The sequence below is a fragment of the Bos taurus genome, chromosome 22 (assembly GCF_002263795.3).
Source record: "Bos taurus isolate L1 Dominette 01449 registration number 42190680 breed Hereford chromosome 22, ARS-UCD2.0, whole genome shotgun sequence".
In the NCBI taxonomy this organism is placed as follows: domain Eukaryota; kingdom Metazoa; phylum Chordata; class Mammalia; order Artiodactyla; family Bovidae; genus Bos; species Bos taurus.
Window position 1 is genome coordinate 10,254,400 of NC_037349.1, and position 72,089 is coordinate 10,326,488.

The window sequence follows — 72,089 nt, forward strand, 5'->3', positions numbered from 1 at the left end:
GTGTTAGAAGCCTTGGAATGAGTATGAACAATAGCTGTGTTCACCCGAGCAATCAACGTCTTCCGTGAATCCCCTCTCCACATTTTACTATGAGAAAAATTGGGTCATGTGCATTTTCTTAACTGAACTTTTTTGTTAAATAAACTTTTGTAATAGTCAAAAAAAAGTAAAATGTATGGAGTAAGATCAGCATATCCAGCTGACTGTTGATGTGAGTGAAATGCACACTCATTTGCTTATCAGTGTTTTCTTTTCAGGCTAAACACAAAATGATTTTTATTGTACTTCTGATTTGAAACTTGGATAATTACAGCAAATAGATGACATTTGAAAAGTCACCTTTCCAGCATACCACAGACAAGAAACAATGAGGGATTCTTGGTGATGGTTTACTCTTGGAGAAATAGGCTGCTGCTGCTGCTGCTGGTAAGTTGCTTCAGTCGTGTCTGACTCTGTGCGATCCCATAGACGGCAGCCCACCAGGCTCCGCCGTCCCTGGGATTCTCCAGGCAAGAACACTGGAGTGGGTTGCCATTTCCTTCTCCAATGCATGAAAGTGAAAAGTGAAAGTGAAGTCGCTCAGTCATGTCCAACTCTTCGCAACCCCATGGACTGCAGCCCACCAGGCTCCTCCATCCACGGGATTTTCCAGGCAAGAGTACTGGAGTGGGGTGCCATTGCCTTCTCCAGGAGAAATAGGCATTACACCCCTAAACCAAACAGGAGGAATGGAATGACCTGAAGTACTGTGATTTTACTGCACAAGTAAGCTTTCTTACATCATGCTTCGGGTTTCTCTTTAATGTTTGTATCCTTCAGATCCCTGGAGCTTCCTTCCCAGAGCTAGATGCAATTGGCCTCCCCTTTGCAAGAATTCATCTGTTACTAGTCTTTATCTCAAGGAGTAGAATCTGTTTCACAAATGAACAGGAATAGTAAGATTATTTGCTTTTTTATAAGCCTAGGTATAAAAATAATTTAATTATATATTATACTAATATTATAATTAATACTATTAGTATACTAATAAGAACTAATAATAATCGTGTACTCTAAAATATAATTGCTATAGTCCATAAAAGGTTGTTTTATCTTTACATAGATTACCACTTTGTTGCAAAAATAACATAAATAGTAAGTGCTAAATAATACAGCTGTTGACCTAGAAAGCAACTATTGGTGTTTCATAATATAGTGAGAAGAGCATGGATTTTTTTTTTAATACAGCCTAGGTTGGAACTCTGGTTTAGTTCCTGCCTAGCTTGTCTGGGAGTTGGTGATGGACAGGGAGGCCTGGCGTGCTGCAAGTCATGGGGTCACAAAGAGTCATACACAACTGAGCAACTGAACTGAACTGAACTGAGCTTGTGTTGTCATCGTCTTTGTTTAATAGCTAAGTCATGGTCAACTCTTTCACAGTCCCATGGACTATATAGCCTGTCAGGCTCCTCTGTCCATGGGATTTCCCAGGCAAGAATACTGGAGTGGGGTGCCTTTTCCTTCCCCAGGGAATCTTCCCAACCCACGGACTGAACCTATGTCTGCTGCATTGCAGGTGGGTTCTTTGCCACTAAGCCACCAGGGAAGCCCCTAGCTTGTGGTCATGCACAAATTACTTGACATTTCTGAGCTTCAAAGATAATATTGATAATACTCACCTGGAAGAATTATTGAGCAAATTAAAGGAGATGTTTATATGAAAGTGTATAGTGTAGTGACTGGCACACAGAAGGCTCAACAATGTTAACAGTTTTGTCCCCCAAGAGTGGTATTACCCTATTAAGAAGCTGTAGTCCAATTGTAACCTGTTGACCAAAATGATTCTATCCTCTTCTATGGTAAATATTTTTGGAATATGTTTGTTCAGTATGTGAACAGTTAAAAGTTAATAAGTCAACCTAGTATGTACTGATCTCCTCTCATTCTCCACTTGTCTGGACACAGCTATAAACAGAACATGCCAAGGACTGGCCCATGCCCCTGTTGACTGACCACAGCCTCCTTCAAGAGCTATGGGTAAAATTCTTCATGCTTATATGGTCCCTATGACTAAAACACTCAAAGCATTTTTTTCTGGAGATTAAATCAGAGGTTTCATCTAACCCTAGTTAATAAATGTCAAGTCTCCAGTGTGAAACCTCTGAATAGCCTTTTGAGGAAGGTGGCTGACAACCTTATCTTCCCTACAAATAAACTGAGGCATGGGGGCACAAATCAGAGGGCTTTGTACAGATTCTTCACTCTTATTTACTTTCAGTTTATATGTGAAGAACAACCAGTGCTTCATGGAAATGCTCGGAGTATCTGCAGGGATCCCCAGAGAGCATGTTTATAATTTCTTGGAGAAAGCTCACCATCTCCTAACATGATTAGGAGTCTTATGGGACAAGATGGGGACAGGCTGATGTTGCTGTGGCAGGGGCTGCACTGATTGAGTAGAGAGTCTGAATGGTGGTCCAGTGGTTTAAGACTTCACCTTCCAACACAGGAGGTGCAGAGAGCTAGAATCCCACATGCTTCACAGCCAAAAAACCAAAACATAAAACAGAAAGAATATTGTGAAAGATTCAATAAAGACTTTAAAAAATTGTCCACATCAAGAAAAAAAATCTTAAAAAAAAAAAAAAACCAGTCTGAGTTAATCACGTTGCACAGCCCATAAGCCAGAGCACCAAAGGCTGTGGCACCTGCCTGGAGAACACAAAATCCCGCTTTGAGCTGAGTTTCTATGGCTACAGCCAGCCTCTTTCTACAGTCTCTTCTGCAATCAGAAGAAAAAGAGCTCCAGAGGGGCTAAGAAGAGGGCCTTTATGCATCAGGAGGGGGAGACTACTCTGAGAAGGCGAAGTCCAACTTGCCAGCTTGGGACAGTGTCGGCAGCTATGACAGCGAGAAGCAGAAAGGTTTCCAGCTTCCAGAGTAACGCTCTCCAACTCAAATGTGAACTTCCAGTGGACCCTGGGGAACCACTACCCTTATTCCTGGTTTTCTCAGACTAGAAACCCTCTGCCTCTGTCTTCTCATAATGCAGCCGCACCAATACTTAACATTTATTATGATGCTACACATTCAGTCTCTTAACACTCCTGGAGCCTTCATAGGCTCTGCACTGTGACCACATAGCTAAGCTGGAACTACATCTCCCAGAATTCCCTTTCCTGAGGGGTTCAAGGTCAGTGCAGGTCACAAGAGAAATTCTGCATGCGACATGAAATATGGAAGTGAGGCAGTCACCGTATTTTTTATGCTCCAAAGGTCAGTACGAGGCACTAGACACTATGGCAGCTGTCACATGTGATCACTGTCACTTCCTCCAACTCTTGCTCTGTTTCTTCCTGCAGCTTCTCCCCAGGCATCTATGGCTCTTGGTGAAGGGAACCAGCTTCTCCTGCATGTCAGCCATGGCGCTGAGTTTGTGGGTGGGGAGAGACAGACATGCCTTCCAGTCTATTCTCATGGCTTCTGGTTTGTCTTTGTTCTCAACCACACCCAGTTCTCCCATCTTACTGCCGACCTGCTTAACTAAAGCTACTTTAGGCTCAACGTTAGAAGAAGAGACCACAGCCTGGCATAGATTCCTCTGTCGTTTTCTACAGTTGCACATTCCAGTCTTTATAATAACTTTGTCTTCTATGTAACTTAAAGTAGTTCTGCTTCTCTGACTGAACCTTGAGTGATACACATGGATTGTCTATCTCACTTAATACTAAAAGGCTAGGAGATAGGAACTATTGTTATTTCTGTTTCATGGGTGAAGAACTTGAGGAACAAAGAGAAGAGAAAGAGGCTCAGGTATAGTTAGTCTGGTCTTGTCCTGATCTACAGAGAATTACTTCTTTTTTTTTTTTTTTTTTTTTGAGAATTACTTCTTAAAGTAACGGAGCTTATGCTCCCATATCGGTCACTTCCCTAGCTCTTCAGGCCAGGTGTCTTCCCTCAGCCCAGGACAGCTTTCCAGGTGTGAAACATTAGCAGCCAATGTTCAGGGCAGCTGGGAAGATGGTCCAACCCCTCAGGGGATATTGGAGCAGCAGCACAGTCCCTTTGCAATCACTTGGCCTCATTTTTGTTCACCAAAATTCTGTAACCAGCAGTGTTGGCAAACCTTATTCCAGCATCTTCAGACATCTGAAAGGCCCTTTCGGAACAGTTCTACACAGAACTAGCCTCCAAAACCCCATTTCCGAAATGCATTCCAAAACAGAAACAACATCAGCAATGTAAAGTATAAATTATTGCTATCAGATCAGTCTTCAGTATGCTAGAGGATCACCCTAGGACTTGTCACTGAGAACTGGGAGTTAAGGAAAGGGAATCCAAGGGAAAATGGGGACAGGAGGCCAGACCCTGGGAATTCTAAAATGAGTCAGACCATTATCAGGAAAATCATGTCTTCTGGATTCAGACAAATCTGATTACATTCCAAGGCTTGGAAAGTTTCTGATGCTTTCAGACCCATAGTCTCCCCATTGGTTTAAATGCAAGAATAATATGTTTCTTGAATATCTGTCAGAGGATAAAATGTTTCAAAAGGCCCATAATGCAGTGCCCGTTGTGCACATAGCTCAATACATGGTATTTCATTGTAAAGACACATATTTATGCTCCCCACTCCCACTGGCTGAACTTTTGCATTCCCCAACTCTGAACAGCTGGATTGGATTTATCCTCTGAAGAACCCAAATGAAAACCACAATACTAACCCAAAAAGGTATGGTCTAGAGCACAGTTAAGAAAAGTAGAGTTGCATTTTTTTATTGAGCAGTTTTTTCTGTCTGAAACATAATATTACAAGACACCAGACACTGGAGAAAGGGAGAAGAAGACAACCCACATCCTTTGAGCTATTTTGTAAATACTGAAACCCCCACCAGATGGAAGAAGTTAACTACATGAGGATCAAACTGTAGGCATGAAGTAAGCTGCCACAATCCTGAGAATTGGCCCCAAACAAACGGGAACAAACCGACCCCAGAACTGAAGACTAACTGTTCTTAAAACAAGCAAGACGACACTGATCAGACCACCAATGGCCAGTACCAAGATGACTGTTGGAACAGACTGTGCTGTTTCTGCATGGAGCCCCCTCCCTTCACCTTCTCTACCCCCTAGCTGGTTGCTAGCCTCCAAAATAAAGCTTTCCTTTCCAACAAACTTGCCTCTATATTGGCTTTTAAGTGGCAAACACCTGAACCCACTTTAGGTAAGTTTTTGGTGCCAGTGTGAGGCTGTGCTCTCGCGATACCTGGCTCCTGGGGTTTTCCCCAAAGCAGAGCCGCCACCGTGATGACTTGCCGGGAAGCCTTCAAGGAGTCACTACTCCCAGACAGGTGGTTTGGGACAATGTTCCCAGCAGCTGCTGAGACCACTTTTGGGGGGAGAGTCTCCCTGTCTCTCCCCTGCGCAGCACTGGCGGCAGTGTATGCTTCTCCTTGGTGGAATGGAATCATGCCTCTGGACAAGCTGACAAGCCCCGTGACCCAGTAAGTTAGTCGGTGAGCAGACGGCTAACTTCTCTTTCGAGCACGAAGTGCTATTTGGGCGTCTTTGCCGATGGTTCTGACGTGAGTCTGATGTTGAGGACCATTTGTGATCACTGTTATTCTGGTTTTGCAGTTGGTTCTGACGAGCGTCCGTCATTATGATCCATTTGTGTTGGGAAGTGTTTGGGGATTCAGTATCAGTTGGGAGAATTTGTGGCAGCTCTGTCTTCTGGTGTGTTATATGTATTCCATTTCTGTGATTGGTACTCTTGTTGCCTTTTGTAAAATGGGAAATTCAGGCTCAATTCATTACGAAAAATTTTAGCCGGGAACCTATGACTCAGAAAAAGATGATTTTTTTTAAACACTGTGTGGCCAACAGTATTCTTCAGACTCTAGAGAAAATTGGTTATGATGTATCACTGCTGGCTTTAAGTTTCCTGCTTGAAGCACATGTACCATGTTTGGGTGAAAACGGGGCATAAGCAATAAAATGTATAGCCTATAAAATGTTTCCCGGTCAGCATAGTCTCTATGCTTGTTACATCTGATTAGTTTTTCCCCAATGTGAAAGACTACATAAAATACATAAGCAAAAATGTAGGCCCAGCCTTGAGGGACATGAAAGGACTCAGAGAAGGCAGGAATCAGCTCAGCTTTTACCAAAGTGTATATATATATTTATTTATTTTTGGTTGCATTGGGTCTTTGTTCCGCACACGGGCTTTCTCTGGTTGCAGCAAGTAGGGGCTACTCTTCGCTGTAGCTTCTCCTGTGGGCACGGGAAGTTGCCCCACAGTATGTGGGATCCTCCTGGACCAGGAGTTGAGCCTGTGTCCCCTGCATTGGCAGGCAGATTCTTAACTGCTGGGCTGCCAGGGAAGTCCCAGCTCAGCTTTATAACATGAGTTTTGAAGAGTTTTGAGTAAACCGAGACAGTGCTAAGCTGTTGTCCTTTCCATCGCCTTCTATAATTGCCAGTGGGCAACCTACTATTCCTTGTCATCTAGTGTGAGGTAATCGCAGGAGTTCTCCAGCTCCCATCCAAACAGTCCACACGGGCAACAACCATCTGGTAACTGGGACCCCTCGTAAGTCTCGTTCACCCCCATCCCCACATGGATCAGGGGGATGGATACTGGGCCCTATGAAGGCGTGAACAGACAATATGAGACACATTCCCCCACATCTTCTGTCTTGCCTACAGTTGGCCCTTTTGAATTTTCTATTTATCCAACAAGGCTCCAAGAAGCATCAGATGTCATTAAAGGCTACACAAGTCTACCACCCAGCAGGAACTTAGCCAAAGTGCCAGTTCTATTCTGCCTACAGAGTTGTTTGGGAGAAAAGCAATGGGATGTAATAATTTACATTTGTATTTTTCTTTTTATCGGTTTAGAATTTGGTGTTCCCTTCCATTTCTCCTCCCTCTCTTTTCCTCCCAGCTCCAATTAGAAAATTCCATTGTACAGAATTTCACTCCATGGGAACTTATATCAAATTTAGGAAGCCACTGGTTTATAAAGAACCCTCATTTCAAGAGAGTAGGACAGAGCGTGCCATGTAATCAAAGGCAATTAGAGACATTCGCGCAACCGTGACTATGCAGCCTTTGCATACACAATTATGAAGGACTGTTCAGACAGTGTGCCCACTGTGGCTCTGGATGGTTTCCAGAGGCACTTAAGGCGTAAGAAGGACTTATTTGGGGCTTGCAAACATGAGTTTTGTTTGTGTTCTTATGCATGTTTGGCAAATACAATGCAGGCTCTGCTTTCAGAACATTTGGCCCTAAATGAAAAGAAATGTGTCAGCAAATCCACCAAGAAGTACACCAAACCCAAAGCTTCTTCTTTTGGATCCAGAAAGAGGCTGAGGTAGACGCTGTTTGCTTTCCAGCTAAAGGCAACATCTGGATGCAATTGCCAAGCGTTCTGGCTGCTTTGGCCACATCCAGCAGAGATGCAGAAAGGTCTACCAAGAGCTCAGTGCGTTCACTGTGACGTTGCCCAGTGCTGTAGGCACACCCGGAGTCAGTGAGGAGGTAAAACGGCCATGGGAGCAGCATGAACTCACCCTAGGTCTCTCAGTGGTCTCAGACCCTCGCCGCCTACCCCAGGACATGCACAGTACCACCCACATGTGTACTGGATTTCTTGGATGGGAGGAAGAAGAACATGTTTCTACCATCTTTATTTAGTAAATAAAAAACAAGCCAAGACTTTACAGTCCGTCTACTAGGCTGAAGTACTACCCTGCTTGCTCTGTGACTAAGCAAGTTATATAACTCTGGCTTCGCTCTCTTTATTGGTAAAACAATAAAGCTTATTGTTGCCTCATGAAGCTTAAGATGGAGATTAATCTGCCTCATGGAGATTTAAGATGACAGATGCAAAATGGCCGTCCCAAGTAACCTCTGAAAGAATGTAGGCTGAAATAATTTTCTGGCTTATTCTCTCTGTCCTCTCTGACTTCTACGCAGAAAAGTCTCCTCCATTACAAAACTGAAAACTTGATCTGTGATTCACCCTCACAGTTCACCACGTCTCCATTCCTTTAAATAACAAGTTCTTTGGAAGAAAAATGTGTGGCCCTGCCCTCACTCCCATTCACATTCACCAGCTGCTCCCTCCCCCACAATAAGTGATCGCCAACTGTTTGCAACCCCATGGACTACAGCACATTAGCTTCGTAACATCCCCATAAGGGAGATTCTCTTAAGAGTCCTATGGAATCTGTGGGAGAGGGAGAGGGTGGGAAGATTTGGGAGAATGGCATTGAAACATGTAAAATATCATGTATGAAACGAGATGCCAGTCCAGGTTCAATGCACGATACTGGATGCTTGGGGCTAGTGCACTGGGACAACCCAGAGGGATGGTATGGGGAGGGAGGAGGGAGGAGGGTTCAGGATGGGGAGCACATGTATACCTGTGATGGATTCATTTTGATATTTGGCAAAACTAATACAATTATGTAAAGTTTAAAAATAAAATAAAATTTAAAAAAAAAGTCCCATTTTAGAGAGGAGAAAACTGAATCATAAGACAGTTAAATTAGCTTCTCTAAGATTAAGGAAGTTTTGTTAAGGAAGATTTAAAATAAGGGAGACTTGTTAAGGGAGTATGTAAAAGACTTAGACACTGGAAGGTTTTTATAGCACTTTTTTTTTTAAATATTTGTGCTTATTAGAAGCTTTTTTTTTTTTTTGGCTGTACTGGGTCTCAGTTGAGGCATGCGGAATCTTTAGTTGCGGCATATGAGGTATTGTTCCCTGACCAGGGATCAAACCAAGTCCCATTGCACTGGGAGCACAGAGTCTTAGCCACTGGACCACCAGGGAAGTCCCATTACAGCACTATTTTTAATAAGGGAATTGTTTGCATAATAACATTGTGATGGTGGTTTAGTCGCTAAGTCGTGTCCATCTCTTGCGACCCCATGGACTGTAGTCCGCCAGGCTCCTCTGTCCATGAGATTTTCCAGGCAAGAATACTGGGGTGGGTTGCCGTTTCCTTCTCCAGGGGATCTTCCCAACCCAGGAATCGAACCCAGGTCTCCTGCATTGCAGACAGGTTCTTTCCCAACTGAGCTACAAGGGAAGCCCCAATAACGTTGTAGACAAATCTAAATGTCCAAAAGTAAGGAATGACTTAAGTTACAAGATATCCATACAACATTAAAGATGATCTTGTGGGTATGTGGTTTGCAAATGAAAACCTGTTTGTTGTGTATTATTCAGTGAAAAATCAGGGCATAAAATAAATTAAGGCACAATCCCATATTTTAGTAACTATAAATATGCATTTCTGAATTATGAAAGAATATGCACACAGGTCTTAACAAAGATGTGCAGATGGTAAGGCTGTGGATGCTTTTAATCTCTCCTTCATTTATGTAAATCTTCTAATAAGATAGTTTTCGTAAGATAAAAGTTATATTAGTTTTAATAAAGAAAAATGGAGGATTATCTGAGCATCGAGGTCAGGTCTATGGAGGGTGCTTAATTCTGTGTACATCAACTGCAAGGCCCCCAAGGCTAGAGGAATTGGGGTGATTCAGCATTTCCCAAAAGTGTATGGCTTAAAAAAATTTTTTTAAAAAAGGAGATTCATGGTCAAATAAATCAGAAAATTCTGTCTACTCCTCTCAAAGATTCACAATGCATAAATTCTGTTAACAAAGAAAAGAATGAAAAACCTATTTTACTTAGTGTAACCCAGCCTTTTCCAGTCTTGAAAGAAAGTGAAAATTGCTCAGTTGTGTCCAACTCTGTGCAACCTCATGGACTGTAGCCCGCTAGGCTCCTCTGTCCATGGGATTTCCCAGGCAAGGATACTGGAGTGGGTTGCCATTTCCTTCTCCAGGGCATCTTCCCAACCCAGGGATCAAACGCAGGTCTCCCTCATTGCAAGCAGACTCTTAACCACCTGAGCTACCAGTCTCACTTTATCACAAAGCTTCTTTACACATGATTCTCATTTATGGATGAGGAAATGCTCATACACCTTGCAGGTGGTGCTGTTATTTCTCCCTCGGCCCAACTCTCCCTTTTTAAAAATGGGTTTTTTAAATGTATTTATTTATTTGGCTGTGCCAGGTCTTAGTTGCGGCATGTGGGATCTAGTTCCCTGACCAGGGATCAAACCAAGGCGCCCCGCTTTGGGAGCTGGGGTCTTAGCCTCTGGACCACCAAGAAGTCCCTACTCTCCCTCCTTTACAGGTGTTGTTACCAAGAGAATCCCCGCAGACAACCTCCTGCTTTCAAATCACCACCTCAGAGTCAGTCCCAGACAATGACATTTGAAAGGATTAAATAAAAAGAAGAAAAGACAGGTATGGCAAGTTAGGAGAATTAAGAATCATGCTTGTTTGCTATTCCTATGTGCTGTAAACATCAAAATTTTTAAATACTTTTTAGCAAGATAGCAAACTTAAAATGCTATGAGAAGAAATGAACATAGACTGATTATATAAGTAGATTAAGACTGTTATCCCAGTTTTCCTATGACCAAGGCTTCCAGTGACTTTACTGGGATTCAATGTTTTCTGTATTTGTCTTATTGGTGGCTTTCAGCACTTTTGAAGACCCTTCCTATATTTTATTTTTTCCACATTGTGAGACTCACCAATGCAAGGGAACTTGCTTTCCTGGCCTTCCTTGCAGTTAGGACACGGAAGTAAACGGCCCCACAGATTTCCCTTCAGAAAGCAAGACACCGAAGGATGGAGCAGAGTCCCTTTCACTGGAAAGAAGGGGGAGTTTGGGAGGGGAGTTTGGGAGGGAAATATCGGTCTTGCAGAATCTGTAACATCAGCCAGCGGATTTCACAGCAGTTTCTCAGGTCACTGTCCTTTTTTTTTTTTTAGGCTAATGTCAATTATTATTTTTTAATTTTATTGAAGTATAGGTGATTTACAATGTGTTAATTTCTGCCGTACAGCAGTGACTCAATTAAACATATATATATTCTTTTTCATATTCTCTTCCATTCTGGTTTATCACAAGATATTGAATATAGTTCCCAGTGCTATGCAATAGGATCTGCTTGTTTATCTCTCCTGTATACATACCACTCTGCAACTGGTGACTCTAAGCTCTCAGTCCTTCCCTCCCCCTCGGCAACCACAAGTCTTTGTTTCTGTTCCACAGATATGTTCATTTGTGTGATATTTTAGCTTCCATGTATAAGTGGCATTATATGGTGTCTTTCTCTTTCTAACATACTGCACTTAGTATGATAATCTGTAGTTGCATCCCTGTTGCTGCAAGTGGCATTATTTTGTTCTTTTTAATGGTTGAGTAGTTTTCCATTGTATATATCCGCCACATCTTCTTTATCCATTCCTCTGTTGATGGACATTTAGATTGTTTCCTTATCTTGGCTTTTGTAAACAGTGCTGCTATGAATATAGAGGTGCATGGGTCTTTTCAAATTATAGTTTTATGTGGATCTATGCCCAGGAGTGGGATTGCTGGATCATATGGCAATTCTAGTTTTAGTTTTTTGAGGAACCTTCTTACTCTTTTCCATAACGGCTGCATCAGTTTACCTTCCTACCAACAGCCAGGTCACTGTCCTTGATGAGAAGTGTGGGATGCATGTTTAGTCATGGGCCTGTACCTGTGAGGAGCCCTGGTGAATATAATTTTGTGTTTCCTCCTAACTTCAGAGCTTCCATGCCTGATTCTCTTTCATTAACTACCTTTTCTATTTAAACTACTAGAATGGTTGAACAATGCATGGTTCCAGAACCAGATGTTCAGATATAATTTAAGACTTTAAAACAAAAATCTCAACTGTTCTACATTTGACCTAAAACTATTATGCTACCCATGCTCATAGGTTGAATGAAGGATGCTAGAGAGTAGGCAGTTATTTTTTTTTCCTGGTATTCCAAATGTTAATTAGATGCTTGCTCACTTTGCTTCATCCAGCTCGTATTCAACTTTATGTTCAGCTGGGTGAAGTTCATTTTGACTAGCAAGTCTAGATTGTCTAAATGGCTAATTTCATGCTATACTGAAAGTAATGAGTGGCCTTAAGCACTTGCCTTTCTTGGATTCTGTAACATATTATCTCTTACTTTTCCTCCTACATAATTGGTTCCTTTTCTGCTTTTTTATGGGCTTCCCTGGTGGCTCAGTGGTAAAGGATCTGCCTGCAAATCCAGGAGACTCAGGTTCAATTCCAGGGTCAGAAAGATCCCCTGGAGAAGGAAAGGGAAACCCACTTCAGTATTCTTGCCTGGAAAATCCCATGGACAGAGGAGCCTGGTGGGCTACACTCCATGGGGTCACGAAAGATTTGGACATAACTAAGCGACTCAACAGCAGTAGCAGCTGCTTCGTTATGACTCTGCCCCTACCCCAAATTTATGTATTCCTCCCCAGGAACCCTGGTGTTCCTCAGGACTGGGTCTTTTCTTCTCTCTCTCTATCCTCATTTGATGAACTCTAGAGTCCTATAGTTTTAAATAAGACCCATACATAAGGGCTTCCCTGGTGGCTCAACAGTAAATAATCCACCTCTAATGCAGGAGATGTGGGTTTGATCCCTAGGTTGGGAAGATCCTCTGGAGGAGGGCATAGCAACCCACTCTAGTATTCTTGCCTGGAGAATCCATGGACAGAAGAGCCTGGTGGGCTACAGTCCAAAGGGTTCCATAGAGTTGGACACGACTTAAGCAACTTAGCACACATATAAAGGTGACAACTCTCTGTATATCTCCAGTGAGTTTTAAATTTAATATACCACCAGAGAATTATCTAGAAGATAGCTCAGACTTCACATATCCACAGTGGAATATCCAAATGAGATGTCATCCACATGGTTGTTCACACCCAACACCAGGCACCTTTCATTCTCCTTTCCCCCCTACTTCCTACATGATGCAGGGAAACAGCAAACACTGAATGACACTGCTGTAAGATACAAAAGAAATTTCCATAACAAATCTAACTTATGCTCTCATTGAAATACAAGAACATATCAACTCTATTTGTCAGATGTAAAATAAACTAGAAAAGTAACAGACTAAAGTATGGACTCAAGATAGCAACTCACTGGAAAAAATGAAGTCATTGGGAAATTGTGGCAAGGAATTAAAAACAGAAATCAGAATTGAGTCTTGGTTTGATGCAAACACACACACAAAAACAGAGTCAAAACTAAAGATATGTAGCAAAAGGATTCAGTAGTGACAATTGTCCAGATATATAATCCCAAATTAGAGCATCAGAGATCAAGTGAGGGGGGAAATATAATCAATCTCAATCCCAAGAATGACATAAAAAGGACCTTTTAGTCATTGACTTTATAAATTGGGAAAAGAGATGAATATTTCTAAAAAGTTGAACAAAAAGAGCTAAACTGAAGGCTTGACATTCACTTAACAAGTGACTGCGAAAATGAAAGAAAATAGGTAGAGGGGTAAACAGAAAAGAAGTTATCGAAAGGCTCAATGTTTCTATTAGAAAACAAATGACCCGAGGCAGACGACCTGTCGAAAGGGGAGAATTCTTACACGCGGTCAGAAAGTAAACCCAACTGTAGCCTGCATATACGGACTCCTAACCCAAAATGGTACAGAGAAGTTAAACTGTGGGCCAGAAACAAATATTTAATAAAGAAAAAAGCCATGATGATAATACAATTATCAAATTAAACAGAATTAAAGGCATGAAAAGACTTCTTTTATAAGGGTACAATCTGTAATGAAAATTTTTTAAATTGTGAAGCCTTATTTGTTTATAGCCTCAAGATTTACAAAACAAAGCTTCTATTGATGGTGGTATAGCAATCAGGGTGCTGAACCAGCAACCCACATAAGTGCCACCTTCCTCAGGACCTTTCTTCTTTATCTAATTGCATCCTGCAACCCCAAGAAAACAACCCTGGAGGAAGAGAGGAGTACCAATAATCTGTTAGCCCCCGAAAAGGAAATCCCTCCGACACTCTAATAGCAGTAGATAATGCATACTAGAAATTGTCACAAACTCCATTTATTTTTTTTACAAGTACGGGGAGGGCCTTCCCTGGTGATTCAGTGGCTAAGACTTTGCCTTCCAATTCAGGGGAGCGATCCCTGGTGGGTTCAATCCCTGGTCAGGGAGCTAAGAGCTCAGTGCCTCGGGCCCAAAAGACCAGAATGTAAAGAACAGAAGCAATATCGTAACAAATTCAATAATTCAATAAAGGCTTTAAAACTAAAAAGAAGAAGAAAGACAAAGACCATGGAGGGAATTCTCTGGTGGGTCAGTGGCTGCGACTCTCTATTTTCACAGGTTCAGTCTCTGATCAAGGAATTAAGATTCTGCAAGTTGTGCTGTGTGGCAAAAAAAAAAGACTGGAGATTAAAAAGTAAAAAAGATTCCATTTCCCCTGCCAAGGGACCCAGAATAAACTGAGCTAGGAATTATTCTCTTCTGCCTCCAAAGGGAATTCAGGCAGAAACGGCATGGATTTTGAGCAGGACCCAGGGCATCAAGTCCCACCCCTGATGGATGGTAAAGACCAAATTAGAGACCCCCTTATTCCAAAAGCAAAGTGAAAAAAGGTGGGCAGTTTTAAAAATTGGCATAAGTGAATGCTTACCAAAAACAAAATCCCATGATGTCCCCTGAAAAGGAAAAAGAAAGAAAAGCATGTGTATCCATGTATGCGTGTGTTTATTTATCCTGGAAAAAAAAAAAAAAAAAAGTTAGGTCCCAACCTCATTCTGCCAACTCTAAAGCATATCATCTTGGTAGTCTCTAGATTCTGTGGATGGAACTAAGTTAAAAAGGCAGCTCTGGGAACTGAAACTCAGCTGTTCCACTGATGAGCAAAAGGTAGCAAGTCAAATGATTTAAACACCATGATGCAATACCTCTGATTTTCCTCTGGAGTCGGTGCTTCTTGAGAGCAGGACCCAGGAATGGAAATGGGAGATGAAAGAGACAACAAATGAATTCATAAGAGAGAGACTATGAAGGGAATTAGGGTCATCATGTGCTATAAAATAAGTAGGTACGATCAGTCCAACTCTCCAAACTGAGGAGGGGAAAAAATGCTTCATGGAAAGGCAGGATAATGTCTCTGTTCATCCTTATGACACTTAGGTACACACACATTGTCCTTATTTTACAAGGGAGTAAGACACTACAGTACCGCACAAGTTAACTCCACGGACAAGAGTCATTGAAACCCACCCCCTGTTTAACTCCATTTCCTGTGTCTCAACCACAACACATTTTCTGTCTCTGACATTTATGCTAAAAATATGTTTTGTTGATACATCCTTACTTTAGGTGTGCAAGACCATGGTTATGCTATAGTAAAGGGATTTTCTCAAAAGCTATATACATTCCTGTATCTTAGTTCAATTCCCTTCATTCTAGAAGCAGACTGCGTATATGTATCTTTGGGAGCTAGAAGGAGCCTTCTTGGTTGAGACTTTTTGGTGGAGTCTATGTAAATGTACAGAAAGAAAACATAAGATTCATATCCCTCAAAAAGAATATCTAGATAATTTAAGTGACTGTATTAAAACTTTTCACACTCTACTTCCCTTGGTGCCTAGGAACAGCCGCAGAAATCCTCCGTAGAAAGTCTTCACCAAAAATCTTTACTATGTCCTCTTTCAACTCACCATGATTCTTCCAAGACATTTGAAAAGGTTTTGGGAGAGCCACAGTGAGCAAACCCCAGTCCGTCTCATAAATCACGCCGTTGTTTAGTGATGCACCATCAAGATGGGTCCCATTTATCTCCCCAAAGCAAACCTGGCAAGAATATGCTCAGAAAATACTGGACATGTTATCTTTCCTAAAGGTTAAGAAAAGGCTTTGCTTATCTATGATGATTTATGGAACTGACAGGCGGGTACACAGATGTTGCCAGGAAATGCAAAAGAAGGGACAGAACGGCTTAGAACAAAATTACCGTGTCAGGACACGCAACTGATAGCTCCATTCCATAATGGGACAAAAGAACTGGGATTCATAAATCATGTTTGTCAAGAATAAGTAAGAGGAGAAGCAGATGAGGCCAGTGCCCCTGGGTGTTCCTATCTCCATCATAATTGGCTGGCCCCCACTGCCCTGCCTCTGTCAGAGATAAGGGCTTCTATTGCTTCCTTGCTATCTCCAGATTAGGTCTGCACACCAATAAATAAGATCTACTGCTTCTGGTAGTGTGTCCTTTTCCTATCTGACTTGCCTGGTGACTGTTAAATGATTTTCTGTGATTTGATGATTTAAGCAGTGAATGAGAGTCTCGGGCAAGACCCCATGTCAACCCCATCCACTGAACAAACCTGAATTCCAGCTCCAACTGCCAGTACCTACCTGCGTGACTTTGGCCAAGTTTTCTGCTTTCACTTCATTCATTTGCAATATTATTATTTTTTTTAATGCATTACCCATCTGAGATAACAATCCAGTCAAACCAAAATAATGAAGTCATCCCGGGACCCTATATCCCACAGCTATTTCATTGCCAAGCATGCACGGGGCTTGGGAGCAGAAGGAAAAATGTTTATAAAACTGACTCGGAAGACATGTCTCAGTGTGTCTCAATGAAGAAACGCAACCGAAGTCCACAGGACTTGTAAGTCTTTTTAATTCTGAAATCACATTATTGAACTTATGAAAAAGAATAGTGAACCACCTGCTGTTTTGACACTTTGGCACCAACTGAACCGTTTTGGAATAAAAATACTTTTTAACTTCCTAGTTTTTGCAAAACATTCCCTCTTTGTATTTTATTGTGGCCCTAACTATAATTCAACGACGAACAAACTTCAGCACAATCGCCTTCCTGCCCCCAGCAGTTCCTTGTGCTATTTCAAGCTCTGACTGCACCATGGGTAGCAGTTGGCGTAAGCACCTGGCCAGACAAAACCTTCATTTTCATTCCCTAGAGAAGACAGCTAAGCCCCAGGTGTTCTACTCGGTGGATAATGGGCTTGCTGGCATTCGTACGCACTTGTTTTTGTCCATTTTGAAGCCTGAGCTTAGAACAAATATCATCCTAAGACTGTTTGTAGGATTAAAATATGGACAGTGTTAGTAGACCAGGTTCTTTTTCCCTGCTCCCTCTTTCCAACTCTTCCCCATTCATTACCCACATCGCAACAATGAGGAGCCACTTGGTGTCCCACGCTTCAACCCTGAACTTCACTTGGGTCCCTACTCCCAGCTCCACCCCTGCTCTGACCTGCCCTGGCTGCTGATTCTCTGGCTTCATCTCTCATATCCAGATTTGTGCTCACCTCCTAGGCATTTGCAATCCGAAATTGGATTGACAGTGCTAGTCACAGGCAGTAAGGTATATCTAAGTGGAGAAGGCAATGGCACCCCACTCCAGTACTCTTGCTTGGAAAATCCCATGGATGGAGGAGCCTGGTGGACTGCAGTCCATGGGGTTGCGAAGAGTCAGACATGACTGAGCGCATTCACTTTCACTTTTCACTTTCATGCATTGGAGAAGGAAATGGCAACCCACTCCAGTGTTCTTGCCTGGAGAATCCCAGAGTCAGGGGAGCCTGGTGGGCTGCCGTCTATGGGGTCGCACAGAGTCGGACACGACTGAAGTGACTTAGCAGCAGCAGCAAGTGACATGGAACAACAGACTGGTTCCAAACAGGAAAAGGAGTATGTCAAGGCTGTATATTGTCACCCTGCTTATTTAACTTCTATGCAGAGTACATCATGAGAAACGCTGGGCTGGAGGAAACACAACCTGGAATCAAGATTGCCAGGAGAAATATCAATAACCTCAGATATGCAGATGACACCACCCTTATGGCAGAAAGTGAAGGGGAACTAAAGAGCTTCTTGATGAAAGTGAAAGAGGAGAGTGAAAAAGTTGGCTTAAAGCTCAACATTCAGAAAACGAAGATTATGGCATCTGGTCCCATCACTTCATGGGAAATAGATGGGGAAACAGTGGAAACAGTGTCAGACTTTATTTTTTGGGCTCCAAAATCACTGCAGATGGTGATTGCAGCCATGAAATTAAAAGATGCTTACTCCTTGGAAGGAAAGTTATGACCAACCTAGATAGCATATTAAAAAGCAGAGACATTACTTTGCCAACAAAGGTCCATCTAGTCAAGGCTATGGTTTTTCCAGTGGTCAGGTATAGATGTGAGAGTTGGACTTGAAGAAGGCTGAGCACCAAAGAATTGATGCTTCTGAACTGTGGTGTCGGAGAAGACTCTTGAGAGTTCCTTGGACTGCAAGCAGATCCAACCAGTCTAAAGGAGATCAGTCCTGGGTGTTCATTGGAAGGACTGATGCTGAAGCTGAAACTCCAATACTTTGGCCACCTCATGCAAAGAGTTGACTCATTGGAAAAGACTCTGATGCTGGGAGGGATTGAGGATGAGATGGCTGGATGGCATCACTGACTCGATGAATATGAGTTTGGGTAAACTCCGGGAGTTGGTGATGGACAGGGAGGCCTGGTGTGCTGTGATTCACGGGGTCACAAAGAGTCGGACACGACTGAGCAACTGAACTGAACTGAAGTGATTTCTGTTTTGTCTTAATTAGAATTATAGACTCACAGTAGAAACCAATTCTATAGAAAAGTATGTTGACAGAAATGGAAGAAGAGAGTTTAAAGCAATTTCCACAAGCTCAGGATACTCATCTCCAACTTTTCGCATGGCCCAACCAGGTGTGACAAGTTTGCAGCTCACACCACATGCAACTCATCATGAAGGTCACCACCTGACTAGTCAACATTCCATTCAAAGACAAAGTCGCTGGTCAGCACTGGGACACATCAGCAATGCCAAACTGCTATCAAAATTCTAAATTTTTTTTTTTTTTTTAAAGAAAACTTGAAACAAACGAGAAAACTAAACCGTGTGCTAACCATTTTCACACTTAAGTCCTCATGGACCAGGCTCACATAGTTGTCCAACTGGCATGGCCTCAGACCACACTTGGAACAGCACTGGCCTGCAAAGACCTGAGAGCTTTGCCCACTGGTACTCCACCCTGCAAAACCTCAACTCGGCAGAGCCTTTTTTAGCAGCAGAGATTCACTCCCAGGCCTGGGAAACTTCAGCACATTGAGGGCAATGCATTTAACTGCCTACTGCCTCCAAAACCATGCAGATGGCAAAAGAGCTGACAGATGTCCGTGTCTTCAGTTTTTAAATTACGCTATTTCCATATAACATTAGTTCTACATTCGTTTATAAGGAGTATGTTTTGTTTGAAATTCTCATAAATAATAATCATCATTTTCCATTCATCATGATGGCAGAAAACAGTTTCAGTCAGACACATCCAATTAGCATGAATACATTGCTCTTGCACCAACAAAGGAAAGACAGAAAAACCACAGGGATAAGCTCCCATGGCCTAGAGGAGGAGCAGGGTGAATTCCAAAGACTTGTCTCAGTTCACATCCAAACTGCTGAAGCCAGACCAGAAGCTGGAAAGCTCCAGCATTGTGACGATGACCCAGCTGATCCGTGGGTGTGCGGAGTCAGTCCACACAGGGAGCACAACCTCTCACCCCGTAAGGCATCAGAGAAACAAAAAGTGGAGGCTTTCTCTTGGCCTGAGAATCATTTGCAACCACTGCCTCCTATGAAAAAGGAAATATTTCATCCTGAATGGTGCCCCACCGGTCTCCATCGAGTTCAACTCCTGCTTTGGGGCTCTGCACATCTCTCTTTCTCCCCCATCTGTCTGTGTGTCCATGTCTATGGCTCTTAACCCCAGCGTCCAAGAAAAACGGTGGTAGCACAAGTGGACGCCCGGCTGTTGACCACGCATGAGATCTCTTCCTGCAAGGGGGCACATTCCGAATGGTCAGCTGACACTCTGTCCTGCAAAGCAAGGTGGAGGGGAACACAGCTTGCTGGGACTCAGAGGTGGGGGCACAGCAGGAAGTCAAACAGGACTCCAGGGACGAAGGCTAGGATTGTGCCCCTCGCCCCCCGGTATTTGAGGAGTGCAGTCAGAGCGGTAATTGTTTTGCACAAACTGAAGCAACATTCTTAGGGCGAACCAGGCACCACTGGGGTGACGGGAGCTTCCGACGGCAGCGTGAGACATTGTTACGTGGTCATGGGACCGTACTGGAGAGGCTGCTCTTGCCAATGGCAGATTGATTTCTATGATCCCTCCTACCGTGCTCCCCAAATTCAAAGAAGGGGCTTCAAACACAAAAAGCCAAGACCCCTGTTCCCTACACCTGTCTTCCCACCTCCCAGAACAGTGTTTCTAAGGCTGGAGACCAGAGGGGAAGGGAGTTCATGGGGAGGGTTTTAGATGTAGATTCTCAGCTCTCACCCACATCCACGTTAGCATCTCTGAGAGCGACTACCCCGGCAAAATGGATATTCTGGCTGGAGTATGGAGGAGGTCTCAGACCCAGTGAGGCTGGCCACGCCCACTGGCCTGCACCCGAAGCCCAAAGCCCAGCTCTATAGAGCTCTCTGCTGAGGCCCCAGCAGTGAAGAGAATGAGCCCTTCCATCTGCAGGCTCAGCTACCTGGAACTCAGGTCACCTCTGTCCAAAGTAGCATGAGCCCTGCGCAAAGCCTCACCCTCCTCTTAGGGGTGACAGGGGCCACCTCACTGCTGCTACACAGCTCAGGAGATGACCATTCCTCTGGTCATTTCCAGACTGGTCTGAGCCTGATTTCCCGATCAGCCCTCCAGGGTTCATCTTGAATCAGAACTCTCCCATGCCCCACTAACAATCCCCTATTTATTGAGGACCTATAATGCACTAGAAGCCACACAGGGTGCTTTAAATACCTTATATGATGTCATCCTCATAGCATCACTCTAAAGTGGGAATTATCCCATTTTACAGCTGTGGACACAGAGACCCTTGAGAAGTTATCCTGCAGTCAGTGGAGAGTAAAACTGGTCATTCAACAGTGACTATGCCTGAGATCTTGGACTCTACCAGGTCTTATCATTCCTCTCCTCTTGCCTTTGATCCATTTCCTGAATCCCCCGTTATCCGAGGCCCTGACCCAAACAGACAGAATAACCAGAGCCTCTGTCTGTTGGGCCCTCTCACCTGGAAGGGCACCTAGGATGCCATGTGAGCCTGGATCAAGCTAGATTCTGTTTCCTTGTGGAGCCTGTTAGCAGAGAGGCCAGTTAGACAGCAATGCTAGACCCCCTACCCCAGACCCTGTCATTTTCCCCTCTTTATTGCCCCTGAAGTTTTAGGAAGCCTGGTTGCTGTTCAACTGCTAAATCATCTCTGACTCTTTGTGACTCCATGAACTGCAGCACGCTAAACTTCCCTGTCCTTCACTATCAGAGTTTGCTCAAACTCATGTCCATTGAGTCAGTGATGCCATTCAGCCGTCTCATTCTCTGTCGTCCCCTTCTCCTGCCCTCAATCTTTCCCAGCATCAGGGTCTTTTCCAGTGAGTCGGCTTTTCACATCAGGTGGCCAAAATACTAGCGCTTCAGCTTCAGCATCAGTCCTTCCAATGAATATTCGGGATTGATTTCCTTTAGGATTGACTGGTTTGATCTCCTTGTGGTCCAAGGAACTCTCAAGAGTTCTCTAGCACCACAATTTGAAAGCATCAATTCTTTGGCACTCAGCCTTCATTATGATCCAGTGCTCACTTCTGTACATGACTACCAGAAAAAAACATAGCTTTGATTATACGGACCTTTGTCAGCAAAGTGATGTCTCTGCTTTTTAATATGCTCGGTAGGTTTGGAGAAGGAAATGGCAACCCACTCCAGTACTCTTGCCTGCAAAATTCCATGGACTGAGGAGCCTGGTAGGCTATAGTCCATGGGGTCGCAAAGAGTCGGACATGACTGAGGGACTTCACTTTCACTTTCTAGGTTTGTCATTAGCTTTTCTTCCAAGGAGCAAGCGTCTTTTAATTTCATGGCTGCAGTCACTACTCAGTGATTTTGGAGCCCAAGATAATAAAATCTGTCACTGTTTCCATTGTTTCCCCATCTATTTGCCATGAAGTGATGGGGTTGGATGCCATGATCTTCATCTTTTGAATGTTGAGTTTTAAGCCAGCTTTTTCACTCTCCTCTTTGACCCTTCTCAAGAGGCTCTTTAGTTCCTCTTCGCTTTCTGCCATTAGAGTGGTATCATCTGCATATCTGAGGTTTTTGATATTTCTCCCAGCAATCTTGATTCCAGCTTGTTATTCATCCAGCCTGGCATTTTGCAGATGTACGCTGCATAGAAGTTAAATAAGTAAGATGACAATATACAGCCTTGACGTACTCCTTTCCCAATTTGGAACCAGTCTGTTGTTTCATGTCCAGTTCTGTTACTTCTTAACCTGCATAACGGATTCTCAGGAGGCAGGTAAGGTGGTCTGATATTCCCATCTCTTAAAGAATTTTCCACAGTTTATTGTGATCCACACAGTCAAAGGCTTTAGTGTAGTCAATGAAGCAGAAATAGATGTTTTTCTGGAATTCTCTTGCTTTTACTATGATCCAACAGATGTTGGCAATTTGATCTCTGGTTTGTCTGCCTTTTCTATATCCAGCTTGTACATCTGGAAGTTCTCGGTTTATGTACTGTTGAAACCTAGCTTGAAGAATTTTGAACATGACCTTGGTAGCATGTGAAATGAGCCTGATTGTGCAGTAGTTTGAACATTCTTTGGCATTGCCCTTCTTTGGGATTGTAATGAGAATTGACCTTTTCCAGTCCTGTGGCCACTGCTGAGTTTTCCAAATTTGCTGGCATATTGGGTGCAACACTTTAATAGCATCATCTTTTAGGATTTGAAAATAGCTCAGTTGGAATTCCATCACTTCCACTAGCTTTGTTTTCTACCAGGAAGCCTGGTAAAAAAAATAAATAATATATCTCTGGGATCTTGAAACCTCAACTTACTTTTCTGTATAATAACAGGGCAGTGATTCTCAAAGTGCAGCCCATGGGCCATCTGTATCAGAAGCACTTCAGATGCTGTAAAAAATGGAGATTCCCCAACTAGACTGGGAGATTTTCCTGTAGGTGCTCTGTATGTGCTTCCTGAATTCCATTAGCATCCTAATTATAAAAAGTGCCACCATTGTCTTCATCTCTGAAATGGGTATGTACTTGCTTTTCTGACATAATTCATAACAATATTCATATTGTCTTCAGTTATGTTAAATGAAGGGAGAAAGAAGGAAGTCAACCCCCCAAGCTTCTCTAAGGGATCCAGACCACAGTTCGTCCTCCCAGCAGTCCCATAATGGTGGTTTATTATCACCTGCAGTATCATTTACAGACCCACAGACTAAAAGGTTAAGTGACTTGTCCAAGGTCATGCCACCAGACCAAAGTCAGTGCAGATACAAAGCCAGTCTATCTGATCTCAGGCCCCAAACTAGTCCCTCTACACCAGTCTAGCATCCTCCTAGTTATCACCCACAGCGTGATCTGCACATCACTGGCTGGGTTCATTTTAACACTTAGTTACTTACTTGGTTGTTTTGCCATAATATTGAAGTTGCTGAGTGCATTCATAACGCTCCTACCAGCTTCCCCTCCCCTGCTCCATGGACCTCAGGCCAAGTTACAGGCAGGGGAGCTTTGCCTACATTAGAGGGAAAGCGTGCAAAGCACTGTCAAAAAACAAAACAAGAAGAGAAAAATTATTTTATACCTTTTACAACAAATAGTCAATCATTACTTGGCAAATAAATGAATGAATTGTGTAGCCTTTTAAACCTAAAATAAAATCACATATTTCAAACTCTCATGCAAGAAATCTGCAAAAAAAAGAAAACAACTAAACTCTGAAATTTGACCCTTTGTATCATGACAAATTAGGGAGTTAGCAAGCTGTGGAATGTGAGTCAAATCCGGCCCACAGCCTGTTTTTGTACAGCCAGCAAGCTAGGAATCATTTTGAGATTTTTAAAGAGTTGTTCAGAAGGGAAGACTATGTGACAGAGGCCAGAGACCATATATGGCCTACAGAGCCTCAAATATTTACTATCTAGCTCCTCATAGGAAAAAATTGCTGAGCCCCACTCCAAATCATATAAATCATTATGCTAAGATCATGCATTCCCAAAGAAGGTGACACCACAATAAAACTGATTTTTAGGGGAGTGAAAAAACATTTTACTCATTTACGTGTAGACAAAGATATACAAATAGTACATAAAGAGAGACATGGCATGAAATTTCATGGGACAGAGGCCATTAGGAAGACGTGTCTCAACAGGCTCCTTAAGGGATCATAATGAAGAGGAATTGGGGAAACATTGGCACCCCACTGCAGTACTCTTGCCTGGAAAATCCCAGGACGGAGGAGCCTGGTGGGCTGCAGTCCATGGGGTCACTAAGGGTCAGACATGACTGAGCGACTTCACTTTCACTTTTCACTTTCATGCATTGGAGAAGGAAATGGCAACCCACTCCAGTGCTCTTGCCTGGAGAATCCCAGGGACGGGGGAGCCTGGTAGGCTGCTGTCTATGGGGTCGCACAGAGTCGGACACAACTGAAGCGACTTAGCAGCCACAGAGCTAAACAATAGCTAAGAGTGAGGAGGATGTGGCCTCTCGTGTGACATGCATGGTGCTGTCAGCCTTCATGGCCCAGCGGAGAGGTGTTCCTCCAAGATCAGACGCCTCCATTAGCACACGTGCCTATTCAGAGGGACAAGATTAGTGCCCCAACCCTGCGGGGACAGCCTGTGTGTCTCACATACCAGCCATTTCCAAATATTATTAAGCATAAAGCAAAGACATTCGTTTTTTGAACTGAGAAGCTCACATGCATCCTCCTCTCCACCCCCTATTCCCCCATTTATAGAGTTGGAAGCATCTCACACCAAAGGCAAGCATTCACAGATGGCCCAGGAGATTCACAACAAGTCCCAGGAGATCTAATACCAAAGCAGAGAAGTAACTGGAAGCCAGGGAGGTCAAGCCTCTGTGTCCCTTTGTAGGAGACACTCACGAAAGTTATTTTTATTTTCTTTCACCTCACTCCAGTCTACAACCCTCCCAGAAAGCTGCTTTAGCAATGGCCTTGGGAAAGCTCTATGCTGACAAATTCAGTGCATTGTTTTCCTCTTCTTGAGTAATATTAATCACTCAATCTTTTGTAACCCTTTGAGATAGCCTCTCATTCTTCCTTAACTCCTCTCTTCTTTCAGCAGCTCCATATTTTGTTGATTTTCCTCTTACCTTCCTGGACAAGTCTTTCATATGTTCTTTCACAGTTTTCTCTTCTTCCATTTGAATTTTGAATGTCAAAATTCCCCAGGGCCAACCTGGACCCCTTCTCTTCTTTCTTGTGTTTTCTCCATGGATTACATAATCCATCTTCAGACTTGTGTCATCTATATGCTGGCGAGTGCCAAATTGTCATCTCTTCACCTCTCTCCTGAATTCTAGCTTCACATCCAGCTTCATTCTCAACATACCCACCTGTGTGTGTGGAAATTAGCTGTGTTACATTTCTATAGCACCAAGCCATAAACTTGGATTTGTTTTGGATTTGTTTGTTTTTTGCTGTAGTATTTCTAATTAATATAGCCAGCAAGTGGTAAAACAGGAAATGAATCTGTTTGTCTGATTCCATGACCCATGATGCCCTTTTATGTCCTGATGTTCCTGGACAGGTCTGAGTAGAACTGTTTGATATTATAATACGGCTTCTTCCATCAAGGAGTCACTCCTTGACATCTCCACTTTGATATCTAAAATATACCTCCTAAATAGAAAGGAAATCCAAAAAAGAGGGGATATATGTAAGCACGGGCTTCCCTGGTCAGTCAGATGGTAAAGAATCCACCTGCAATGCAGAAGATCTTCCCTGGTTTGGGAAGATCCCCTAGAGGAAGGCATGGCAACCCACACCAGTACTCTTGTCTGGAGAATTCTATAAACAGAGGAGCCTGGCAGGCTACAGTCCATGAGGTCACAAAGAGTCAGACAGGACTGAGCAACTAAGCACAGAATATGTAAGCATGTAGCTGATTCACTTTGCTGTACTAGAAACAAAGACAGCATTGTAAAGCAACTGCACTCCAATAAAAATTAATTTAAAAACAAAAGACCTCAAATTTCAGAAAGTTCTTTATTTTCCCCTCTCCTTCCATCCAGTGTTGTTCTAACCCAGGTATTTAATCAGGAAATCAGGGTCACTCTAGGTCTTTCCAGTGGAGAGGATTGAATACCAGGAGTTGACAACACAGATGATGAAGACTGGAGATGGTGAAGCAACCCATAGATGAGTTACCATCACCTGATGAAGGCTGGAAGGAAGAAGAGGTGGAAGTGTCATCAGAGTCTGGAAGTCAGTGCCGTCCAGGAAACGATGGGACTCTGAAGGCTCAGAGAATCTACAGCCACAAAAGAGACAAAGCCTCTACTGGAAGCACCTGGGGCAGGGGGAGATACCTGGCTTCCCCCTTCTTCTTGCTAATCAGTCTTCTGCCATGGCCCCCATTGGCCAAACCGAAATCCATCTGACAGTGAAGCCTGACAGTAAGGATTCTGACATGGAGCTTAGCACGGGTAGGAGGGGGAAGGATATGAGGACAGGCAGGAAGTGGCCAGTGTCTCCTTTCTCAGTGAATGGCACAATTTCCACTGAGTTTCTAAAGCCGCATTATAGAAGCAAATTCCCCAATAAAGAGTTCAAGGTAACGATCATAAAGATGCTCAATGTACTTGGAAAAAGAATGGATGAACACAGTGAGAATTTGAACAATGGATTTGAAAATAGAGCTGAAGAATACAATAGCTGAAATTAAAAAAAAAATACGCCAAAATGCATCAGCAAGAGATCAGCATACCAAGTTATCAATTTTTTTTTCTTCCCCACCCAGGAATCAAACCAGGGTCTCCACATTGCAGGCAGATTCTTTACCAACTGAGCTGTCAGGGAAGCCATTTTTTTTTTTTGCTTAAGTAGAATTTATTCCCTGTAATTGTCAGCTATCATCATCAAGGAACCATAATGGATTAAGCTGTTAGCCAATAGCACTTGTTTTACTTGGAAGATAGTCTTACAGCATAGTAAATCAGACCCTCGCAGTTGGTTATACAAAGAAAACAAAAATGAAGATGTTTTTGAATTAGCATGGTTTTGAAAACTAGGGAAAATAATTCTCCATATGTCCACATTTACCTGCATCTTTTGTAGAGCTCCTGATGTATCTAAGTATCTAATTTGTTTTCTTTTTCACTGAAGTATAATTGCTTTATAATGTTATGTTAGTTTCTGCTGTATAGCAAAATGAATCTGCTATATGTGTGTGTATATGTATATCCCCTCCCTCTTTTGCTTCCCTCCCACCCCCCATCCCACCCCTCCAGATCACCACAGAGCACTGAGCTGAGCTCCCTGTGCTGTACAGCAGCTTCCCACTAGCTGTCTGTTTTATACACGGCAGTGTATGTAAGTCAGTGCTAATCTCTCAATTTATCCCACTCTCTCCTTCCCCACCCCGCTGTGTCCGCATGTCCTTTCTCTGTGTCTGTGTCTCTATTCCTGCCCTGCATTAAATAGGTTCATCTGTACCATTTTTCTAGATCCCATATATGTGTGTTAATATTCGATATTTGTTTTTCTCTCTGACTTCCTTCTGCACGACAGACTCTAGGTTCATCCACATCTCTGCAAATGCCCCAATTTCATTCCGTTTTATGGTTGACTAATGGCCCTTTGTATATATGTACCACATCTTTATCCATTCATCTCTCAACGGACATTTAGGTCACTTCTGCGTCTTGGCTATTGTAAATAAGACTTCCTTACTTTCAGACAGTAAAGAATTCATCTGTAATGCAAGAAACCCAGATTTGATCCCTGGGTTGGAAAGATACTCTGAGTAAAACAATGGTTACCCACTCTAGTATGCTTGCCTGGAGAATTCTGTGGACAGAGGAGCCTGGCAAGGCTGCAGTCCACGGGGTCTCAAAGAGTGGGACACAGCTGAGCATCTAACACTTTCACTTTTTCCACTTTTTTGTGCCCTGGCTATTGTAAATAGTGCTGCAATGAATACTGGAGTACATATGTCTTTTTGAATGATTTTCTCAGGGTATATGCCCGGTAGTGAGATTGCTGGGTCATATGGTAATTCCATTTGTAGTGTTTTAAGGAACCTCCATACTATTCTCCACAGTGGCCGTATCAATTTACATTCCCACCAACAATGCAAAAGGGCTCCTTTTTCTCCACATTCGCTCTAGCACTTATTTTTTGTTGATTTTTTTTTGGGGGGGGGGGGTATTTAGTGTATTTGTTTTAATTGGAGGCTAATTACTTTACAGTGGGCTTCCCCTGTGGCTCAGCTGGTAAAGAATCTGCCTGCAACATGGAAGACCTGGGTCTGGTCCCTGGGTTGGGAAGATCCCCTAGAGACAGGAAAAGCTACCCACTCCAGTGTTCTGGCCTGGAGAATTCCATGGACTGTACAGTCCATGGGGTCGCAGAGTCAGACACGACTGAGTGACTTTCACTCTTTTACAATGTTGTGGTGATTTTTGCCATACACTGACATGAATCACCCATGGGCCTACGTGTGTCCCCGCATCCTGCGCCTCCCTCCCCACCTCATCCCTCTGGATTGTCCCAGAGCACCAGCTTTGCGTGCCCTGCTTCTTGTGTCAAATTTGCACTGATGGCCATTCTGACCCGTGTGAGGTGATGCTTCACTGAAATTTTGATTTACATTTCCCTAATAATCAGTGAGATGGAGCATCTTTTCATGTGTTTGTTGACCACTCGTATGTTTTCTTTGCAGAAATGTCTATTTAGGTCTTCCACCATTTTTTTTTTTTTATTGTTTCTCTGGTATTGAGCTGCAGGAACTGTTTGTATTGGGGAGAGTAATTGTCAGTTGCTTCATTTGCAAATATTTTCTCCCATTCTGAAGGTTGTCTTTTTGTCTTTTTTTGTGGTTTCCTTTGCTATGCAAAAGCTTTTAAGCTTAATTAGATCTCATTTGTTTATTTTTGTTTTTATTTTCATTACTCTAGGAGGTGGGTCAAAAAGGATCTAGCTGTGATTTATGTCAAAGGGTGTTCTGCTTATGTTTTCCTCAAAGAGTTTTATAATGTCTGGCCTTACATTTATGTCTTTAATCCATTTTGAGTTTATCTTTGTGTATGGTGTTAGGAAGTGTTCTAATCTCACTCTTTAACATGCAGCTGTCCAGTTTTCCCAGCACCACTTATTGAAGGGACTGTCTTTTCTCCACTGTATATTCTTGCCTCATTTGCCAAATATAAGGTGCCCATAGGTGCAGGGGTTTATATCTGAGCTTTCTATCCTGTCCCCTTGATCTATATTTCTGTTTTTGTGCCGGTACCATGCTGTCTTGATTACTGTAGCTTTGTAGTTTAGTTTGAAGTTAGGGAGACTGATTCCTCCAGCTCCACTTTTTTTTTTCTCAAGATTGCTTTGGCTATCCAGAATGTTTTGTGTTTCCATGCAAATTATAAAAATTTTGTTTTAGTTCTGTGAATAATGCAATTGGTAATTTGATAGCACAATGAATCTGTAGATTGCTTTGGGTGGTATAGTCATCTTCACAATATCCCCCCAACCCGAGAATATGGAATATCTCTCCATATGATTTTGTTGTCTTTGATTTCTTTCCTCAGTGTCTTATAGTTCTCTACATACAGATATTTGGCATCCTTAGGTAGATTATTCCCAGGTATTTTATTCTTTTGGTTGCAATTGTAAATGGAATTATTTCCTTAATTTTTCTTTCTGACCTTTCATTGTTAATATATATGAATGTAGGAGATTTCTGCATATTAATTCAAGTTATCAAATTAAACCACCCATTGTGGTCAAGATGTCAATTCTTCCCAAATTCATATAGAAACTAAATACAATCAAATTAAAATTGCAACAACATATTTTGAAAAAATTAACCAGCTAATCCCAAATTAGTCTGGAGAATATTTGAGGACTTTTTAAAAAGGAGAATAATGAGAAATGTTAAAATATCTATAAAACTGCAAGAGTAGACAAACGTAATCACAACTCACATTTAAATACGATTTGACAGTTTTCCAAAAGCATATACTTTGATTATCTCATTTGATCCATCTCATATACTTATAAACCAAATAGGAATTATATAGAAGAAGAAACTGAAGCTCAGAAATATTAACTTGTGCAAAGTTACCCTGCTGAAACTCACTCTGGTGTGGTGCTCTGGTCCATCTCATCTTTAGAGATGGCTATAATCATTAATCAACTATACTTTTGGAATCAGGTGACAATTTTATGTATAACCGAGCAGGTGGAAATGGAGGTGGAAATGTGAGAAATATCCTTGGTTTATTAAATTGCTTTCCTTTGATCATAGAAATAGCAAGATTGAGACATTACAAGCAAGAGTCTCTCACCGAGTTCTCCCTTGGATTTCTAAAATCTGGTATTAATGAACTGCTTAGCACAAGCTCTGAGAGTTGGTTTTCCTTCATAAAACACTATAAGGCTGTAATCTCTCCTGCTTGTCTTAGAATCCTGAGGCTTTGTGGTACATCTGTGGCTACCATAACTTTTGTCCGTTTGTTTATACTGTCAGCTTATGTTTAGAAAGCATATGAGCCAGCTCAAGGCTTGTACTGTGCGCAGTCATGTTCTTGGTGGACTTTCAGACTTGCCTTTTTCAAATATAATAACCAGTGGGTTTGATTGTTTCATACTGATTTATTTGACTGTGTCGGGTCTTAGTTGCGGCCTGCAGGGTCTCTGTTGCATCGTGTGGAATCTCTCATTGCAGCACACAGACTCTCTAGCTGTGGTGCACAAGCTCCGGAGCACACAGGCTTCCACGTGGCTGCAGTGTGCAGGCTTAGCTACTCCGAGGTATGTGGGGTCTTAGTTCCCCAACCAGGGCCCAAACTTGTGTCTCCTGCCTTGGACGTGTAGGGTCTTAACCACTGGACCACCAGGGAAGTCCCTTGCCTGACTTTCATCTTCCCTACATTGATGGCAACTGCTTAAAACTGACTCTCTGGCTGTCCAACATCTAACCCAGTACTACCTCCATATATAAACATGTGCATATGTTCTAAGTCAATTCAGTCATGTCCAACTCTTTTCGACCCTATAGACCATAGTCCGCCAGGCTTCTCTGTCCATGGGATTCTGTAGGCAAGAATACTGGAGTGGGTTGCCACGCCTTCCCCCAGGGGATCTTCCTCATGCTTGGTAGGCGGGCTCTTTACCACTAGCACCACCTGGGAAGCCCCATATGTAAATACATGAGTAAACAAATCTGTCAAGTCTTAAATTATGACAAGTGATGATGATGACTATGAAAACTCCATCCGCAACACAATAGCAAATTATTTTACCAGCTTCCTTCAAAACACAAACAGGAAACTCTACAATATGAACTTTCCTGGAAATTTCAAGAAGTATGCTTCCCATTTTCAAACTTAAGCCAGCCCTGAAAGAGCTGAAAAGAGATGTCTGTGTAGCCAGCAGACAGCTCCTGCAGAGGCTGGAGTGCGAGCTCTGCTTCAGGACCATCAGGTATTTCCACTCAGTAGGTCCCATGAAAGATTCCTGTGTTTATCCTGGAATTCATTGTTAGGTTTCCAATGACTGGAAAATGAGAATTAAGAAGAGAATTATTCATTTAGATATACTCAGTGAGCATCAAGAAACCTAGTTACATACAAATATTTTTCTCATGGCTTGTCTCAAAAATATCCCATTTTAAACTAAACGAATCCTTTAAAAGATTTCTGGGTGAAGAATATAGCCTTCATCTATAGTGTGATATGTAATTCCTAGACATGTATTTTATACCCCCCCCCCAGTTACTTATACAGTCAGTTTTATTAAGGAGAATTGGCTGATGCAGTATGAAGCCCAGAGGAGTCTCATAAAGTCATAAATTCCTCAGCGTATGCCCACCTATCCCATGTATCCAGTGTTAGTCACCTCACTGTTTCACTTTTAAAGTAAGGACAATGAGAGAAGGGAACCAGGCCTCCTGTACGAAAACAAGCTCATATTTCCCTTCTCATAAAACAAAAGGAGGAATTGTCTATCTCCTTGGGAGACAAAGCCATTTCAGTGAATTATGAACCTCCAAACAGTCCAGGACCCCCTTTCAACCTCAAGCTGATCATCTGTGCATGACTCATTCACAGTAAATCTATGCCTGAACATTTTTAGTCCGAACCAAATGTTGCTTCATTATCCCCAAGCTAAAACGATACTGAGAGCTCAGCCAGCCTCTTGCTTTCCTTTGACAACTCACTTGACGACTCGCAGCGCCAGGAATATAGTCAATCCTGAGTAATCCTTTTATTACTCCTTGGCTAGCAGTGACACTCAAACCCCTCTCTGCCTTTGAGATTGTGTTCTTTTAATATTTGTTCTCCTGGCCTCTTCTCCTGCTCTCTGCTGGCCCTCGGAGCCAAACAGTCCGTAGTCTCAGTCCTAGTGACACTCTTGATGCTTCCCCCTAAAACCAGACCGGTGCGGGGGCTGCCAGTGGAGGTGAGACAGCGCCTCTTCCAGCTCTTCAGTGAGTAGTAGGAAGCTTCTGTTTTTAGGTGAAGGCGGAATGGAATCCCCTCGCCCCACAAAGACCTGCCCCACTCTGCCTGCATTTTTAAATGTTATCTAAGTGTCAGAAACCGAGAGGGAAATTCCACTCTGTCCCCAAGCAGCTGACAGACTGAGAGGCCTGCTCTCCCACCTCCTTCAAGGCAGCCCGGTATCTAGACCGCATGCTGTTTCTCCTCTTTCCAGCTGTGACCACAGCCAGAACCATGAACCAATGCTCACGTTTCATCTGTGCTACACCTGTCTCATTGCCCTGAAACAGACCCTCCTCCTATGTACGTGCCTGCCTGCAAGGAGCATGGCCGTCATCCTGCTGAGAGAGAGCCACGTAGGTAGATCCTCTCCAGGACTGAGGTCACCTCCATGTCATCTCTGTGCCTCTCCTGAGGGCTCCCCACCACCTGCCCTCTTCACCTGCTCTTGGGGGACCCCTTTGCTCCTGACATGCTCCACAGCCAGTGTTACTACCTCACTAAGAGTTACTACAGCTGCTTCAGGGATCATCCGAGCAAGTATTTCTTTTTTTTTTTTTTTTTAGTTGAAGGATAATTGCTTTACAGAGTTCTGTTGGTTTCTGCCAAACATCAACATGAATCAGCCATTGGTATACATATGTCCTCTCCCTCTTGAACCTCCCCTCCCTGGAGCAGATATTTCTGTGTTAAAGAACATGTCTAATAAAGGAGACTTGCACCCAACTTCAGGTTTTCACCTGGGGTAACTGACCCTTGGCAGAAGGCCATGAGTTCCTCCAAGCCCAAGAGAGACATGCCACAGGCTCTTGGGGGCATCGATTTTACTTAATAGCAGTAACATCCAACTTCCTAAATATTGATATAAATTATGGATTATTGTGGCATAAAATACAGAACGTCTATTAATTTTTAAAGATGAAACCCAAAACTTCTAGGACATCTTGAAATTTAGGTGGAAATATCAGCATGGTTCCCAACCCTTCCCCTCACCCCACTGCCTCGCCCCCCCTCCCCCGGGTATTCACTCTTGTCCCTTGTTACTGAGAGCATTGGAAAGACAGGACTATGTGATTGCTTCCCATTGCTTAAAGTGGTTCCCATTGACAGAAGCAAATATTTTATTTTATGAATATGGCCCTTCCCCTCTGGCCCTGCCACTGACCACTTTTCCTGAGGCCTTTCTAGATATGTTACAAAGAGTTTGCAGAACTAAAGTGGTTTTAGAGGGTTTTATTCTCCACTGGCATTTGAAGTGGAATTATTTTTTGTGAAGGTCACAAACACTGATGTCTCAATAATTATGGATAAGCACAGTTTTCTTTTTTGATGTTGTTGCTGTCATAAAGAGAGCTGCAGTGAACATTCTTATCAACATCTTTGTGCACATAACATTAAATATTTCTCTGAATATGGGGAGAGGGAGTGGCTCTTTCTAAAAATATAAATTGGCCTTATATTTCTATATTTATAAACCCCAAGACTAAGTTGTGAATATGAGACAACTCTTGCATTAAAAAGAGGTGTCTCTGCAAATACTGGGGTCACACAAAGGTTGGTAAAGTGTTATCTTCAGGTAACCTGCCACATCTGACCACAACCTAAATCACTCAAACATCCCAGTTATATGAGAAAGAATGTGGGGAGGAGACGAAGTGGAAACCTAGAACTGGATTCCATGCCAAGCCAATCCCCTGTGGATTCTGGCTACTCACAGAAAGCATTTTTAGCACATTTATCTCCACTGTAACACTAAAATCCAGCAATGTGTCGTGTTAGTTGCTCAGTTGTGTCAGACTCTCTGCGACCCCATGGACTGTAGCACACCAGGCTCCTCCATCCATGGAATTCTCTATGCAAAAATGTTGGATTGGGTGGCCATTCCCTTCTCCAGCAGATCTTCCTGACTCAGGGATTGAACCCATGTCTCCTCCATTGCAGGCAGGTTCTTTACCATCCGAGCCACAAGGGAAGCCCCCAAATCCAGCAGAATTGTACAGATAAAATGTTACTGCAGAGAGCAGTGCACTCAAGCAAGGGCCATAAGAGTGGCTGAAATTTAATAGGCAAAATCGTACCTTTCTTCTTCAAAATATGGATTTTAGGGAATATGGAATAGCAGGGGGGAAATGTATATATAAACCATGCAACAGTGATATGCAGCCAATACTTAGGTTCTCTTGATGTTCACCTACAAGCCAGTACTCAGGGTTTAATTCACCCTGGGCAACACCCCACCCTCATTAAAGCCAAGAGAGCATGTAGTTATACCCCAGCACCCTTTCCCTGCCCTGGGAGAACGTGTTGAATATTTAGTACTGGTGGGAGCAAGACATCCAAACTGACATTTATTGAGCATCCATATGCTGGTGCTTCCCACCTGGGATCGTGTCATCCTCGTCACCTGCATAAACATTTACAGTGTTATTTACATTTACATTTACAGTGGAAGGTGACTTCCAGATTAAGACACCAAAGGTCATGGTAGGCCTGGATTTGCCCAATGTATATTAAACTTGACATGCTGTCCCAAACGCAACACAGATATGCAACTGTGGAGACAGACAAATGGGCCTTTCTGTGGTGGTCATAAAGGAATGAATCACTATGAACACAATTAATGACCCACTGAAATATTGATCAGTGAAGCCAGAGTTCAGAGAGGGGTTGCTCTGCACTATGGCGAATGATGAGAAACCCAAAGTCCACAGAAATCTCACAGATGCTCTGTCTGCAGCCTTATTTAGGGCCAAATTATGGCTCTCAATTTATCTGATGAATGGTCAACTGAAGTAATTTCTCAAGGTCAATACAAGCAGCACACTCAGTGTCACAGTTCTGTTGTCTCTGCATTGCAACAGAAAATAATTGCACCACGTCCATAGCGTCTTTGGAAAATAAAAAGCTTATGATCAGCAAAACTGAAAGAATGTTACCCCCTCTGCTCCCCAAACCCTTCAGAAAATGCTAAGAATCAGAGGAGCAAAGCTCTCCACAGAATAGTGAAATAACTCAGAAGCATGATTTTTATATTCAGGTTGATTAAAGACATCACCTTTCCTCCACAAGCTTCAAGAACTGCCTGGATGGATCCTTTTTTCTCACGACTCATAAGTTAGAGTTTGCTCAATCCATAATTCACAGAAACATAGGAACTGTCAGCCTTGTAAATGCCAACGCCAGGCCACCAGCCCCTTTCATTACATGCCATGATTATGGATTAAATGATTTCATAAACATATTGGTTGTTTCACATTTGGCAAGAGGCTATCTTTGAGCTCCTGCAATCTGTCATCGCTATTTAATGAGGTATCGACCTCCTTGTAACCCAAGCAAAAAAAAGTTCCCCTTTGAATGTCAGCCAAGAAGAAAACCCACTACAACTTCTGCAAACCCTGCAAACACCGTATCTGTGATGGCCTCAGGGCAAGGCCAGCAGCACGACCAGACAACAAGAGCCACATCTGTAACAGTGTGAAATGTAGGTATTAAGGATGCCTGGAGTCTCTTCTCTGCCTGTGGCAACAAGCCCCACCACCAAGAGGTGAAGCCCAAATAGCAGGTTTCTCAAACACCCACTGAGCCCTCCCCGATAGCAGCAAACGCTGGACTCAACAGCCAGTGGTCCTGGAAGCACAGCTTCTGGCTCCTACCACAATTTCAAACTTTCCTAGAAATCTTGTGTGATAGCTTTAAATTCGCATTGTGTACCTCGCATCCTATTCCACAGTATGTCCAGGCTTCAGTCAGTTCAGTTCACTTCAGTCGCTCAGTCGTGTCCAACTCTTCGCGACCCCATGAATCACAGCACGCCAGGCCTCCCTGTCCATCACCAACTTCCGGAGTTCACTCAGACTCATGTCCATCGAGTCGGTGATGCCATCCAGCCATCTCATCCTCTGTCGTCCCCTTCTCCTCCTGCCCCCAATCCCTCCCAGCATCAGAGTCTTTTCTAATGAGTCAACTCTTTGCATGAGGTGGCCACAGTACTGGAGTTTCAGCTTTAGCATCATTCCTTCCAAAGAAATTCCAGGGCTGATCTCCTTCAGAATGGACTGGTTGGATCTCCCTGCAGTCCAAGGGACTCTCAAGAGTCTTCTCCGACACCACAGTTCAGAAGCATCAATTCTTCAGCGCTCAGCTTTCTTCACAGTCCAACTCTCACATCCATACATGACCACAGGAAAAACCATAGCCTTGACTAGACGGACCTTTGATGGCAAAGTAATGTCTCTGCTTTTGAATATGCTATCTAGGTTGGTCATAACTTTTCTTCCAAGGAGTAAGCATCTTTTAATTTCATGGCTGCAGTCACTATATGCAGTGATAAGAGAAATTTGGAAAGCCATGTACATAATCACATATTTTTCTTCATAAATTCAAAGAATTGCAAGGGATATAGTGTCAAACATAAGTACTGATATATTTTTAAGCTTTTTGTTTTATATTATAGTCAGTCAAGAATGTTGATATAATTTCAGGTAGATAGCAAAGGAACTTAGCTATAGGTATTGACATTTTTGAAATCAGATCACTATAGATCATTATATCACTTATTTAAGTATTTCTAAAAGAAATTATCATGTGATTTTTATATCAACTATCATTTCATTTTTTAAAAAGCTGCATGAATGAAAAGCTCTTGTATTTTGATGCTTTCTTTTTCTTTTTTTAATAACTTTTTAAAATCAAAGTATAGAAGGCAATGGCACCCCACTCCAGTACTCTTGCCTGGAAAATCCCGTGGACGGAGGAGCCTGGTGGGCTGCAGTCCATGGGGTCGCTAAGAGTCAGACACGACTGAGCGACTTCACTTTCACTTTTCACTTTCCTGCACTGGAGAAGGAAATGGCAACCCACTCCATTGTTCTTGCCTGGAGAATCCCAGGGACAGGGGAGCCTGGTGGGCTGCCGTCTCTGGGGTCGCACAGAGTCGGCCATGACTGATGTGACTCAGCAGCAGCAGCAGCAGCGTAGTTATTTACAATGTTGTGTTAGTTTCAGGTGTATACCAAAATGATTCTGTTATACATATACACATATCTATTCTTTTTCACATTCTCCTCCCTTATAGCTTATTACAAAATATTGAGTATAATTTCCTGCACTATACAGTTGGTCCATGTTGGTTATCTATTTTGTATATATTAGAGTGTGTACATTAATCTCAACTTTGTTCGCCATAAGTTTGTTTTCTATGTCTATGAATCTATTTCTATTTTATTATTGTTGTTGTTCAGTTGCTCAGTCACATCCAACTCTTTGTGACCCCACAGACTGCAGCACACCAGGCTTCCTTGTCCTTCACTATCTCTCAGAGTTTGCTCAGACTCATGTCCATCAAGTTGGTGACACTATCTAACCACCTCATCCTCTGCCGCTCTCTTCTCCTCCTGCCCTCAATCTTTCCCAGCATCAGGGTCTTTTCCAGTGAGTCGGCTTTTCACATCAGGTGGCCAAAATACTAGTGCTTCAGCTTCAGCATCAGTCCTTCCAATGAATATTCAGGATTGATTTCCTTTAGGATTGACTGGTTTGATCTCCTTGTCATCCAAGGAACTCTCTAGAGTCTTCCCTAGCACCACAGATTGAAAGTATCAATTCTTCGGCACTGAGCCTTCTTTATGGTCCAACTCTACATCTGTACATGATTACTGGAAAAGCCATAGCTTTGATTATATGGACCTTTGTCAGCCAAGTAATATCTCGGCTTTTTAATATACTGCCTAAGTTTGTCAAAGCTTTTCTTCCAAGGAGCAAGCATCTTTTAATTTCATGGCTGCAGTCACCATTTGCAGTGATTTTGGAGCCCAAGATAATAAAGTCTCTCAGTGTTTCCCCATCTATTTGCCGTGAAGTGATGGGACCGAATGCCATGATCTTACTTTTCTGAATGCTGAGTTTTAGGCCAGTTTTTTCACTCTCCTCTTTCACCTTCATCAAGAAGCTCTTTAGTTCCTCTTTCTTTTCTGCCATAAGGGTGGCATAATCTGCTTATCTGAGGTTATTGATATCTTGATTCCAGTTTGTGTTTCATCTAGCCCAGCAAATTATGTAGCAAATCATGTACTCTGCATATAAGTTAAATAAGCAGGTTGACAATACACAGCCTTGACATACTCCTTTCCCAATTTTGAATCAGTCCATTGTTCCATGTCCAGTTCCATTTCTTCTTGACGTGCATACAGGTTTCTCAGGAAGCAAGTAAGGTGCTCTGGTATTCCCAAATCAAGAATTTTCCACAGTTTATTGTGATCTACACAGTCAAAGGCTTTAGTGTAGTCAGTGAAGCAGAAGTAGATGTTTTTCTGAAATTCTCTTGCTTTTTCTATAATCCAGCGAATGTTGGCAATTTGATCTCTGGTTCTTCTCCCTTTTCTAAATGCAGCTTGTACATCTGGATATTCTTGGCCACATACTGTTGAAGCCCAGCTTGAAGGATTTTGAGCACGACCTTGCCAGAATGTGAAATGAGCGTAATTGTGAGGTAGTTTGAACATTTTTTCACATTGCCCTTCTTTTGGGATTGGAATGAGAACTGACCTTTTTGCAGTCCTGTGGCTATGGCTGAGTTTTCCAAATTTGCTGGCATATTGAGTGCAACACTTTACCAGCATCATCTTTTAGGATTTGAAATAGCTCAGCTGGAATTCCGTCACCTCCACTTGCTTTGTTCATAGTAATGCTTCCTAAAGATCACTTGACTTTAACTTCATTTGCATCATTTTTTTTAGATTCCACATATAAAAAAATCATATGATATTTATCTTTGTCTGGCTTACTTTATGTAGTATGGTTATCTCTAGGTCTATCCATATTGCGGCAAATAGTATTATTTCATTCTTTTTATGGTTGAGTAATATTCCATTGTCTATATGTTCCACATCTTTTTTATCCATTTATCTGTCAACGTCCTTCCCTGTCCTGCCTGTTGTAAATAGTGCTGCCATGAATGTTGAGGAGCGTATATCATTTTGAATTAAAGTTTTGTCTGGATGTATGACCAGGAGTGGGATTGCTGGATCATATGGTAATTCTATTTTTAGTTTTCCAAGGAACCTCCGTGCTGTTCTTCATTGTGACCACTCCAATCTACATTCCTACCGACACTGTAGGAGGGCTCCCTGTTCTCCAGACCTTCTCCAGCATTTGCTATTTATAGACTTAATCATGGCCAGTCTTACTGGTGTGAGTTGTAGTTTTGATTTGCGTTTCCCTCGTAATTAATGATGTTGAGCATCTTTTCATGTGCCTTTTGGCTATCTGTATGTCTTCTTCAGAGAAATGTCTATTAAGGTCTTCTGTCCATTTTTCGACTGGGTTGTTTGGCTTTTACCAGTCCATTCTAAAGGAGATCAGCCTTGGGTGTTCTTAGGAAGGAATGATGCTAAAGCTGAAATTCCAGTACTTTGGCCACTTCATGCGAAGAGTTGACTCATTGGAAAAGACTCTGATGCTGGGAGAGATTGGGGGCAGGAGGAGAAGGGGACGACAGAGGATGAGATGGCTGGATGGCATCACTGACTCAATGGACATGAGTCTGAGTGAACTCCGGGAGTTGGTGATGGACAGGGAGGCCTGGCGTGCTGCGATTCATGGGGTCGCAAAGAGTCGGACACGACTGAGTGACTGAACTGAACTGATGAGTTGTGTAAGCTGTTTGTATGTTTTAGAAATTAGGGGGCAAGGGGACATGAGTCAGAAATGTCTAGACAAGTTTAGCTCTATACATGCAGTGTGCCATGCTGTATTTTTGCCCTTTATGATGTGTGCATGCTCAGTCGTGTCCGACTTTGTGACCCTATGGACTGTAGCCTGCCAGGCTTCCTCTGTCCATGAGATATTTCAGGCAAGAATACTGGAGTGAGTTACCATTTCTTTCTCCAGGGGATCTTCCTGACCCGAGAACTGAACCCGCGTCTCCTGCACTGGCAGGCAGATTCTTTGCCACTGGGAAGCCCCATGTGAACCAAATTCAAATATGAAACATTATGGCATAAAGACTCTGATCTCTGCTGGATAATTCTAACTGAGGAAAGTTAGGACTAATGAAGACTAGAATGAAGATTTTTGAAGATTCTTCAGTTTTGCCAATAAAATACCATCTTAGGCTGTCACACAGTAGTCATCTACCTTTCGGGCCAGCGTCCTGTATATAGTTTGGTCATTTCTGGACCTGGGAGGCTGGCACAGGGCTCCTTCTTCCTTGTTTTTAATTTATTTTATTGAAGTATAGTTGATTTACAATGTTGGGTTGATTTCTGCTGTATATAGCAAGTGGCTCAGTATATACATATATACATTCTTTTATATTCTTTTTGTTACGGTTTATCACAGGATATTGAATATAGTTCCTATCCTGAACAGTAGGACCTTGTTGTCTATCCATTCTATATGTGATAGCTTGCATCTACTAATCTTATTACAAGGAAATACAGCAGTAAATGTAAGACAGAGAAATCTAATTGGATTAGACATTTAACACAGATTTTAATAATGTGACATTGAGAACCTTATCTTCAAGAGAACAGAGACACTACTTATTTTTGTTCATTGTTAAATTTTTACAATCTTGTCTTGGTTTCTACCATACAACAAAGTGAATCAGAGCCTACTTCTTAACAGACACTCATTTAAACTGCCTTTTGAGAACTGCTTACTGGCACAGTTGTGGCATGAGATCTGCTTTTGTACAGTAGGAAAGGAAAAAAAAGACATCTCTTAAACTGCCTCATATTGTCTTGGACAAGTCCTTAAGAGAATAGTCATCCTTTGCATTCGAATGGTGGCAGGAAATGTGCATACACATCTGTTAATTTAGCTACTTCAGGACACCCCACACATCCGGAACAGTGGAGACCAGGAAGCTGGAATGGCACAAAGGCTGTCCCAGCTAGCTTAGCAGTAAAGAATCCATCTGCCAATGCAGGAGACACAGGCGACGTGGGTTCAATCCCTAGGTCAGGAAGACCCACGGAGGAGGAAATGGCAACCTCTTCCAGTATTCTTGCCTGGAAAATCCCATGGACAGAGGAGCCTGGCGGGCTATAGTCCATGGGGTCACAAAGAGTTGGATATGACTGCATATACACAGTGACTACAAACACATCACTGACCAGCCTGTGCTGGGCAGGAGGGGAGACCGGGCTGGACAGACCAGCCCAGCCACTTCTGCCAAAGTTCTGTCTATACAGAGGAAGGAAGAGCGGATGCAGGATGTACTTGGAAAGCCTGAGGTCCCCCCTCCTCTCATACTCACTCCAGACATGAAAGAGTCCCATGTCCACTGCCTTCAGCTACTAATGTTAGCTCCTAGAATCGATTGATGATATGCCTTTTCTCTCATCATTCCAAATCAATAAGAAACTTACCGATGACATCACTGCAAATTATGACTACTTTTAGGGAAATGTGTCCTGTTCAAATGAGTCACATTAATGCAGACACCATGTAAAAGGGGTCAACACATAACTCTTACTAACCAAGCTCAGTTGAATGTGAGGCCCATTTAAGTCTTAGCATTTCTTTTTTCTGTTCCCAGTCTCCTGAAGGATGTGATGATTAAAAGTAAAATGGAATCAAACTGCATGAATAATTGGAAAACTAAATCATCACTTTCTGGTAAAAATATTTTTATGACTATATTTTGTATCTATTTCCTGAAATTGAAGGAAATGGTTTCAGTTTGCACCGCTGAGAACGATGCTAGCTATGAGTTTGTTGTATTTGGCCTTCATTATGTTGAGGTAGCTTCCCTCAGAGCCCACTTTCTGGACAGCTTTTCCTCATAAAAGTGTTTTGAGTTTTGTCAATAGCTTTTCCCCCCATCTATTGAGATGATCATATGGTTTTTATCCTTTAGTTTGTTAATATGGTATATCACATTGATTTATATTGAAGAATCCTTGCATCCCTGGGATAAATCCCACTTGATCATGGTGTATGGTCCTTTTAATGTGTTGTTGGATTCTGTTTGCAAGTATTTTGTTGAGGATTTTTGCATCTATGTTCATCAGTGGTATTGGCCTGTAATTTCCTTTTTTTGCGGCATATCTTTGTCTGGTTTTGATATCAAGGTGATGGCCTTGTCGGGTGAGCTTGGAAGTGATTCTTCCTCAGCAGTGTTTTGGAAGAATTTGAGAAGGACACAATATCTAAATGTTTGATAGAATTTGCCTGTGAGGCCATCTGGTCCTGGACTTTCATTTGTTGGAAGATTTTTCATCACAGTTTCAATTTCAGCACTTGTGATTGGCCTGTTCTTATTTTCTATTTCTTCCTGGTTCAGTCTTAGAAGAATCTGTCCATTTCTTCCAGATTGTGCAGACATATATTTGGAAATGGGAAACATGCTCAACTGCTAAAATCTTGGACGTTGACACAGTGAGAAGTGTGGCAGCCCTATGACCTTGAAAATGAAACGAACCAGGCAACTGGTAGTCTTTCTCCCAAGGAACCATGCAAATGTAGAAGTATAACCATGCAAATATAAAAGCAAATATAAAAGTATAAAGTAAATGTGTCTTTCTGATATCAAGTATGGGGAGGAGAGGGGACAACCTCAGATCAGGAGACAGAGAAGAAAACGGAAAAAACTGGGCCAGGGTGAGCCCAGCCATCGCTGCCTCTAAGCCCGGGCACTCGGTGCCTGAGACTCCAAGGGGACGTTTACCGCCTGTGCTCCACCCAGATGCCCCTCCTTCTTCACTCCTGGGGGTTTACACCTGCTGATCTTTTCAGAGAACTTCTCTGCTACCAGAGCTAGCCTGCCACACGTGAGGACACAACCAGAGGCTCCAGGAGTTTGCATCCCTGTGGGGCCCGTGGCCATCGCTGACACATGTAGGGGAGTAAGAGCCCGGTTCCCTGCCTGGAAACTGGACAGACTTTGCCGGGTGGTTAACACTCGAGAGCCTCCCGCCTCAGAATTCGGCTTAGGCAGGGGCTTCCCCTGGACTCACCCCTTTGGCTTCCCACACTCCCTTCCCAACAGAGAGATTTCCTCATAAATCACTCACACACAGATCCTCCTCTTGAAACGTCTCTTTCTGGACATCCAAGACTCCATTCTAATGTTTTTTGGAGAAAGGAATCTAAATGTTAAAACCCTCGGTGGCGTTTCTGATGAAAAGGAGAACTGATGGATTTTGCTCGCAAAATCTGGGGTCTGAGAACCCGGACATAGCCAGCAAGCCAGTATAAATTGTTGAGGACAAATTTACACTATGTACTTTTAAAAACCACAATAAAAGTTGTTATTTCGGTGGCGATAGATGTGGAGGTGGTGCAAAGGCAGGGCTTTAAGGATGTGGGATTCATGAATTATTTTTATGTAGATATTTTTTATTTATTATTTATTTGTGGCTGTGCTGGGTCTTCGTTGCGTGCAGGCTTTTCTCTAGCTGTGGCGAGTGGGGGCTACTCTAGTGGCAGTGCACAGGCTTCTCACTGCGATGGCTTCTCTTGTTGCAGAGCACAGGCTTTAGGGCTCACAGGCTTCAATAACTGTGGTTCCTGAGCCCTAGAGCACAGGCTCAGTAGCTGTGATGCATGCGCTCAGTTGCTCCATAGCATGTGGACTCTTCCTGGATCAGGGATCGGACCCGTGCCTCCTGCATTGGCAGGCAGATTCTTTACCACTGAGCTACCAGGGAAGCCCCACAGATATTTTAAATAAAAGGTTTTTTTTTTTTTATGTTTGACATTGACTTTTTTTAACTGCAGTGTAGTTGATTTACAATCTTGTGCTAACTTCTGCTGTACAACAAAGTGACTCAGCTCCACACACACACACATATATAGATGTACATTCTTTTTATATTCTTTACCATTATGGTTTCCAAGACATTGAGTATAGCTCCCTGTGCTAGACAGTAAGACCGCGTTGTTTATCCATTGTATGTATAATAGTTTGCATCTGTTAATCCCAACCTCCCACTCCATCCCTTCTCTCCTCCCTTTGGTAACTTTAAGTCTTTTCGCTAGGTCTGTGAGTCTGTTTCATAAATAGGTTCATTTGTGACATATTGTAGATTCCATGTAGAAGCGATATTATATAGTATTTGTCTTGCTGTCTCTGACATACTTCTCTTAGCATGATCATCTCTAGGTCAATTCATGTGGCTGCAAATAGCATTGTTTGATTTTTTATGGCTGAGTAATATTCTATTGTATGTATGTACTACATCTTCTTTATCCATTTATCTGACAATGGACGTTTTAGGTTGTTTCCATGTCTTGACAACTGTAAATAGTGCTGCTATTAGAGGTATGTGTATCTTTTTGAATTATAATTTTATCCAGATATTTGCCTGGGAGTGGGATTGCTGGATTGTATAGCAATTCTATTTTTCATTTCCTGAGGGACCTCCATACTATTTTAGTTGCCATTGACTCTTGAACAACACTGGTTTGTACTGCCTGAGTCCACTTGTACACAGATTCTTTTCAGTGAATATGTACTACATTCTCCATGGCTGGTTGAGGGTGCAGAAAATACGGCGGGCTGAGTATAAAGTTATCATCAGATTTTTGCCTGCATGCAGGTTGGCATCGCTAACTCTCGTTTTGTTCAAGGACCAACTCTCTACCACCTAGCTGCAAAGTCAGACATCAGGGAGCACATGTAGGATTTTATTTCATGTGCAACTAACGCTGGTGTTTCCTTTTCACCAGCAACATGTTCACTAGCCCTGATCACCTCACACATCCTTATCACCTTTATCCTGCTTATAATCCAGGTGTGCTGGGTACCGCACTCTTCTGCTTCCCAGCTTTTGTCCACACTTCCCCACCCTGCCTGGGGCCCCAGACAGCTGATCTTGATTGAAAGCATTTTCAGGCTCTTTTGCTTTCTGGCTTCTCACTGGATTTGGCAAGTGGAGGTACCATCAAGCCAGTGAATAGCAGGGGAGAAAGTGAGGTGTTTATTCCCCTGATTCTCTCCTTGCTGGACAGCACATTGACAGAGTCTGCTTTATTCCACCCAAAGTCACAACTCCTTCCAGACAACCCCTCTCTGAAACCCACAGCTCCTGCCAAGCCCCTGCCTCTTGCCCATTGAGGAAGATGGTAGCTTCCCACTGACTTTGGTCCTGCAGCGTCTCCCCATTCCTTGTTGGTGCTCTTTCCCCATCCACACCTTTGCAAACACCTCCCTTACGTGTGTGCTCAGTGGCTAAGTTGTGCCTGACTCAACTCTTTGTGACCCCAAGGACTGTAGCACGCCTGGCTCCTCTGTCCATGGGATTCTCCATGCAAGAATACTGGAGTGAGTTGCCATTTCCTTCTGCAGGAGATCTTCCCAACCCAGGGATCAAATCCACGTCTCCTGCATTAGCAGGAGGGTTCTTTCCCACTGTACTACCTGGGAGCAAACATCTCTCTCAACCCTCCTACATTATATTTGCATGTGCCATCTGTTTCCTGCACGATCTTGATCAATCCTCTGTTGATAAAATAAACCAAGCACAGAGTCACTCCAACAACTGTTTTGAGTTGTGAGTAACAACTTTTTCCTGTTCAAGGCGCAAGCTCTACGTTAGAACCAATATCTGAATCCTGACTGTAAATCAAGCTTCCAAATTAAGCTACGTCATTTCCAATCTGCATCATGAAAGCTTGTGCTAAAGAGAAGTGTCTAGGTTGTGAAATCCTGCCACAGATGGCTGAATATGCATGGAGGAAGAAGTTTCCCTATGTCAGAGGAGAACTGAGGAGCAGGGATGGCGGGGGTGGGGGGGGGAGCGGTGAGGGGGGGTGGAGGGGGTGGAGGGTGGCTTGCTGGAGGAAGCCAGCCTTCAGCAGCTGGTGTCAGGGTGGGTCAGAGCCAATCACGAGGGGTTGGTTCAGGTTGTTCTCAATGGTCCTCCCAAAAAGACAATTCAGGACAGGTGATGCCCACAAGCAATGGGGCTATCAAGAATCCTCATGGCGATTAATGCAACTCTTGGCCTCTGACTTCCATAAACTCACAGAGAAAATCAAATTTCCCATCAGATCTCTCCCCTACCTGGGGCCAGGGAAGCCTGATGCTCATCCCCTCGGGATACAGGCAGGGAAAAGAGTTATCTCAAGGAAATATAATTACTCGGATTTCCAGGGCAGCCTCACCCTCTTTCCAACTGCCAAATATCAGCTAACCCACAACAGAGGCAAGGGAGAGGCGGACAACCTGTGTGCAGCCCCCAACCATGTTCTGGGCACTCCACACCCTCTGCCTCACTTACAGACTGTCTGCCTAAACCTGCAGGATGGCTGTAGTCAGAGGAGCCCTATAGCCTTCCTGATAACACAGAAGTCAGAGGCAAAGCCATGCTAATATCCCAGGGTCGTAGAATAGCATCTTGCCTTTCCTAATTCACTTATCAAAGCAGAACAAGAGGGTTTGGGGGAGGGAAGGAGGGAGAAGGATGCATAAACAGGTGGCTGGTGAAATGTTTCTCTATGAAAATAATGATAAATGCATTTATATGTTTGTCAAACCCCCATAGCACTGTACAGCACAAAGAGGGAAACTTATTATAAACCATTGTAAACTTATTGTTGTAGGGCAGGAGGCAACAGGAAAAATTTCTCTTGAGATGAGACCCTCAGGATGGGATGACACTGTAAAAGGATGGTTTGCCACTCATAAGTGTACATTTCAATGTTGTTGTTCAGTCGCTAAGTTGTGTCCAACTCTCTGTGACCCCACGGACTGCAGCACACCAGGCCTCCCTGTCCCTCAGTGTCTCCCAGAGTTTTCCCTAGATCCTGTCCATTGAATCAGTGATGCCATCCAACCATCTCATCCTCTGTTGTCCCCTTCTCCTCTTGCCCTCGATCTTTCCCAGAATCAGGGTCTTTTCCAGTGAGTTGGTTCTTTTCATCAGGTGGCCCAAGGATTGGCACTGCAGCAGCAGGCCCTCCAATGAATATTCAGGGTTGATTTCCTTTAGGATTGACTGATTTGATCTCCTTGTGGTCCAAGGGATTCTCAAGAGTGTTGTCCAGCACCAAAATTCAAAAGCATCAATTCTTCGGTGTTCAGCCTTCTTTATGGTCCAACTCTCACATCCGTACATGACTACTGGAAAAGCCATAGCTTTGACTATGCAGAGCTTTCTCAGCAAAGTGATGTCTTTGCTTTTTGATATGCTGTCTAGGGTTTGTCGTGGCTTTCCTTCCAAGAAGCAAGTGTCTTCTAACGTCACAGGTACAGTCACCATTTGCAGTGATTTTTGAAGCTCAATAAGAGAAAATCTGTCACTATTTCTTTTTCCCCTTCTATTGGCCATGATGATCTCCATCATCTAATCAACCCTGAGAACTAACCCTGTGAACTAACTGAGGGAGATCAGTGAGGCGGAGACACAGTCATTGAAACAGAAAATGGATTGATCTGAGGCCCCCAGGGTGGTACGAGGACTTGGAATGAGCCAGTGACCTGCTCTGTCTTGTCCTAACTCCAGCTTGAAAACGAAGCAGAGAGAGAGTCCTGATGGCTGAGGCAGAAGCTCTTCCCCTCCCCCACCCCTTACAGCACTTGGAAGACCAACTTTTCTTTCTCTGCTTTTTCATTCCCAGCTCCTGGCCGAAAACAACATATTTACTGAGTGCACCTACTGCCTGTGGGGCACCATACAGGCTGGATGACGGGCTTCAGAGGCTCAGTAGATCTATGAAACCTTCCAGGAGCTCTACACCCAGACCAGCAGCCAAGAAAGGGGACTGATGAGGCAGGTTCAGAGAGGTAGTGTGCCGGGGGTGACACTGCTTGGAGGAGGCAAACCCTGAATTCCACTGGGAAACAGGGTTAGGGCTTAGAGGCAAACAAAAACTAGGGAGGGCGACCCAGGCAGTGGCGGACGTGTTCAAGATGTGTTTTCTGAGGTGGTAGCAGAGGACTTCCCAAGTGGCGCTGGTGGTAGAGAACCTGCCTGCCAATGTAGGAAATGTAAGAGCTGTGAGTTCGATCCCTGGGTCAGAAAGATTCCCTGGTGGAGGGCATGGCAACCCACTCCAGTATCGCTGCCTAGAGAATCCCACAGATAGAGGAGCCTGGCAGGCTACAGTCCATAGAGTCACAAAGAGTTGGACTTGACTGAAGTGACTTAGCACACACGCACAGCAGGACTGTAAGGAGTTAGAGAGGATGATAAAGGAAAGCGTCCCTTTATTCTTGAGTGCCAGGCTGAAGATAACACAGAGCACCCGTGTTTTCTGAGCAGTGTAGAGAAATATCTTGTACACTGTGGTATTAATGGATAACATTGGGAGCCAACCCTTTACCCCTCACTCTGTCCACATCCCTTCCCAACTGACTTTGCAGGTCTCCCACGTAAGCATGAGTAAGAGTGCCTCCCTGCCCCTTAACTTCAAGATCAGCTCTAAAACTTGCTTTGGTGAAAGCGATCTTAGCAGACGTGACACAAAACTAGTGTTTGCAGTGGGTCCATTCCTCTTATACTTCGGCCACTGCCATTGCAAAACTATGCCCTGGGTCTGTGGCTGGCCAAGGCACCTGCCCAACAGACCGGCAGGCTTGCAGGGAGACGTGCTTCCCCAGACAGTTCAGTCAAAGCAGAAGAGCTCAGTCATGCCCCACTGAGCTCAGTCAACCCCCAGCCAACTTGGGATGCAGGGACTAGTCCAGTTGAGAGGTGTATAGCTGACCTGCAGATGCAGGAGCTGAATAAATGCTTTTTGTTGTATGCCACTGAGACTTTTTGTATGCTTGCTTGTTACAAAGTAACAGCTGACTGATACACTGAGCACATTTCCAACCCCCTCCCCACCACCACCGCCCTGCCTAATTCAGGGAATTTTGTCAATGAAGCTGGTCAATTTGCAGATGATTGTGGACACCTATGAAACTAAAGTTGAGGAATATTACTCTCTTCTTTTCATGGAAGGAAGGGCAGGACAATGCTGGGAACAACTGTGGAAAAGGCATACTGGTGGCTCAGACAGTAAAGAATCTGCCTGCAATGCAGGAGACCTGGGTTTGAGCCTTAGGAAGATCTCCTGGAGAAGGGAATGGCAACTCACTCCAGTATTCTTGCCTGGGAAATCCCACAGACAGAGGAGCCTGGTGGGCTACAGTCTATGGGGCCATAAAGAGTTGGACAAAACTGAGAACTGAGCACCACCACCAACTCTCCCTAACCTTCTAGAAGAAACAATACATTTTCTTGGAAGTTAGTAGCATTCCAGAAGGTTCTGAGAGGCTTTCAGCTAATCTTGGGAAGTTGGCAAGCAAACTTTTCTAGAAAAGTACACATTGAAAGTCCCCAAACTTAGGCTTTCTTATACACAGACACAAACACACCCCCTTCCAAATGTGAAGATTTCTTAGACTTTGCAGTATGATATGATAAAAACATGCTTTTATTATATAAAGAGAGTTTCTTTTATAACAAACTGACCTTCAGCATACAAAAACCCAAGTTTCTGAAGCTATAACCAACAGTGTGTCTTGGGCCTATTTAACACAATTTAATTCTCTGATTTTAAAATGTTGGCTGACCTTAACTATTTTAATAGGTAACATGGCATAGGCCTCACAACTGTCAGCAACTCTGTTATTAGAAAAAAACTATACAATTTGAACATTTCTGAGACCTTATCTCCTTTTCATGACAGCTGGTTCCAGGCAAGCTTGGGCAGAGCAGCTGGAAGCATTTATTGCTTCTTTAGGGCTGTTAGCTGTTGAGAAAGAGAGAGTTAGTTTTCCCCAAAACTGACATTCAAACCCTCCCTAAAAATCCTGTCACCTTCCAGGCCCCGCCCATCCCGGCTCCAGGCCCCGCCCACAACGCGTCTGTCTGCAGTTCTGTTCCCACAGGTGCAGCTCAACCAGTGTCCTGGGTCATCCTGGGAGACGTGTCCCCAAGGCTGAAGCCGTCCATTGGAGGAACCAGGACACCTCAAGGCAGAAGTGTGACATGGTTCTTCTAATCTTTAAGACATTTGTATCCAGTCTTTATGGCATGTGTAGCAGAATGCACCTGATCAAAGCATCAGAGCACCTTTTCACTCTTTGCAAAGTATGTGCATAAGCCTCACCCCACAGTGGAAACAGTGTCAGATTTTATTTTGGGGGGCTCCAAAATCACTGCAGATGGTGACTGCAGCCATGAAATTAAAAGACGCTTACTCTTTGGAAGGAAAGTTAAGACCAACCTAGATAGCATATTCAAAAGCAAAGACATTACTTTGCCAACAAAGGTCCATCTAGTCAAGACTATGGTTTTTCCAGTGGTCATGTATGGATGTGAGAGTTGGACTGTGAAGAAAGCTGAGCACTGAAGAATTGATGCTTTTGAACTGTGGTGTTGGAGAAGACTCTTGAGAGTCCCTTAGACTGCAAGGAGATCCAACCAGTCCATTCTATTTTTTTTTTTCCTAATTTTATTTTATTTTTAAACTCCACACAATTGTATTAGTTTTGCCAAATATCAAAACGAATCCGCCACAGGTATACATGTGTTCCCCATCCCGAACCCTCCTCCCTCCTCCCTCCCCATACCATCCCTCTGGGCCGTCCCAGTGCACCAGCCCCAAGCATCCAGCATCGTGCATCGAACCTGGACCCAACCAGTCCATTCTAAAGGAGATCAGCCCTGGGTGTTCATTGGAAGGACTGATGCTGAAGCTGAAACTCCAATACTTTGGCCACCTCATGCGAAGAGTTGCCTCATTGGAAAAGACTCTGATGTTGGGAGGGATTGGGGGCAGGAGGAGAAGGGGACGACAGAGGATGAGATGGCTGGATGGCATCACCGACTCGATGGACGTGAGTTTGAGTGAACTCTGGGAGTTGGTGATGGACAGGGAGGCCTGGCATGCTGCAATTCATGGGGTTGCAAAGAGTCGGACACGACTGAGCGACTGAACTGATTGAACTGATCCTTCAACAAATCTGAGCCTTTTCCATTAACAACCCTGTCCTCTGACCACCCAGCATCCTCAGCTCTTCCCTCTCCCCAGCCCCTGTCCAAGCTCCAGCCCACCCCTGGGCCTGGTCCGTACACATGCCCTCCACCCTGACCACTAGGGTGGGACGAAGTGAGTCAGGGACGCTAGATGAGGATCAGGGATGGGGTTGCACGCTTCATCCCCAAAGCTTTTCATTGCCATGAGCAAGAACATCTTGTTACAGTGACGAACATCTTGTTACAGTGACACAGTTTTTATCTTATCTGACAGAAACATTGAGAGACTAAACCTAGCAGGGCAGAAAATGAGAAAGATACCAAACCCAGATTGTGGAGGAAAGCATTTATCAGAAGCCAATACAACTCTAATCCTTCGGGTACAGGGTCAGGAAGCAGGCGACAGGACCGAGCATTGCTGCATCTTGTGAAACTCAGGTCACTCCCTGATCAGAGCCAAGCTGGCTTCTCTGCCCGACCGCAGTGCCCTGGAGACAAGAACCGATTTCCAGATATTCCTGCCTCACCCGAGAGTCTTAAACGTGAGATGGCTGGCAGCGCCACCTGGTGGCCCCTTAGTGATGTGCCAGCCTCTGGAGCCTAACTTCTAAGTCGCTTCAGTCGTGTCTGACTCTGTGCGACCCCATAGACAGCAGCCCATCAGGCTTCCCTGTCCCTGGGATTCTCCAGGCAAGAACACTGGAGTGGGTTGCTATTTCCTTCTCCAATGCATGAAAGTAAAATGTGAAAGTGAAGTCGCTCAGTCGTGTCTGACTCTTAGCGACCCCATGGACTGCAGCCCACCAGTCTCCTCCATCCATGGGATTTTCCAAGCAAGAGTACTGGAGGGGGGTGCCATTGCTGCACTGCACATCGAATCAGCCAGAACCAGTGCTGGTACGTGCCAGCCCACGTGGACGGCAGCACAGTGTGTGGTCACCCCATCGTTCCCACTCCAGTGACTTTGCAGAGGCAAGGGAATGAGGACCAAGAATGAGAGTCTTACCTGGAAGCCACCCAGGGCTGCCGCACAGCCTCACCCTTCAAGTGTGACCCCCGAGGGCTGTCCTCAGCCCAAAATGATATACCCACAACTGCCAGATTGTTCCAGAGACTTCTAGCCTTTTCCAGTTGTCTTTTCAGTGGTCATTGTTCAGTTGCTAAGTTGCGTCCAACTCTTTGTGATCCCATGAACTGCAGCACACCAGGCTTCCCTATCCTTCACTATCTCCCAGAGTTCGCTCAGACTCATGCCCATTGAGCCAGTGATGCCATCCAACCATCTCATCGTCTGTTGCCCCCTTCACTTGCCCTCAATCTTTCCCAGCATCAGGGTCTTTTCCAGTGAGATGGTTCTTCACATCAGGTGGCCAAAGTCTTTCCAGTACATCAGAGAAAAACTCTTCTTATAATTAATGCTCATTTCAGTGTTATTTTTTAAAATATATATATTTTTAAAAATTTTAGATCTTTTGACCTCACCCAGTGGCATGTGGAATATTGGTTCCCCGACAAGGGATCTAACCCACGCCCCCTGTATTGGCAGCATGGAGTCTTAACCACTAGACCACCAGAAAAGTCCCATCTCTGTGTTTAAACACTGTAAAGAGACAATATTCCAGCTTTCCCCAAAACTCTTAGTGCGAACATGAGAATAAATGTGGGCAGCTAACCAACAATGCCTCTGAGGACAGCTGCCCCAGGTATGATAAATGGTTCCATGAGGATGTGGCCTTTCTGCTCAGATCAGTACAGGTAGTGACTATTTCCAGATAAAAATACTGATGAAGCCCCTGCCGTGTTCATCCTGATCATGCCAGAGAAATCACAGCAGACAAGAGGGACACTGAATGCTCTGGAAAGTGAGTGAGAGAAAACTCTGAAACATTATAAGCAAAGCAGGCCATTAGGGTATTGTAAACACTGGGCAGAATACTTTTTTGGGGAAAGATAGTAATTCATGTTTTACTGGGTGCTGTTTGGTTGTTTATCTTGGATTTCATGCAAGTAACCTTTGTCATTCTTTGCCTCAGGGTTTTGTTTTGTTTTGTTTTGTTTTTTTGCAGAGTGGGATGCAGAAGTGACTCGAGGTCAGGAGCTTGTTCTCCTGTCTCCACAATGGCTCCCTGTTGAGAAAATACTCGGTGTCCCAGAGGCAGAGTGGAGAGAGGAACAGGTGTGCTGGCAAGGACAGAATGCCACGCAGGATCCATGGGGAGACTTGTGAGTCCATGAGACTTGGGGATGGCTCTACCGGGGACCACGAGACCTCAAGGGGACATTAGGGTTGGAGGGCTAGACAAATGACCCAAAGCCCCCATCCTCACCAAAGACTTTGGTGCTCCAAGCTGGACTTGAACAGGCCTGATGGACTGGGACAATCAGTGGTCTCCACATCAGCCAATGTGGGTCCATGATTCATGATCAAAGAGGCCTCCCCTTTCCTTTAGCTTCCCTGGTGGCTCAGTCAGTAAATAATCTGCTTGCAATGCAGAAGACTGCCTGCAATTCAAGAGACCTGGGTTTGATCCCTGGGTCAGGAAGATCCCCTGGAGAAGGAAATGGCAACTCACTCCAGTATGCTTGCCTGGGAAATCCCATGGACAGAAGAGTCTTGTGGGCTACAGTCCATGAGGTCGCAAGAGTCGGACATAACTTAGCAATAAAACCACCCTTTGCTTTATCTCCGTAAATGATTGCAGGGTGGAAAGATGCCCACAGTAACACCCAAGGCAGAATTTCCTGTCCACCCAGCAGAGTGAGGCTACAGGAACAGAACATAAAGAAAGACGATCCTCTCTGCCCACCAAGGATGATAGATTCAGATTCATACCACCCCAGACACTGGTAGGCAGAGACTTGGCAGAAACCAGCCCCTAGAATAAGTGGAACCCAGGAGGAAACATAAAATGGAGACAGAAGACAAAGATTCAGAAGTAACGAATTAAAATCCAAGCATTTAAAGCCGGGAGCCACACGGGGTCCCTGCGGTGGACCTAGACAGGCCTGGTGTTTGCCCATGTTAGTGAAGGGTGACCCCCAGATCCTCCATGAGGGTCCTGGGCATATAAAGTAGAGCCTGTGACTCTCAGCTACAGCTCTGGTGCACTCTCCCCCCTTGTCTTCTGAGATCTCGGTAAAATTGGCCTGAGCATCTTCTCCCATGAGCTGCAGGAGATGTGGGAGAATTTCCAGGGAGGTATAGTCAGGGGTCCTGCCTCTCAGGAAGCCTGATGGGGCTCTGAGAAGTCAGTATTTCTCCCTTTCCAGACAGGCCAGAGAGAGCAAGTTTCATCCTCTCACATACAGATTGTGTTACTCCATCCCCCTTTAGACTTCAGTTGCGTTCTCAAAAAGCAACTACTCAGTTGTCAAAACTAAACTCTTAAGATCAATGCATTTTATTGGATGTTGAATAGCCCTCAACCTAAAAGAAAGAAAAGTCAATGCTTGCTATGAGTGTCCCTGAAATCTGGAAGCACATGCCTGGAGAATCCCATGGACAGAGGAGCCTGGTGGGCTAGAGTCCATTGTTCTCAGAGAGTCAGACACAACTGAAGCAACTTCACACAGCATGATATATATATGTACATCATGATGTATATGTATATTTATATCATACATATACAAATTATTTATGTGTGTGTGTATATATATATATCAAAGACATCTTCAAACTGTAAAATGTAATACACTACTGGCTCTACTTGCGGACTTTAGGACACCGCAGGGTGGGTTAGGTTAATGAAGACTGAATAGGCCCTGTATTCTTCTCATTCTAGAGTGTGGCCTCCATTGTTCCCCACACTAGGATTATGTGGGCAGGACATGCCCAGGTGAGCAGCCCTGACACAGTCCTGGCCCAGGGGTGAGCATAGAGTTGGAGGACCCAAGGGGGAAAATATCCATTATGGGTTTTTTTTAAAACTTCATTGGTAGACTTCCCTGATGGTCCAGTGGCTAAGACTCCATGCTCCCAATGCAGGGGGCCTGGGTTCGACCCCTGGTCAGGAAACTAGATGCCACAGGCTGCAACTAAGAGTTTACATGCCACGGCTAAAAATCCCTCGTACTGCAGCTAACAATCCCTGTACCGCGACTGAGACCCAGCACAGCCAAACACACACATGCATACATACACACATGCATGCATACATACATGCTGTGTTGGGAGAGAAAAGATCTAAGCTCTATACCCATCTACTTGCTCCCTTGAGCAACTTTGTTTTACTTTCCTGGGCATTATATATTCAGCTGGACAAAGTGACAGCTTACATTTTATGACTGATTCTTTATTTTCTCCATCCCAGAGAACTCAAGGTGATGGTCCTTATATAAGTGAGGCACCCTGTAAGTACCCATTCTTTAAGAAGATGTTGCTATTCCAAGTTTTCAAATGGAAAACCAAGGCTTAGAGTGGCTGAGGCCATATACCACATTGAAAACAAAATATCTTACAATCTCCATACCACTGAAGGGAGTGCATACTGGATTTCCATGTTGCTAAGGGTAGAAGCACAGATGACCTTTCCAAAGCCCATTGGCCTGATGGAAAGGGCAGAACAGATAGGGCTTACGCCCTTGCAGGTGAGAGGCTCTGGAGAAGACCATCTTGGGAAAGCCACCTGCCCGTGCCTTACGAGGGCAGGAACTCTCCCCACAAACCCACGCTGCTGCAAAAAGCAGAGCACAGCCCAAGGAGCGGCCAGTAGCCTGCGCTATACTGGGTTAAACTCGGCCGACACAGCCCAAATAAGGCCGTACAAAGCGGGGTGTTTTTAAAAGATTTTAAAACAGCAAACTCACTGAATGCAACACCAGCAAATTGTTGTGGACCAGTGCTTCCCCTGTGTGATTCTAAATGTCGTGAGTGCCATCTGCTGCCCAGATTGTGAAACGTCTTGTCTCTTCCTTTCTCTTCAGCAACAGAAGAAAGCTTGAATGCAGTAGATCCCAAACTGCATAAGTAGGATGGGGGTCTGACAATCTCTCCAAGATGTGTGACCTCTTTGTGTTTTAATTTCCATGATAGCCTTAAAAAGTTAATACATACATGTGCCAGATCGTCAGCCCGATAAAGATAAATCATCAACCCAAATTCCAGGCCTTTGTTTTACATTTGTTAGGAAGGATATTACTGGGAGATTGTGTCCACTGCTGTTGTTTTAATTCTTGCCTCTTAGTGAAAAAGATCAGACGTGGACTGACTTCTTAAGGAAGCATTTATTCTAAGAAGGAAAAGCCAAAGGACCCAGCTGTGAGCGCCATAGCAATTGTAGAAAAGTCTTTGGAATTACATCCTTGTAGGGCTCACAGTGGTCTTTTTAGGGTTGTCTGTTTGGTTATGCCACACAGCATGTGGAACTTCCCTGACCAGGGATCAAACCAGTGCCCCCCACATTGTAAGCACAGAGTCTTAACCACTGGACCACCAGCAAAGTCCCAGGGCTTACAGTGGTCTGAGCATATGTGACCCAAAAGAATCTGAGACAGAACAGCAAGGAGTATATGTGCAGCACAAAGACAATTTGGTGGAAGCATCATCCATTCCACTGAGTTGATAGAGGTTATTGATGTAGCTTTATTTGGTGAACTTGTAATTTTGCTTTGCTTTTATGGTTGCTTAGGACTTACAGTGGCACCCCACTCCAGTACTCTTGCCTGGAAAATCCCATGGATGGAGAAGTCTGGTAGGCTGCAGTCCATGGGGTCACTAAGAGTCAGGCATGACTGAGCGACTTCACTTTCACTTTTCGCTTTCATGCATTGGAGAAGGAAATGGCAACCCACTCCAGTGTTCTTGCCTGGAGAATCCCAGGGACGGGGGAGCCTAGTGGGCTTCCGTCTATGGGGTCGCACAAAGTGAGACACCACTGAAGCGACTTAGCAGCAACAGGACTTAAAGAATAGGAAATGTGTGCCTAGTATTGTTTGAAATATTTAAGTTTCATTATATACAACCATTTACTTCTTCTAACTGGTCCCCCTGTTTCTATCCCTCACCTCAGTACACACACATATACACTATTACTTGTTGAATGAATTCTGTCAACACAGAGAGTTTGCTAGAATTTTCTTTCTCTAAAAAGGATCCATGTATTACTCAACATTTGTCAGGTGTTGCTGCACTAGAGCTGTGCTGTGTAACAAACAACCCCCAAATTCTAACGGCTCACCATAACCCTCTGTTTTCCTTGTCCGCCAGTCTGCAGGCCAGCTTCCAGTCTGTTCCCGGTGTCGTTCGTCTTCGAACAAGCTCACGCTCTATTTGTGGCAGGTGGCAGAAGCACAAGAAGCCCAGCTACAGGGAAGCACGGTTAAAGCCTCTGCTCACGTCATCTTTGCTCACATCCTATTGGCCAGAGCAAGTCACATGGCCAACATCAACTGGACCAGGATGTAAATTTCTCCCACGGAAGTTGAGAGAAGCCAGGACAAGGGCCAGGAAGGAAGGTAGAGTTGTGGACAAACCCTATAATCTATCACAGACTCACATTTTAGAAATATTGCCTTTAGGAAAGGAATCATTTATATTCCCATCTCTCCCTTTAAAAAGTATAGAATCTCCCATCCACGGGGTAACTAAATCTATGCATTTAATTCTCTTCTCCCATTTCTTTTTTTTTTTTTTTAATTTGGCTGTGCCAGGTCTTAGTTGTGGCATGTCAACTCTTAGTTTCGGCATGTGGGGCTTAATTTCCTGACAAGAGATCAAAACTGTATTGGGAGTGCAGAATACTCCCCTGTATTGGGAGTGCAGAATCTTAGCCATTGGACTACCAGGGAAGTCCCTCTTCTTCCATTTTGAAGTCTCCATCAAAGTAGCTAATTGAGCTTAGGGTCAAAAATTCTAAATTGCAACAGGAAACCAGAAGAGGAGCAAACACAGGCCTAAAACTTAAAAACTGGAAAATCACAGACAAAGGGAACCCTGGAAGCAGTGCTAGCCTTTCCACTGTCTGCTAAATGGGCTTTTAAGAAAAACCCAACTGGAAATGAAGTGATGGGATCCCAGGAAACCCCCTGCCAGCGCCCAATGGAATAGGGTTCTTGGCTGGGTGACCTCACTCTCTGCAGAGCTCACCCTTGCACTGAGCCTGTGGGAAGCAAGCTCAGGTACACGGGCCTTGCTGAGAAAGGCTCCTGCGTGGGCAGGTGGGCTGATCAGTGAGCAGAGCCAGACCCTGTAGCTTTGGTCAGCCGACGTGGGCATGGCAGGGAAACGCCCCCCACACAGCAGGCACTCCCGAAGCAGGGGTCTCCCACCATGGAGAGGGACCTGCTGCAGGGTTCAGTCCCCTCTGTAAGGATGAGCAGTCAGGATAATGACGAGATGTACAGAACGACTCCACAGTTTAAAAGAAGCAGCCCACAGTGATCAAAACAGGGTGATTCTGACACGTGGGTTAATACATGAATGAACTGGAATACAGGTGGTCCCTGGCTTCCGGTGGTTCATCATGGCTTCTCGACTCCACGGTGTGGCACAGAGAAGTACTTTGGGTTAGAAAGTTGGTTTTTTACTTCAGATTTTGAATTGTGATCTTTTCTGAGCTAGTCCTCTGTAATAGGTCCTCTCTCGTGATGCTGGGCAGAGGAAGCTCCCATTCAGCCACATAATGATGAGGGTAAACAAAAGATAACACTTAAAAGCATTCCATTCCGTGTTTCACTTTCAGTACAGAATTCCATAAATTACGTGAGATATTCGACACTTTATTATGAATATTTATTGACTTATTTGGCCCCGCCAGGTCTTCGTTGCAGCATGCAGGATCTTTAGTTGTGGCATGCAAACTCTTAGCTGGGGTATGTGGGATCTAGTTCCCTGAGCAGGGATTGAACCCAGGCCCCCTGCATTGGAAGTACAGGGTCTTAACCCCTGGACCACCAGGGAAGTCCTGACAGTTGTTATAAAATGGGCTGTGTATTAGATGATTTTGCCCAGCTGTAGGCTAATGTAAGTGTTTCTGAGCACATGTAAGTTAGGCTTGATTAAGCTATGATATTCGGTAAAGTAGGTGTATTAAATGCATTTTTGACTTAAGATGTTTTCAACTTATAATGGCTTTATTGGGATACAACCCCGTCATAAGCTGAGGAAGATCTGTATAATCTAGATACAGGCTTAAAGCATAAGGACAGTTAGCATGTGACAAAAAAGATATTCTTTAAAATAAAACGAAAAAATGGATAAATCAAAATATGTATCAGGATAGCTGACTTTGGAAGAAATAAATCTGAATTTCCTACCTGAATCCTTGCACCAAAATTAATTCTGGATAGATGAGATAATTATTGTTTAAAAGTTTAATAAAGAAACACGCCTGCTAAGTCACCTCAGTCGTGTCCAACTCTTTGCGACCCTATGGACTGTAGCCCACCAGGCTCCATGGGATTCTCTAGGCAAGAATATTGGAGTGGGTTGCCATGCCCTCCTCCAAGGGATCTTCCTGACCCAGGGATCGAACCCACATCTCTTATGCCTCCTGCATTGGCAGGCAGGTTTTTACCACTAGCACCACCTAAGAAGCCCATACAGGTACACATAGAAAAAAATTTTTTAACATTTAGTCAGAGTGTGGGAAAGGTCTCTCTTAGCCCTACATTAGCCTCAGAACCCAGAACAGAGGAGACCAGGGAGTCAGACCCTCGGAAGAGGATCATTTTTCCCTCCAAAGGCGAACTTCTCAGAAGTTCCACGGAGCGGTGGATAGAAAGGAAGCAGCATTTAGTGGGGCACCAGAGATACCCTGGGCTTCCCAGGCAGCTCAGCAATAAGGAATTGCACCTGCCAATGCAGGAGACACAAGAGACATGGGTTCGATTCCTGGGTGGGGAGATCCCCAGGAGGAGGAAATGGCACTCCACCCACTCCAATATTCTTGCCTGGAAAATTCCAAGGACAGAGGAGCATGGTAGGTTACAATCCATGGGGTCATAGAGAGTTGGCCATGACTGAGCACACACACAGATACCTAGTATTTCCTGCCCAGCCCATCTCCTCCTCTTAGAGAAACCCGGTGTCCTCCAAAAGGGGCTGCCCTGTACCCTGTGATCTCCCATCAGACCCATGCTGACTGATCAGAGGTTATTCCCAGGATCTTGGAAGTGGGTCCAGAGACAGTGGCCCTGCTGGCTCTGAGGAGAGAAGCTTCAGGGTAATGGGGACCTAAGAGCTAGCGTGGGTACCTTGACATCCACAGATGCTACAGAGGCAGGCCCAAGAAGCTGGGGTGAATCAAGGTGTGTACAGGAGCAGGTTGGGGGCCCACCAGTTCGAGGCCACTGGGCCTCAGAGAGACAGCAAGGCTGGAGTGCAGTGACTCCTGTTCTCCTGAAAACCTTTTCTATGAGCTCCCCCACCCCATGACCCAGCAATACACCCGCTTCTACCTGCTCGTCTTCCTCGCAACTTCACAACGTCGGGAAGACGCAGCTTATGCAGACACGCACACTAAGAAGAGTGCCTTAGAAAGGAAGGGACAGATAGAGATGTGCAATGTGCAGAAGGATGTGCAATGTCCCCGCAGGCTCTGACCTGTGCGAGAGTGACCGGAAGGAGAAACAGAAACACAAGCTGGGACAATAAAACGCAGGAAACCAGCACACAGTGCCTCCGAGCCCACGGAAGGGATGCTGTTGGGAAAGCGTGGCAAAAGAAACACTCAGAGGCGGCAGCCAGAGGACGACAGGTCCTGTGGTGCTGCTCTTATTTTCAGGGGAGTTCGCGACGTGGAGAAAACGGCGATGTGCAACCCTTGAGTGATGTCTGTGAGGGCTGAAAACGCCAAGCCTGGCAGCTTGAAAGCAGCTGCCTCGGGGTCACAGAGGCCAAGCCCCTCCGATTCCAGGCAGGGCAACAGCTCTTCAGACTTTTCAAGACGATCTCCATGGTGCTGATTTTCACCCCTGAGGGCAAGCGTGAAGAAAGGAGCAGGATGAAAGGACTCACCCTCAGGTCTGAAGGCTCAGCTCCCCACCTTAGTGAGAGTGCCGTGTTGATGCCATTGGGCAAAAGTAAGGCCTTTTACAAAAATAGAATCAAGCTGCACCAGTGGCATTTTGGGAAACAAAGACTCTTCAGGGAAAAAGAGATTTGGGTTTTGTTTTTTAATGAGTGCTGCAGTATAGAGCGTCCCAGGGCCACAGGTAGAAAGTCAACAGTTGAGCCTCAAAGAAATGAGGAAAAGAAAACTAAGAGGCGTCCAGCAGGTCAGAGCCAGTCATCCCTGCTGGGATGTTTCTAGCCAGTGATGCTCGGTCGACCAATCAGAAATCTGAGCTGAAAGGTAATTTTAGTTGCTGCTGACAACTGAGGTGAGTGGGGGAGTGGGCTTCTCCCTTTCTGTACGTCTATCCAGGAGCCCCCAGCTCCATCTCATCCTCTCTGCTCCTTGGTATTAGTGCTGGAAAGAGTCTTTGAGACACAGCCCAGCCCTCTGCTCCTGTGTGGCCCGATAGTGTCCTGAGATATTAATTTGTGATACATCCTCCCCACATGTCCCCTCCCTCCTTTCTTCAGTTCAAGAGAGTTTCAGGGTCCATGGCAAGACAAAAAGAGACTCAGGCCACAGGATTTTCTTCTGCTTTTGTTTCTAAAATCTGTGCCCAGGATTAGGGTGAGATCAGGTGAAGCAATGTCCCCAGTCCCAAAATTTAAGGAACCACCCAAACACTTAATAATCAAGATAAAGTAATGTTCTAATGCAATAGTTTTTAAAAATCCAAATGAAAACCCTCGTAAAAGCCACAGTTTTTAACTTTGTACTCTTATATTTAATGGCTGAAGAGGATACTTCACTCCCCTCATCATAGCCCTAGCCCCACCTGAGGAAAAATTTGGAGGGTGTAGGGAGGGAAAAAGGAGTTTTCAGAGAGAGGAGGAAGGAAGCATATCCCTCAAACCAGACACAGAGATTCTTCCCAGTTGAGGAAACAGGATTCTTTCGGCCCTGGGAGCCCTAGGCCTCCCCCTGGAGACCTAGTGGGAGGTGGATGCTGTTGTTCAGTCACTCAGTCGTGTCCGACTCCTTGCAGCCCCATGGACTGTAGCACGCCAGACCTCCCTGTCCTCCACTACCTCCTGGAGTTTATTCAAGCCTCCCCCTGGAGACCTAGTGAGAGGTGGATGCTGTTGTTCTGTTGCTCAGTCACGTCCGACTCTCTGCACCCCATGGACTGCAGCACGCCAGGCCTCCCTGACCTCCACTACCTCCTGGAGTTTGTTCAAACTCATGTCCACTGAGTCGGTGATGCCATCCAACCATCTCATCCTCTGTGGCCCCCTTCTCCTGCCCTCTATCTTTCCCAGCATCAGTGAGAGGTTGGGCCCCAAAGAAGAATAATTAGTTCACCACAGAGGTAAGAATATGGACATCTGTACAAAGGATTTCCAGGCCCAAAAGTGGTGAGGGGGCACCATAGACATGGGCTGGGATGGTGGATGTGTCCACAGGTCACTAAAGGATGTTCACTCCCTAGGACTTGACCTCACAAGACCCCAGAATGGTGGTCCAGTGTGGAGGATGTCTGAGATCACTGCCCACCAGCCAGCAGAGTGGAGGTAAGCACATTCAAAACACATTTCAACTGACAGCAAATAAAAAGTTGTACAACTAGCTTAGGACGAATGGTATTAACACCTGCCAGATCCAGATTGGCAATCCAAAGTCCAAAGGTTGATTAAGCAGCCTTTGCATCCAGATTGGAGTTTTTTGTTTTTGTTTTTTAAGAAAAAAGACCAGATGAATCTATATTTGATGGAGAAGCATCAATTTCAGCATGTCAATTTAAAATGACAGCCTTAGTTTTAGGAAGAATGTTTATTAAAATCATATTTTCTGTTTCCCGTTACCTCCCTGATGCTCCTGCATAAATCTTTTCTCTCTGTCAAATGCCTGGCAGCATTTGGTGACGGCTGATGAGAAATCAGAGCAATCTGAGAGCCATCTGTCTTACCGTCCCCACCATCACCTCCTACCTCCCACCAAAGTCCTTTCGGGAAGTTGGAGCCGAGAATTTATACAGCATGCTTCCTTCTATCTGATCAGGAGAGAGCCCAAGATCTCACAACTGAAATTTACTTCCAGATCATGATGGAGTTATTGGCTTTCTGTTGACATAAATTGCATGGGTACCACAATAGACCAAGCATCATTTTCTCTGTGGTGCCTGGTTTTTGTAATAGCAGCTGGATTTCTCAGTGTAATTTTTCTTAAGGTCAAATTTTCTCCTCCAAGTAGAGTCAGTGATATGAAACTTGTCAGAACAAATCTAGATATATCTTTATGTTCCTGCATTATTCAATTCCCAGATTCTATCAGGAAGGTAGACAAGGAGAAAATATATCATTAGCAACAAAATAAATATCAGAGGCTACTCTGTACAGTATCTGTGTAAAACAGAAAGAATACAACCCAGGGGAAAGGGAGAAATTTCCATTATTTATTCCAAATACCATTACTTGCTGGAAACCAATAGAGTTTCCACTGCAATTTACTTCCAGATTCTAAGACACCATTACCGCAAGATACACCATAGGTTTAATAAGAGTTTTCAAGGGGGAAAAGGAAACTATATTAAGTATTCATCAATTGTAAAATGAATTCCATTTGGAGGAATGCTAAAATGTGAAAAGTAGCCATCTTAGAATGGAGAAAAACAGGTAAGGACATGCTAGCTCATTGCAACTTAGCCATTAGTAATTGCCCCAGAGGGATGGCCCTGGTAATCCCACACAGGAACCAAAGACAAGGTTGTAGAACTTGAGATCAAGACACAGAAGGGGAGGAATGTGTTTTTCCAGGTTCCCTAGGTAAAGTGGAGCCCTAGGGTAAGCCCTAGGTAAAGCCCTAGGTAAAGGGCTTGAAGGGAGGAGCCATGTCTATAGGAATAACAGGGTCAGATTCTACTACCTGTGTGATACGGGTCCTCAGGCTCCTTGTCAGGGGAAATCAGGGACTTCTTTATTCATGCAACAAATATTTATAGTGCATTGAAAATTTTCAAGACACTGTTCCAGACACTGATGATACCTAAAGGAATATGACAGAGAAGATCCCTGCCCACCTGGAGCTTATATTCTAGCAGTGCAAGAGGAGGAGGCAGGACACTCAGAAGTATATATGAGTGTTCAGTCACTCAGTCGTGTCCAACTCTGAGATCCCATGGACTGTAGCCCGCCAGTCTCCTCTGTCCATGGGACTTTCCAGGCAAGAATATTGGAGTGGGTTGCCATGCCCTCCTCCAGGGGATCTTCCCAACCTGGGGACTGAACCCATGTCTCTTGCGTCTCCTGCATTGCAGGCTAATTCTTTACACTGCACCACCAGTAGGCGAACCAAATAAGCAAGGTCGGTCTACACAGTGAGAAGTACACAGAAAGAGTTTAAACAAGGATGGGGCAGCGCCTCTGAGGAGGGGTGGCTGAGCTGAGACTTGGAAGAGCTGAAGGGAAGTTGTTCCAGAGAAAGGAAACAGCCAGTCAAAGATCCCAAAAGATGCATCACTAATTATTAGAGAAATGTAAATCAAAACCACAATGAGGTATCACCTCACTCCAATTAGAACGGCCAGCACCAAAAAGTCTACAAATAATGAGAGAGAGGAGTTTAAGTGAACCACCTTGGAGCCGCAGAGCCTAACTCTCTTGCTTGCTGGCTGCATAACAAGTTACTTAATCTCCCTAAACTTTACTTTTCTCACCTATAAAATTTACCTTCTAAAGAAGTTATGAGGATTAGATGAGCTTCTATGTATAAAATGCTTAGAACAATACATAAGATATCTAGGTGCTCAATAAATTTAAGATTTTTTTTTTTAAAGTCTACAAGTAATAAATGCTAAAGAGGGAATGGAGAAAAGAGAACTCTCCTACACTGTTGGGAATGTAAATCGGTGCTGCCACTGTGGACAATAGTATGAAGGTACCTTAAAAAACTAAAAATAGAGCTACCATGTGATCTAGCAATCCCACTCCTGGGCATATATTCGGAAAAGATGAAAACTCTAATTCACAGAGATACATGCACCCCAATGTTCATAGCAGTGCTATTTATAATAGAAACAAGACACAGAAGCAACCTAAATGTCTGTTGACAGACAAGCGGATAAAGATGGGGTACATACAGACAATGGAATATTAGTCATAAAAAAGAGAAATAATGCCTTTGCAGCAACATGGACTGACCTGAATGTGATCATATTAAGTGAAGTAAATCAGACAAAGATGAATATATGATTTGATTTATATGTGGACTCTAAAAAAAATAATACAAATGAACTAATTTACAAAACAGAAATAGGCTCACAGATTTAGAAAACAAAGTTATGTAGAAAAAGAACTTGTGGTTGCCGGAAGGGAAGGGACAGTGAGGGGCTTTGGGAAGGTTGTGTAAAGACTGCTATGTTTAAAACGGGTAACCAACCAGGACCTACCGTATGGCAGGACATGGAGTATACAGTGTTGTGTGCCAGCCTTGATGGGAGGAGGGTCTGGGGAGAGTGGATCCATGTATATGGATGGCTGAGTCCCTTTGCTGCTCACCCGCAACTGCCACAACACTGTTAATTGGCTATGCCCCAACACAAAATAAAAAGTTTAAGGTTTTTAAAAAACAGCAACAGAAAAAAGTTATAGTTACCAAAGGGGCAATGTGGAGGGGAGGGATAAATTAGGAGGTTGGGATTAGCATATGCAACCTAATATATATATAATAGATAATCAATAAGGACCTACTGTATAGGGAAATATAGTCAACATCTTATACCTATATCCAATATTTTAATAACCTATAAGGAAAAAGTATACATATATATGTATATACACACACACTTATATATGTGGATCACTTTGCTATATGCCGGAAAGTAATACTATATTATGAATCAACTATAGTTTAATTAAAAAAAACTCTTTCTTGCTGTGGCTTCTAAGAAAGCACTCTGGTTGATCTCCTAACTCGGTTCTTCTGCTCGTTACCTGTCTTCCTGACCTGTTCATACTAATGGGCCCAGATGCTTCCGCCCTTGCTCCCTACAATACAGGAGCCAGAGTTACTCTTAAAATATGGGTCAGATCATGTTACTCCTTTGCCCAGGACCCTCCCATGGCATACTATTTCACTCGGAGAAAAAGTTCTTCTGGTCACCCAAGAGGCCCTTGTGACCTGCCTCCCTTACCTCTGCCCGCAGCTCACTCTGTCCTCCTTGCACACATTCGGAATACTTCTGCCTCAGGGCCTTTGCACCATCTCTCCTATCTTCCTGGAATCCCCTGTGTCCAGATATCTCATGGGTCAACCTCTGAACTTCTTCAAAGCCTTTGCTCAAATTGTCATCATCTCAGAGAGACCTTCCCTGAGCACTTCATTTAAAACTGCAGTGCTTCCTCCTGTCCTGATTCCTTTTCCTTTGTTTCTTTTTAGTTGCCTCTATTACCTCTTAATAGTACTTCATCATCTGTGTGCGTGTGTTCAGTCGCTCAGTCGTGTCTGACTCTTTGCGACCCCATGGACTGTAGCCTGCCAGGCTCCTTTGGCCATGGGATTTTCCAGGCCTGAATAGTGCAGCAGGTTGCCATTCCTACTCCAGGGGATCTTTTCAAACCAGGAATCAAACCCACGTCTCTTGAGTCTCCTGCATTGGCAGGTGTATCCTTCACTGCTAGCACCGCCTGGGAAGCGCACACTATCGTCCACTTGTTACATTTATGGTTTACTGGTTCTCCCTCCCAACCAGGAGGTAAATTCCCCAGAGATAGGGACCTCTGTGCTTTGTTCATAGATCTAATCCAAAGGCCTCATAGGATGATTCTAGATGTATCTTGGAGTTCGTCCTAAGGTCTCCCCTCTACCTGGAGGGGACTGTTCCCCAGACCCTGAATGCAGAAGGTCCCTCAAAGCCTATGGAACCTGGAGACAGTAAGGCTCTCTAGGGTATAACCCTGGATTTGAAGCAGAGAAGGTGGATGTGGGGCTCAGTGGCCACTCCCAGCCCTGTGATCTTGAGCAACTCACTTCATCTCACTAAGATTCAGTTTCTTCATCTGAAACATGAATAAGTTGTTCCTCCTTTCATCCAGAAGAGTGGTGGGAAGTGTGGCTTTAGAGCTTAAATTCCTTATGCCTCCTTACCCAGGGAAGTGGCCTACTAAATAGCATTGGGTTATGATCCAAGGTCAATGTCCATGTTTACCAATGGACCTTTGGGATAAAATATTGTTTCCAAGGGAGGACACATTGTAATTTTATTTATTTTTCGCCACACTGCTCCGATTGTGGGATCTTAGTTCCCCAACTAGGGATTAAACCCAAGCCCTTGGCTGTGAATGTGTAAAGTCATAACCACTTGACCACTGGGGAATCTCACACACTGTTTTTTTTTTTTTAATTATTTATTTTAATTGGAAGCTAATTATTTTATAATATTGTAGTGGTTTTTGCCATACATTAACATGAATCAGCCATGGGTGTACATGTGTTCCCCATTCTGAACCCCCCTCCCACCTCCCTCCCCATCCCATCCCTCTGGGTCATCCCAGTGCAGCAGCCCTGAGGACCCTGCCTCATGCGTCTGGGCTGGCAATCTATTTCACATATGGTAATATACATGTTTCAATGCCATTCTCTCAAATCATCCCCCACCCTCACCTTCTCCCACAGAGTCCAAAAGTCTGTTCTTTGTATCTGTGTCTCTTTTGCTGTCTCACATATAGGGTCATCGTTACCATCTTTCTAAATTCCATATATATGCCTTAGTATACTGTATTGGTGTTTTTCTTTCTGGGTTGCTTCACTCTGTATAATAGGCTCCAGTTTCATCCACCTCATTAGAACTGATTCAAATGTATTCTTTTGAATGGCTGAGTAATACTCCATTATGTTTATGTACCACAGCTTTCTTATCCATTCGTCTGCTGATGGACGTCTAGGTTGCTTCCATGTCCTGGCTATTATAAACAGTGCTGTGATGAACATTGGGGTACACGTGTCTCTTTCAATTCTGGTTTCCTCAGTGTGTATGCCCAGCAGTGGGATTGCTGGGTCATATGGAAGTTCTGTTTCCAGATTTTTAAGGAATCTCCACACTGTTCTCCATAGTGGCTGTACTAGTTTGCATTCCCACCAACAGTGTAAGAGGGTTCCCTTTTTCTCCACACCCTCCCCAGCATTTACTGCTTGTAGACTTTTTGATAGCAGCCATTCTGACCTGCATGAGATGGTACCACATTGTGGTTTTGATTTGCATTTCTCTGATAATGAGTGATGTTAAGCATCTTTTCATATGTTTGTTACCCATACATCTCCAAAGTATGTCTTCTTTGGAGAAATGTCTGTTTAGGTCTTTGGCCCATTTTTTTTATTGGGTTGTTTATTTTTCTGGAATTGAGCTGCAGGAGCTGCCTGTATATTTTTGAGATTAATTCTTTGTCAGTTGCTTCATGTGCTATTATTTTCTCCCAATCTGCCTTTTCTCCTTGCTTATAGTTTCCTCCATTGTACAAAAGCTTTTAAGTTTAATTAGGTCCCATTTGTTTATTTTTGCTTTTATTTCCATGACTCTGGGAGGTGGGTCATAGAGGTTCCTGCTGTGATTTATATCAGAGAGTGTTTTGCCTATGTTTTCCTCTATGAGTTTTATAGTTTCTGATCTTACATTTAAATCTTTAATCCATTTTGAGTTTATTTTTGTGTATGGTGTTAGAAAGTGTTCTAGTTTCATTCTTTTACAGGTGTCCATATGTGTGTGGGTTTATCTCTGGGCTTTCTATTTTGTTCCATTGATCTATATTTCTGTCTTTGTGCCAGTACCATACTGTCTTGATGACTGTAGCTTTGTAGTATAGTCTAAAGTCAGGCAGGTTGATTCCTCCAGTTCCATTCTTTTTTCTCAAGATTGCTTTGGCTATTCGAGGTTTTTTTGTATTTCCATACAAATTGTCACACATTGGTTTTAAAACTCAGAGATCCTGAGAGCGTCTGGCTGAGGTGGAGAAGGAGTGAGATTAAGGTGCTCCAGACAGAGTAGGCCATACTCACAAGGGTGGAGGAAAGCTGTGCATGCTGTGGTCAGGGGCTGCCAATATGGGAGAGCCAGGTTTTAAGAGAGTGAACCTCTCTCAGAAGTCCTCCATGGGCCCTCTGGGGACTTCCAAGCCAGCACTTTCTCCATTACTCCATCTTCTTAAAGAGCAATACGTGGAATTATTTCAATGATACAGTTACATTTTCAGATCCAGTTCCTTGGGCTCATGAGGTCCATCACAGGCCATTGAGCTTCTGTTCAAGCAGCATGGTCTCCATCTGTTTCTAGTTACAAAAATCTTACCAGAACAGAAAGCAATCCCAGGTTATTGTCCCAATTCTCCCAGTCACCTGGGTCCATGTCTATCCCCTTGGTGTCTCAGACTGTATTTCCCTTTTAACAAAATGGTACAAGTTTACACCTGTTGGATCTTTTGTTTTATGGTATCTTACTGGCTTTGTTTCAGGTTTATAAGTCTGTAATTTCAGGCTGGGCCCCAGGGGTATTTTTTGAAATATAATTGTGTGTTTTGTATGTGTGTGGGTATGCAGGCATGGTCTGTGGCTTTGACTCTGAAGTTTAAATGGTAGTAATAAAAATTGGCAATTAATAATTCAGGTTAATGGAATAACATTTTATTGATAAAAATAATAACACTACTCACTCTTTATTGAGTGCTTGGTTTTTGCCAGCCACTAAATTAAATTGAGGTAAGGAGTATTCAGGGCTTCCCAGATGGTGCTAGTGGTCAAGAACCTGCCTGCCAATGCAGGAGACAGTCAAGAGACACAGGTTCAATCCCTGGGTTGGGAAGATCCCCTGGAGGACAACATAGCAACCCACTTCAGTATTCTTGCCTGCAAAATCCTCTGGACAGAAGAGTCTGGCGGGCTATAGTCCATGGGGTCTCAAAGAGTCATACACGACTGAAGCAACTTAGCATGCATGCACAGGGAGAATTTAAGGGTGCAACAACTGATCACACAAAGTCAGTGATGGAACCAGGTTTCAAACACAGGCAGACTGATTCAGGAGTCCATTTTGTTCTTTTTTTTTCTTCAATTTTTGGCTGCTTGGGGTCTCTCTGGTTGTGGCAAGCAGGGGCTGCTCTCTGTTGTGGTGCGCAGGCTTCTTCATGCTGTAGTTTCTCTTGTTGCAGAGCACGGCCTCAGTAGTTGCGACACACGGGCTTAATTGCCCTATGGCATGTGGGCTTCTCCCGGACCAGGGATCAAACCTGTATCCCCTGCATTAGCAGGCGGATTCTGTTGCACTGGACCGCCAGGGAAGTCCAGTCCATTCTGCCCTTCACAAGCAGTTTTGGCATTCTGGTATTCTCCCCTCCTCCACTGCTCTTGCTCCTCTTCGGTAATTATTCCCAGCTCTTTGCTGCCTCAACTCACTGGGGGATGAGGCTTCCTGCAGAACCTGCTCCCTTGGCACATCCCTGGTTTCCAATGCATGATGCCCAGTTCTCTGCTGCTGACTGATTCCGGCTCAGTGGTGTCTCCAGCCACATCATGGGAAACTCTGCGCTGGGAGAAAGGCCACACTCTGCAGACAAGCAGACAAGGATTCTCCCACTCTAGCCCCTTCCCCACGTCTCCCTCCATCCCGATTCCTCACACTTCCTCTCTTAAAGTTTCCCCTTGAACCAGGCTGAGCTGAGTTCTTGAGAGGCGCTGCTGAGAACATGCTCCTCATTTGAAATAAGCCTTTTTTTTTGCCTCCCATTCCACATCCCCCAGGAACCTTCTTGTACAAGGCAGGGTTCTCAGATTGCCAGCAACAGAAACTGACCCTTGAGAGACCTTATTGGAATAACATGGGAAAGCTCAGAGAATGTATAGAATCTGCGATGATAAGCCCCAGAAGGAACCAGGACCCCTGAGAAATCTGGGTAGCGGGAGTTAATGAGAGATTCCTTCAAGGAACCTCCATTGGGATAGATTTTCCACCCTTGTGTTCCTGTGTTCAAGGTCCAGTTTCCTGAAAGAAAGAGTGGGAATGGCCTGCTTTGGGTAACTTGACCACACATATCCCTTGGCCATGGCACTTTGACTGACATTTGCTCCAAGATTCTGTGCCATGGGTTGGGGCAGTTTCCCAAGGATAATCAGGGAGCTCCAAGTAGAAGGGGGAGGAAGGGGTGCTGAGCAGATGAGATCCTGGACCACAGCCTCCCCTCCCTTCTCTCTTAGACCCACTTTGCTGTCTTCACTCAGGATGGTCCATCACCCATCAGTCTTGCCTGGACTTGTTATTTAAGCTGCATGCAGTGAGACCACTCCCATAGCCATCACTGGGCCTTACACTGTGACTTTCTTCTGAGAGAGAAACTTCCTCTCTTAATCCTCTTGTTGTTTTCCTTGGAAAGGAGAATGTTTGCTTCTAGGGTAGGAAACATAATCCTCTTTAATGGTTTTGGAGTTGGGGTCACAGATTCCAGTGTACACAGAAAGAGGCCAGATGGGAAATGTCAATGGTAGCAGACAGTAGGGAGTACTGGGGACTGTGGTAAACTGGAGAGCTGAGCCCTGTGTGGCCCAAGTGAGACTTTCAAAAAGTGCAGTGGGGGCCAAACAGTGTCCAATGGGCGCTCATCTGTGAGCACTCTTAAGACCAGTGAGCCATCGGTGTGTGACCTCTAC